This window comes from Vigna umbellata, chromosome 11 (genome assembly GCF_029865625.1).
Source record: "Vigna umbellata cultivar VRB3 chromosome 11, Vumbellata_1.0, whole genome shotgun sequence".
NCBI classification, from domain to species: domain Eukaryota; kingdom Viridiplantae; phylum Streptophyta; class Magnoliopsida; order Fabales; family Fabaceae; genus Vigna; species Vigna umbellata.
The window spans coordinates 7,567,577-7,626,583 of record NC_142175.1 but is presented as its reverse complement, the minus strand read 5'-3'; the positions used below and the strand labels follow the sequence as shown (position 1 = coordinate 7,626,583).

The following is a 59,007-nucleotide window of genomic DNA, read 5'->3' as shown; positions in this document are numbered from 1 at the left end:
GCAGATAATATCAACGTGCCACCTACAACCCTAAGCGTGTTGTCTGCACCATGGCCATTTTCAATGTGGGGAATAGATGTCATTGGAGCCATAGAGCCGAAGGCATCAAACGGGCATCGTTTCATACTAGTCGCAATCGATTATTTCACCAAGTGGGTTGAGGCTGCTTCTTATGCCAACGTGACTAGAAAGGTGGTGACCAGGTTCATAAAAAAGGAGTTGATCTGTAGATATGGGCTCCCTAACAAGATCATCACTGATAATGCCACCAACCTGAACAACCAAATGATGGTAGAATTATGTAAGGAGTTCAAAATTCATCATCATAATTCTTCTCCTTATCGTCCAAAGATGAATGGGGCAGTAGAGGCTACCAATAAGAATATCAAGAAAATTGTGCAAAAGATGGTGGTCACCTATAAAGATTGGCACGAAATGCTTCCTTTTGCTTTACATGGATATCGCACATCGGTACGAACATCAACTGGGGCAACACCTTTCTCGCTTGTGTATGGGATGGAAGCAGTACTTCCATTTGAGGTGGAAATTCCATCCTTACGAGTGTTGATGGAAACCCAATTAGAGGAAGCTGAGTGGGTTCAAGCTCGATTCGACCAACTCAATCTCATTGAAGAAAAAAGGTTAACAGCAATGTGCCACGGACAATTGTACCAAAAAAGAATGAAAAAGGAGTTTGACAAAAAGGTACGCCCAAGAGCGTTTCATGAAGGCGAGTTGGTGTTGAAGAAGATTTTGCCTATACAAAAGGATCATAGAGGCAAGTGGACCCCAAATTATGAAGGGCCATTTGTGGTGAAGAAGGCATTCTCTGGTGGGGCACTAATTCTCACAAGAATGGATGGAGAGGAGTTACCGCTACCGGTTAATTCTGATACGGTCAAAAAGTTTTACGCATGATGATTCCGTGATAGGGGACGCTATTAAGGGATATTGATGTTGTCTTGAAAGCTTATTATTCAATAAATAACGCATGTTTAAATTTGTAATTCTGTTCAATAAATCATTGAAATACTGCATCTCGCGTTGAACTTTTAGGTAAATAAGGAAAAATAGAAATAATGCATGTTAAAGCATCACGGGTATATTCGGTCGGCATAAACTCGGTCCTGAAGGATGTCGTAAAAAAAAAAGGATAGCCCAAGTAAAAAAATACAAAAAAAATATGTTTGAATGATTCGCATGATTTCTTCATAAAAGAATGATGCACAATTTTGAAAATTCAAAAAGATTTATTTTAGTTAGTTTCATCATTACATTTCTGTATTCATAAAAAAAAAAAAAAAAAAAAAAAAGAGAACACAAATTTGAAAAATTCAAAAAGATAATTGAGTCAATCGTTTTCGAGGTAAGTCATCAAGTTTATGTTATTCTAAGAATAAAAAGAAAATGGATGTCATTCTTTGTTGGGTCAGATAATTGGGTCACATTTGCCATTTGAACCTCAGTGTGTGCATTGCTTGAGAATACTCATTCCTTAGTAATATCCATCATCAACCTTCATTGAATCTTTATTTGTAAACATCTACCCGTCAGACTTCATTCAGCCTTTGTTTGTAAACATTCATCCCTCGTACTCAGCCTTAATTGAACCTTTGTTTGTAAACATCTACCTGTTAGCCTTAGTTGAGCTTTTGTTTGAAAACATCCATCCTCCGGCCTTCATTGTACAAAAGGATTGACCCCGATCATTGCCCAAGATGAACAAAATTATATTTTGGGGCAAATGTGCCTGTCCATAATTTTGTCAGTTAGGTGATCCCTGAATCCTTCAAAAAAAAAAAAAGAGTTTCAAAAAGAAAATAAAAAGAAAAACAACTCATGCTGAAGTCAATTGATTTGTCATAGAGTTAATCTTTCGAAAATAAAGTGACCAGAGTTCAAGATGATGTGTGGCCATCTTCCTTCATCCAAAAAGAAACAAAAAAAATATATCCATTGATACCCATTTGAGCCAAGAAATAATTCTTTTTCAAATTTACCCGAGTAAGAGTTACCATTACAATAGAAGTCGACTCAGGATGCGAACAAAAGACACTTAGTGATCAAAGAAAGAAAGTTCATCAAGAAGAGCAAATAGAAAGAAGAAACACTGAGTGGTGATCTTAAGAAGAGAAAAGCATTGAGGAGGTTGACAAATAGCAAATTCAGGACCAAAATGGTAACTCTTGTTTAAAAAAAATAATAACCTAAAAACATTTGTTTGGGCCTTATTCGTTGTTTGAATACCCTTCAGCCCACAACATCATTACAAGCCGAATAAAAGCCCACACTGATTGAATGATGATTTCTTTAATTTTCATAAAGATTAATTGTGTGATAAGTTGAAATGACTTGCAATATAGTTGTAAAAAAAGAGAAAATAAAAATGAAGAAATAAAATGTCTTAGGAAGAGGAGATTTTCTTGCTAACTGGCTAAAAAGAAAGGTCATTTAAGGGCATCCTTTTGTTCAATCCTTTCCAAACCCATCCTCAGACGAGGGGCAGCCCTGTTGGGCCTCATTCATCCTGACGTTCATCAATCCATTCACCCAGCTGGGCAACCTTTGTGGGCCTCTCATGAGCTTGATTTATCCATCCTATTGAAACCGGGACAATTGTCTCAATTTTGTATGACTCTAATTGGTCCTAGAATTTATAAAGTCACCCTCAAAACAGGGGCAGCCATTTTGGCCTTCCATGATTTCTATTCATCTTAACAGTTGCGAACCCGAAACGGGGGGCAACCTTTTGGGCCTTGCATGATGCCAATCTGCCTTGACCTTCACTGATTAGTATCCAAAACTAGGGGCAATTTTGTGAGATATATGGATTTGACACCCTGATAATTCATAGATACATTTGTCCATACAAATGTTTCTCCCAGACCTCAAACTGGGGCAGCTTGAAGAGTATCTCTGATCTCACATTGGCATTTACAACTAGTTTGAGGAGTGACAGGCCCACATTGTGATCCCTATACCTGCCAAAACCTCTCCAAATCCTTCCACATATTTGTCCCAACCCTTGATATCAAGCATGTACGCACTAATATTTCACCAAGAAATGTCCAGCACATAAGCTTCATTTTGAACATTTGACTTCAAAATTTGACATCCTTTGCATAAAAGGAAAATGAAAGTCTAAGTCTTCATAAATTTGATGATTTCAAAGAAAACAAATTGACACAATCTTCCAGTAAAACAAAAACAAAAAATCACAAGTCAACATCATGTACATATTTTCATAAACTTTGAATTTATTTTCATGAATGTTCATCAAATCTTCTTCCTTCAAAAAAAAAAAGACAAACAAAAAAATCAAAATGCATCAAAGTTTTCTCCTCCAATTTCAAAATTATATATTTTCACCAAATCTTCTTCCTTCAAAAAAGACAAAAAAATCAACATGCATCAAAGTTTTCTCTTCCAATTTCAAAATTTACATCAACCATGTTTCTCTTACATATCGAGGTTTCAAAATCCTTGTACAAAAATGCAATGCCTTGTTTAATGATAATTTCAACCTTGTGAAAAAGTTTTAAAACCTTGTTTCTCGTTTCAAAAAAAAAAAAAAATCGACACTCAGTTCTATCTCAAAAAAAAAAAAAAAAAAAACATCAATCAAAAATCAAAAATAAAAAAAAATCAACATCTCAAAATCTCAAAAACTTGAACAAATTCAAAGTATCCAATTCAATCACAAAATTTTACTTTCTGCTATCGATATCCCGGCCTCTCTAAGACAACGGTCGAACCCAATAATCAAAATCAAATCATTCACTTCTTCCATAGGGTTGGTACACCCTCCACGAGGTTGGTACACCTCATTCACTTCATCCATAGGGTTGGTACACCCTCCACGAGGTTGGTACACCTCATTCACTTCTTCCATAGGGTTGGTACACCCTCCACGAGGTTGGTACACCTCATTCACTTCATCCATAGGGTTGGTACACCCTCCACGAGGTTGGTACACCTCATTCACTTCTTCCATAGGGTTGGTACACCCTCCACGAGGTTGGTACACCTCATTCACTTCATCCATAGGGTTGGTACACCCTCCACGAGGTTGGTACACCTCATTCACTTCTTCCATAGGGTTGGTACACCCTCCACGAGGTTGGTACACCTCATTCACTTCTTCCATAGGGTTGGTACACCCTCCACGAGGTTGGTACACCTCATTCACTTCATCCATAGGGTTGGTACACCCTCCACGAGGTTGGTACACCTCATTCACTTCTTCCATAGGGTTGGTACACCCTCCACGAGGTTGGTACACCTCATTCACTTCATCCATAGGGTTGGTACGCCCTCCACGAGGTTGGTACACCTCATTCACTTCATCCATAGGGTTGGTACACCCTCCACGAGGTTGGTACACCTCATTCACTTCTTCCATAGGGTTGGTACACCCTCCACGAGGTTGGTACACCTCATTCACTTCATCCATAGGGTTGGTACGCCCTCCACGAGGTTGGTACACCTCATTCACTTCATCCATAGGGTTGGTACACCCTCCACGAGGTTGGTACACCTCATTCACTTCATCCATAGGGTTGGTACACCCTCCACGAGGTTGGTACACCTCATTCACTTCATCCATAGGGTTGGTACACCCTCCACGAGGTTTTTACACCTCATCAGCTTCATCCATAGGGTTGGTACACCCTCCACAAGGTTGGTACACCTCAATTCTCTTAACCTTGTTAATAATAATAAAAAAAAATCTTATTGTTCCTTGTTCATTTTGAAATACGGACGAAATTGGTATTTCTATCTTTACTTATCTTTTACTCTGATAATATAAAAACATTGTTTGTCATATTATCTAGTAAAATCTAAGTAAAGAGGGGCATCTGTCAATACCCAATTTCGTCCGGGTAAATAAAATTCATCACAAAAATAAATAATAAAAACATAAAAAAAAAAATGAAAAATGAAAAATACTATTTATTTTACTTTTCGCACCCCAAAGTTTCTTTTAAACATTTAACCCAATGGCCCAAAATAATCTCTTACTTTTTTACTTCTTCACCACCCTTTTTCTCTTATCACACTCCACTCTCCACATCATCATCCACATCACCCTCCACATCATCTACCTTTATCATTTATTTTTTCCACATCATTTCCATATTAATTTTATATATCAACTTTTCTAATTATTCCACTTACATTTTTTTATTATATCTTCTCCATCAATATTTTTTATTATCCATTTTTTCTCCACCTTATTTCTCCACCCACTTTTTATATTATTTCTTTCACTTATTTTCCACATTAACTTTTACTATTCACTATATTTTATTTCACCTAATTTCTCCATCAACTTTTTATATTATTTCTTTCACTTAATTTCCACACCTAATTTCTCCACCCACTTTTTATATTATTTCTTTCACTTATTTTCCACATTAACTTTTACTATTTACTATATTTTATTTCACCTACTTTCTCCACCAACTTTTTTATATTATTTCTTTCACTTAATTTCCACACCTAATTTCTCCACCAACTTTTTATATTATTTCTTTCACTTAATTTCCACACCTAATTTCTCCACCAACTTTTTATATTATTTCTTTCATTTATTTTCCACATTAACTTTTACTATTTACTATATTTTATTTCACCTACTTTCTCCACCAACTTTTTATATTATTTCTTTCACTTATTTTCCACATTAACTTTTTCTATTCATCTTTTTTTTAATTATATTTTATTTCATCTAAATTTTCCACCAACTTATTATATTATTTTTATTCATCAACTTTCTTCATCCTTAACTCTATAAATACCCACATTTTCTTCACACATAATTTACATAAGATCTATCTCTTTTCTCTCAAAATATCTCCATTCCATCCCAAAACTCTACTTCATTTCTCTCTCACATTTTACTATTTCCTAATCTCTCTATACATAATAAATCCCATACCCCATTTCTACCATAAAGTTATCTTCTTCATCTTCCATCTACCTCTTCTCACAACTTATTACAAGCAAAGTCTTGCTTCATCTTTCAAATCTTCAACAAGGTACACATTTTCTTTTCATTCTATTTATATTCATTTTGATCATTTTTTTAGTTTATAAATTTATCCTATTTTCTACCACAATTTTATCCTATGCTTTTTGATATTTTTATGTCATAGATATTTCAATTCACCTCTCTTCTTAATAAAAAAATATATAAAAAAAATATAAAACTTTAAAAAACATGTAATGATATAAATATCGGTGTGAGTACTCGTGCGATCGTACGCATCAGCCTAGTACTCATTACCCAAAATATAAAATAAACAAAAAAGCCGTGTGAGTGCTCGTGCGATCGTACGCATCAGCCTAGTGCTCATTACGCAAAATCTAAAATAAACAAAAAAAGCCGTGTGAGTGCTCGTGCGATCGTACGCATCAGCCTAGTGCTCATTACGCAAACAATAAGAAAAAAGCCATGTGAGTACTCGTGCGATCGTACGCATCAGCCTAGTGCTCATTACGCAAAAAAAAAAATCTAAATATTTTATAAAAATACCAAAAATATTAAGCACATGTGTGATCGCACGCATTGTCCTTGTGCTGAAAACATTTTCTGTTTATTTTTGTAAAAAGTACCAAAAAAATATAAAATCTTCAAAAAACCAAAAACATCAACATTTTCAAACAACAAACAGTCTTGCTTGCCAGAACTACGTGATCCTTGATTCTCCATCAAAAGTGGAGATACGTAGGAGCAAGGCCAGTCCTTGTCAGGTTCACTTTCCCAAAAATCCAAATTTATCCATAATCATTTTCCAAACAAATTTTCTAAACAATTTTCAAACAAATTTTCAAGCAGTTTTCTAAAAGAACTACGGAACCCTGATTTCTCATTCTTAATGAGAATACGTAGGAGCAAGGTCAATCCTTGTCGGGCTCAAAAAACTAAAAAATACATGTTGTTTCTTTAGAATCTTATTTTAGGGGATAATTAAACATTTTGAAAACCACATCATATTCGCATATTTAGTTAAAGGTACTGCCTTAGGGCAGGCGTTGTAGGGTGCTAATACCTTCCCTACACGTAACCGACTCCCGAACCAAGAATCTCAGTTTCGCAGACCATGCCTTATCATTTTATGGTTTTTCCGTAGTTTTCCAGAATAAACTATGGTGGCGACTCCAAATCTTTTTTTTTTTCAAAACCATTTATTTTTCCACGGATCGTCGTCCCGTCGCGATCCCGGTTGCGACACCAGCTAACAGGGTGGACTGAAGTTTGCAACGTGTCTGGGGAAGGTTAATATGTGGCAACCCTAATTCCCAAACCCTAGCTTCCTTGTGCCGCCAGCACCATTGGCAACCGTAGGCCACCGTCAGCTACCCTCTCATCTTGCCGCAACCTCACCTCACGTTTCAGGCTCCCTAAAGCTGTGATTTAGAAACCATGGTTGAGCGATCAGAATTACAATTTGGATCTGGAATCTCTATCTAGATTTCTTTTCTTGCAGGTGCTCGTGCTTTGCATGGTGTGCAGGTTGCGATCTGGAGGTGCAACGTGATGGTTCTACCGTGCGAAGAAGATGATGAACATTGGCCATGGTGGGTTTCTATCGTAGGGGGAGATGGCGCGATTTAGGTTTGGTGGAGGCGTTGATGGCTAGCTCAAGGTTGGGCGAAACTCACGAGCAGATGAATTGAAGAGTTGTGGCGGTGATTTAGGTTTCGAAAGATTTTTGGAATTGGGGATTTCTCTGTTTGGGTTTCTACATATGTGTGCGAGAGAGTGCTCTTGCAATGGTCATGGTGGATGGCGGTCCTTGCAGCTCTACGACGACCTGAAAAGTGTCTCATGGTGGAGATGGAAGTCGAGGAAGATGCTGAAGATGATGATGGAGGACTCACGACTTTGGCGTTCGCGTTCTGTATTGGTGAGGGTGGTGGCTACCGGCACGGCGACGCTGGTGTTGGGTGATGGCGAGGTTCCGGCAAGACGGCCGGGTGGCTGACGGCGGCCTACGGTTGCCCATGGTGCTGGCGGCACAAGGAAGCTAGGGTTGTCACACAGTCAGAGAAACTGTACACGTCATTAACTTTTGTCTAGAGTGACAGCTGCACCGATTAACGCTTTTACCAAAAAGAACTTAATTACACATTTTTTCATAAGTCGAGAACACATTGAACTTCGAAAAAAACGTAGAACGCAATTGAACATTTACCCCTTTCGTGGGAAAAAAAGTAGTAAACCTATTATTATATTAGAAGCATATGAAGTTATCATTGGTTGGTCGAAGAAAAATAAGTTTAGAATTTTATTCCTTCCCAAAAGGATAAGGCCAAATAGAAGTATCAAGTTTTCAATCCACACTCTAAATCATACTTGTTAGGTTAAACTTCAGTCTGCCACAGTCAAATAAGACAAAAAGCTTAATGAATAAATTGAAAACTTTCATTTTTTGTTATGATCAGTGTTGTGAAACTGCTCACTGCACCTTCATTTTTTTTTTTGAAATAATTGTCCGGCGGTTTTTAATGAGTCGCCTGTAATCCTTAAATATCTATCCAACCTTCCCTGCCCGCACCTTCATTCATGCTCCTAATTTTCTCTAAACCCTAATTCTCTCTCAGTTCATTTCTTCCTTCGTACATTTTCCTCCAAAAGTTCACCCCAATCATTTACCTCCAAGCCCCTTCTCGCACCATCTTCTTGTTGGTCTTCTCCTACGTTGTATTCGTCGTCGAGGCGTTATGGCTGTGTAGGTGGTGTTCGCTCTCGGAATTCCTCACATCTGCGTATTTCGTTCATTAATTCGTTTTTCTTTCCGTTCATTTTCGCTCTACCCTTTTGAACTTATGATTACTCTCGGAATTGAAACGGTAGAAAAGCACGTTTTAGGGTTCTGATTAGTCTTGCATTTTCTAAAAATATTAATGTATGAGAAGGTATGAGGAGATGAGGCGAGGCGAGGCAAGGCAAAGGGGTGAGAATGATGAATCTCTTGAGTTCTGTTCCAACACAGACAGCGAGGGAGCCTTTTGGAACCATGTTTGCACTGTTGAAGCAGAGGAAGATGTTCCTCACAGATCTTGTTACACTTCAGAAATTTTGTGTAAATTTAGTATTATGCGTATCGCCACACTATCTATTTTATTCGTATTCTTAATTAATTTCCATTATGCAGGCTGTGACATTGCATGAGCGATGCAAAGTTTTCAAGGGTGAAAGCACTGATTCATCTCAATTGCTATTTTCCTCGCAAGCAACCAAGACAAAAAGAAAAGTGACTTTAGAGTGATCATTTGTGTTATTAAAAGCTCTTGTACAGTTTATATCGGAGAGTCTCCTAATATTGTAGCTAAGGTATGGTTACTAAATTAGTACATCTTTTTATGTGTTAGTAATTTTATTTTCTTATAAGTAGTAAAATTTAAATATTTTACATTAAAGAAATAAATTTAAGCTTAACTCAATTTCATTAAATAGAAGTTCAGCAAATTGAGATTTATTTTTTATTCATTGAATGCTTACCATAGGTATCTTTGGTCCTATTCCAGTTCTAGACATTCAAAAGGTCGTTTAGAAATTTACAAGAAACAAGTGTTTTTACTTAGAAAAGGAATTTTTATCCGTTAATCGTAATTTAATTGTATACAATCTCTTGCATAAAGCTAAGCAACGGAGTGGGCGAGGAAAGGCTTGAAACTCATTAATCCTTAAGAAACTGTTGCATAGTAGATTACTTACCATCTCACCAAGTCGTGTATAAGCTGGATCACTTATGTATGTAAACGAGGTACCAGAATCAAATATTACATGAAACTCAACATCAGCAACAAGATCTTCCACAAAAATTTGGGTTATGCTGATGTTATAAGTTGGACTGCAGGGATTAATTAAGCACCAGTACACAGTTAGACACGAGAATTTTTGTTGCTTCTGTTGTAAAGAGTCCAAACATCCACTTACTGCAATTTGTCAAGGTTTAATGGAGTTTTTCTTTGGTCTGGCTTGCCAGTATCACCAAACGTGATTCTTCCAACACCATCAGATCCAAAACACATAGAAAAGGAATTTGAGATGAGCCCTTCTTTGGCTAGGATGCTATGAATGGATCTATTATCCATTCCAAGTCCAAATAGGCCATTTGGAGTTCCCCCATTTAAAAAAATGCACCAGTTTGAAATAGTAGTTGTTCTGATTTGAGTAGCTTTTACGTTGTTTAGTTATTCCTTTTCAAAAGAGTCTATATGATTTTATATATACTTTTAATTGAATGTGTTTCAGTTTAATTTTCTATCAATTTTCCCCTCACAAACTCTTGTAGTCTGGGCCTTAATTTATTATTATTTAAACCTGTCTTCAAGCAGATAAAGTGAGGATATAAACAAGCAGAGAATTATACGTCAGGACTGCTTTCCCGAGGTGAGGATTTTCATTTCTCATATTTGTCTACCATTTTGTCTCCATATTATAATAATTAAATATAACTGTCTCTATGTTGAGTAGACAGTTAAATAGTAAATATTGAAAGGATTTTAAAAAAAATATGCTGATTTGAGTATTTCACTCACAAGCTCCTGATGTTCAATACTCGTTTCTAGTTTTGAATCTAGAACATGAGTCTTCAACCACCCAAAAACTTCATATTACTCTACTTTCCTTCCATTCTTTTCCCAACACGATCTATTTATGCATCAATAGCTTTTATATTATGTTTTTAGTCAGTTGTTAGATATGCTTATATTTAAAGATCTTGTTTACTGTCAAAATTCACAGTCACAATTTTCCCCTTGTGCATTTTAGTTAATAATTATATACATTTTTTGGATTTGTTACAGATATTGTAATAATTACATTACACCTAAGACTTTTGGACGGTGAATCAAAGAGTTTTACTTTGACGACCCAAGTAAAAAATTATTAGCTTTAGTTTTCATTTCTTTCATATATATATATATATATATAATATATATATATAATATATATATATATATATATATATATATATATATATATATTTGACTAATCTCTACTCAGAAACAAAATTAGTTTACTTTTAAGTAGATGCACTACTAATACTTGAGTTTTTTATTTCTTATTATATTTATGATAGTCCATTTTCATAGGAAAGAGAGTGTGGGCACAAAGTTAGCAGAGGAAAAGTCTGGATAGCTACACATAAGAAGACCAATGGAGCTTTTGTCAGTGATGAGGCAAGAGAAATTGGAGTAAGTTTTATTCCTGTCATAGATGAATAAATAGTTTAGTATGAAGTCCTCTTTATTCTGATATGTGAATCTTATTGTCTGGTTGTGCTAGTGTATTACATGTTGCGCCCTGTTTTACATGCATAAATTTCTTGGTGTATGTTACCTTGAATAAGTTGTATTAGATATTTGTGTGTTCATTGAGATTATGTTGGAGTAATGTTGGCCGGTAAGAATTTTACCTTGTGTATTTGCTCGTTGATTGTATTCTGCTTCCTCTAACTGCATGTAATAGAAATAGTAGATTTCTGGAATGTGCATGAGATTGAATGGTCACTCATTATAATTCAAAAGTATATGAGATAAGTTTTGGTAGGAAGTTGTTGTTTGTGATTTGATAGGTTAATATTCTGGAAATTTTTTGTAGAAGCATGTTAATATGTGAAACGATAAATATGGTAGTGAATGGAAGATAATAATTTGATTGTTATGAATTGTAATTGAAAGGAAGGTTTTAGTGGACTAAATTGTCTGGAAGTAAAATTGGTTTAGAAAGTAATTGTATATTAAACTAGTGTTTGCCAACAAATAGAATCAGGATTGAGTGACGTGAATTAAGATGAATATCGTGGCTAGTATTAAAAGATAGCTCTGGTTAAGACTGTTTTAATTGTTTGGAAGAATTGAGTTATTCTTTGGTATTTATAATGCATAAACTATTGAGTATGGTGGCTGGAAATGTGAAAAGAATTTGTGAGCACTTCAACTGAACAGGATTGAAAGCTTGTGTTTAGTATCAATTTTTTGTGCAGTAATCTAGTTTTTGAAATAATCATTGTTAAAAGAAGTAAATTGTCCAGAACTTGTATGTTTAATTTTGTAAGTGAAGCTTGTCCATGTCATGACTGTTGTTTCTATACCCTATACCATATCCTAGCTCAGTTCTGATTTGATGCACATTTGATGCACATGTAAATGCACGTTTACATGTGCATTTACATTTAAAAGAAGTAAATCTAGTTGCATATTTTGCGTAATAACAATTCTGATTTGATGCACATGTAAATGCATTTACCGGATAATATGGATGCTAAAATGAAATTGTTTGTGCATTGATAATTGTATATCTACTGATAGTGAAATTGCCTCCCAACTTGCTACATTTCAACATCATCGGTAATAATTGCTAAATTTATTTGTATGATCTTATTTTTAAATATATAACCAACTAACTGTTATGTTATATTGTAGGTATTTGATCAAGGAAGTGTGTTGATGGATGTAACGAAGAAGAACAATCTTAGACATCTTTGTCTTTAATTTTTAGTATTGAATATCGTTGTTTTTAATTTTTATAATATTGAACATCTTTGTCTTTAATTTTTAGTATTGAACATTGTTGTTTTTAATTTTTATAGTATTGAACATCTTTGTCTTTAATAATATATGTTGATTTATTTTATATAATAATATTTAATTTTAGATTATATTATTTGATGGTATGTATTGATATTAAAACCAGATTTATCATAATTCATTTTCAACACAATAAAAAAATGATCTGATGCATTTCGGGCGGTTTTGGATAAAACCTTTGGAAATAGGGGCATTTATTTTGAATGCAGTTACTTCTAACGGTTTGGTAGAACTCCGATTAGTTTCAGCGGTTTCCTAAGAAAACCTCTAAAAATAGAGGCAGATCAACTAAATCTCGGTTAGTTTCGTCGGTAACTTTGTGACGTTGTTTTTTTTAGTAATTTTACAATCACGGGAAGCATATTTTTCATAAGTTAAAAGTCCGATAATGCTGAAAATAATCCCTGAAGAAAATATATATTTTTGTAGTGACTATATATGTAAAAAAAATTAAATATTCAACTGACTAAATTCTATAATTATATTTCCTTTATACTTGTAGGAAAGCAAATAAGAAAAAAGATGGGTAAAATCAATTTAGATTAGAAATACTTTTGCAAAATGAAAACCTGTGTCATTTAACATGTCTTGATTCTCAACAGTTGAATTTTAAATTAATATATCTACGGTGAATTTTCAAGAGGCATCCGACCATGAACCTTATCTTTGAAAACGACAAACCAGTAGACTTTTCAACTAAGCATCTTCAATTTCAACCGTTAAATCTTTTAATATATATATCCAACGGTTTATTGTGCTTGTAGGCACGGACGAAGCGTAGAAAGTTGAAATGAAGAGAGTCAAGTGAAGTCTCCTCCCATCAGTTCAACTCATTTCTTACAACCAATTCCTTTCCTTTGCATTTTTGTTTGCTACTCTGATCATCACTTGTTTTGTGTTGAGATCATGGCATTAGCTGTGGTAGGTGGTGCGCTCCTTTCTGCTTTCTTTGACGTTCTTTTCGACAGGCTGGCCTCCCCTGAGGTTCTCAACTTTATCCGAGGAAAAAAGCCTGACAAGTTGCTTCAAAAGGTGAAAACACAGCTCATAGTTGTTAGAGTTGTGCTTGCTGATGCTGAGAAGAGACAAATCACAGACTCCAATGTCAAAGAGTGGCTCGATCTTCTCAGAGATGTTGTCTATGAGGTTGATGACTTACTTGATGAAGTTTCTACTAAAGCTGCTACTCAAAAGGAGGTAAGCAATTCATTTTCTCGCCTTTTCAAAACGAAGAAGATTGTTAGTATTAGTAAGTTGGAAGACATTGTTGAAAGATTAGATAACATTTTAAAACAAAAAGAGAGTCTTGATTTGAAGGAGATTCCAGTGGAGAGCTACCAGCCATGGAAAGCTCAGCCAACATCTTTGGAAGATGGATATGCTATGTATGGTAGAAAGAAAGATAAGGAGGCCATAATGAAGATGGTGTTAGAGGATAGCACCAATGGTGAAACAGTGTCTGTGATCCCTATTGTAGGCATGGGTGGGGTTGGAAAAACCACTTTGGCAAGATCTGTGTTCAACGATTGCAAATTGCAGCAGCATATATTTGATTTAAAGGCATGGGTTTGTGTTTCTGATATATTTGATATTGTGAGGGCCACAAGAACCATGATGGAGGAAATTACCCGAATGCCTTGCAAATTGAGTGATCTAAATGCTCTTCAACTTGAGTTGATGGACAAACTGAAAGGTAAAAGATTTTTGATTGTGTTGGATGATGTTTGGATCGAGGATTGTGACAATTGGAGTAGTCTTACAAAACCATTTCTAAGCGGGAATAAGGGCAGTAAAGTTCTGATCACAACCCGCAATGAAAATGTAGCGGCTGCAGTGCCTTTTCATACTGTTGAAGTATATAATCTAAACAAATTGTCAAATGAAGATTGTTGGTTGGTGTTTGCAAACCATGCATTTCCTCTCTCAGAAGCCAGTGAGACTAGAGGAACTCTAGAAAAGATTGGAAAGGAGATTGTTAAAAAGTGCAACGGGTTGCCGTTAGCCGCACAGTCACTTGGAGGAATGTTGAGAAGAAAGCAGACTATTAGGGATTGGAATAATGTACTTCAAAATGACATTTGGGAACTTCCTGAAAATCAGTGTAAAATTATTCCAGCACTCAGAATCAGTTATAATTATCTCCCTCCACATTTAAAACGGTGTTTCGTTTATTGCTCATTGTACCCCAAAGATTTTGAATTTAAAAAAGATGGACTGATCCAGCTGTGGATGGCTGAAGATCTTATAAAAGCAGTGAAAAAAGGAAAGACTTTAGAAGAAGTTGGTCAAGAGTATTTTGATGATTTGGTTTCGAGATGCTTTTTTCAATCTTCAAGTCGGCGTGGGGGTGATTACTTTGTAATGCACGACCTTATTCATGATCTAGCAACATTTCTTGGTGGGGACTTCTATTTCAGAACAGATGAACTTGAGAAAGAAACCAATATCGACAGAAAGACTCGTCATTTGTCTTTTACAAGATTCAGTGATCCAGTCTCGGATATTAAAGCTTTTGACACAGTAAAATTTCCAAGAACTTTCTTGCTAATCGATTACAAAGATTCCCCATTCAACAACGATAAGGCACCGAGTATTATAGTGTCAAGGCTTAAGTACTTGAGAGTTTTATCGCTTTGGAACTTCCGAAGTCAACTTGCTCTGCCTGATTCAGTTGGTGAATTGATACATTTGCGTTATTTAAATCTCTCTTATACAAGTATAGAAATTCTGCCGGAGTCACTGTGTAATTTGTGCAATCTACAAACTTTGAAGTTGTCTTATTGCTCTGAGCTGACTAAGTTGCCTAGTGCCATGCAAAATCTTGTAAACTTGCGTCATCTTGAAATTCTTGGTACTCTCATAACAGAGATGCCTAAAAGAATGGGGAAACTAAATCAATTACGCACCTTGGATTGTTATGTTGTGGGCAAGCATACAGAGAATAGCATCAAAGAACTGGGAGGACTTCCAAATCTCCATGGTTGGTTTTATATTCAGAAATTAGAGAATGTTACCAAAGGCGAAGAAGCATTAGAGGCCAGGATAATGGATAAGAATCATATTAGCAATCTATCCTTGGCATGGTCTATAGCTAACGACAATAGCATCGACTTCCAAGTTGAGTTAGATGTACTCAGCTAAGTTAAAACCTCACCAAGATCTGGAAGCGTTGTCCATAATCGGTTATAAAGGAACCAGATTTCCGGAATGGGTGGGGAATTTTTCCTACCTCTACATGACAAGTATACGTTTACATAATTGTAACAACTGTTGCATGCTTCCTTCACTTGGGCAACTACCGTCTCTCAGTAACCTTCGTATTTCAAACATGAACTCGGTGAAGACTATTGATGCAGGCTTTTATAAGAAGGATGATTGTTCATCTGTGACGCCCTTTCCATCCCTTGAATCTCTACTCATTTATGATATGCCTTGTTGGGAGGTGTGGAATTCTTTTGATTCAGAAGCTTTTCCTGTGCTCAAGAATCTGTGTATAGAAAACTGCCCCAAACTAAAGGGAGATCTGCCAAATCACCTTCCTGCTCTGCAAACACTCGGGATTAGAAATTGCGAGCTTCTTGTCTCTTCTGTCCCAGGGCCTCTCACCCTTCGAACACTAGAGATACATAAATGCAAGAAAGTAGCGTTTCGTGAGTTTCCTCTTTTGATGAAAAGTATAAAAGTGGAAGGAGGCCCAATGGTGGAGTCCATGATGGAGGCCATATCTAACATCCAACCTACTTGCCTTCAATTTTTGGAATTACAAAATTGTTCGTCAGACATATCTTTTAGAGGTGGTCTTCCTGCGTCTTTGAAAACTCTTGCTATCATAGATATAAACAAACTGAAATTCCCGTTGCAACACAAACACGAATTACTGGAATCACTTTCAATAATTAATAGTTGTGATTCGCTCACGTCCCTTCCATTGGCTATCTTCCCAAATCTCACTAGTCTTTATATCAGAAACTGTGAAAATATGGAATCACTTTTGGTCTCAGGGTCAGAGATTTCGAAGAGACTGAACACTTTTACGATTGACCACTGTCCCAACTTTGTATCATTCCCGGGAGAAGGATTGTGTATGCCCAATTTGACTCGTCTCAGTGTTTATGATTGTGACAAGTTGAAGTCGTTGCCAGATCAGATGGGAACTCTTGTTCCAAAGATGGAATATCTTAAAATATCCAACTGTCAACAAATTGAGTCATTCCCTGGAGGAGGTATGCCACCTAACTTGAGAACAGTTTTTATTGAAAATTGTGTGAAACTACTGAGCAACCAAGCATGGGTATGCATGGACATGGTTACCTCTCTCCGTGTGTGGGGTCCATGTGATGGCATCAAATCCTTCCCAAAGGAGAGTTTGCTGCCTCCCTCCCTTGTGTCTCTGGATCTAATTGGTTTGTCTAGTCTGGAAACGTTGGATTGCAAGGGCCTTCTCCATCTCACTTCACTCCAAGAATTAAACATTAGAAGGTGTCAAAAGCTGGAGAATATTGCGGGAGAAAAACTGCCTCTCTCTCTAATAAAATTAATGATATATGAATGTCCCTTGCTGAAACAACGTTGCCACAAAACGGACCGCCAAATTTGGCCTAAAATCTGCCATATCCGTGGGATAAACATTGACGGTAGATGGATTTAACGAGCATGGATAATGAGAAGGTAATTCTCCTTCTTTCCTTACATCATCAACCTCTAACTTCTTAAAAACTATTTTTGTCTGTGTTATCTCCTTTCTTGTCTTTCTCCTTTCAAATTTGACTTAATTAATATTGCATTCAACCAGTCTTAAGTTAGTTAATTGTTAAGTTTCATTGACTGGAATCGCAAGTTTAAAGGAAACCTAATATTTTGTATATATGTTATTTAGCGTGAGCATTCATGTCATTTTCTATTAAACGTAGTCACTGCAGAAGTGAGTAATGGTCTTTTATTTTTCTTAACAGTCTTTTTCTGTGTGGTCAGTGTCAAGATTCTGCTTAGTACTATAGTGAATATGGGAGACAGATAATTTTCACTGAAATTGCATATAAAGGGGGTAAATTGAAGTAATTTTATCCATTCATGTTTCCTAAACACGAGTTTATAATTGTCTTATATAAAATTAATCAAACAGCGGGTTGAGGTCAAAATTAAATTCATGACTAGAAATGTGGTATTTGTTTTTCAGACACGCTGTATTGGCTTGGAGAAACTGCAGCTGTCCATTGTAATGTACTGCCCTCTACGAGGTCATCACTTTTGTGTTTCACTTATAGATTCGAGTTGAATACATCTGAAAGCTATATCGCATATGGATTGAGTTCTGGCAAGTAAATTCTGTCTTTAACACCCCAAGGACATATTGTAAGAAATATTATATCTTTTATCTTTCAATTACTTTGTTATTATTTATTATTTGTATTTTGGGCTTAACCCATATTTTTTCAATTATAAATAGAAAATCCTATGTATGTTTAACACAAAGGAGATTAATTCGATATATAATTTTCACTATATTTAACACATATTTATGCAAGTTAAATAAATTTTAGAATGAAATTCAAGCTCAGTTTAATCATGGCCATGAATTTCTTTTCTTTTCAGAATACATACTTGTAACCAGCCAAACAGTTCAACCTTGCATAATTTTTTCATAGTAGAATAGTAAGCATCAAGTTGTGTGCTGAGCTTCATATTATATTCGTAGCCAAAGGCCCGTGAACCAACTTATCAATTGCACCTCAGGTGATTTGAAATATAATAAATTGTAATTAACAGGAAATAAAGAAAAAGACAAAAAATTGGACAGTGCTCTTTTCACATTTTTATATTTTATTCTTCTTCCTATGTCTAACATCAATTTTGTAACTTATGTATATATCATATGGGTTCTATTAAAGGAAGTCATTGTAATTTGAATGACTCTACGAAGGTGGACTAAAACTTCTCACATTTGTTTATTCCCCTCACCCGTTTCCTCTCCCGAATAATTATTTGCAAATTTTATGTTTTCTTATTGATACTGAATTCAATGATATATGTGAAAATGCAAAGTTACCAACATTGACATTATACCTTTTTCACAAAAAGTTGTTTGTGTGGATCAACTTTAAACATGTTCTTTCAAGGATCTTTGATGAAAACAAAATGTTACAAGGTCCTTATGAAATAATGAAGAACCGAGCATTCCAAGTATTAAATAAACATTTATAAGCTTGATGTATATCATAAAATACTTATATTTCTCAAACAAAATATATTTGTTGTCTAAGTAAAATCTTATTACACGAAGTATGCAATTTCGTATTTGTTCAAGCAAAAATTTATTAAAGCGCTTGCATTTATCCATATAAGCCTAGTAACAAATAGTGCCTATGTCTATGAGACGAAACACACAACAAATAGAGCTTACATCTATGAAATATTAAAATGTAATAAAAGTTCTAAAATATTGTAGAAAAATTTAAGATAGGAAGAAAAAAATAAAAAACATTCTACATAGGTAAAAATCTAAGACATTTCACATAAATTATGGCTAGCATATTCTAGAATAATCTATGGGTCTATAAATACTCATGTACTCTATCATTTAATGAAGACAAAAGTTGAAGGAGTTGAAGGAAAACAAACAGAAGGATTCAAGGGCTTAATTTGCTCTTCAACAAGCAGTTGATAAAACAATTTTTTCAAGGATAAGCACTTTCAAGAAGAGTTGAAGTCATTTGTAGAAGATGGGCCTAGACTCTATCTCTTGGGCCATCATGAAGCTTTTAGAGTTTTTGGCCTTGTATTTTGGGCCAAGTAATCTAGGATTTATTTGGGCTTTGTATTATAAGCCTAATAGTGTGGATTTAATTTGGGCCTTGTATTTTTGGCCAAGTAGAATAGGATTTTGATCACCCAAGTCAACAAAGGGCCAAGGCCCAATGTTGACCGAGGTGGGATGTCCACACCATGATTTTACCGAAGGGTCAACATTCTTAGCTAGCTTGGTGGACAAGAGAGAGTGGATGGCCTTGACAAGTGTCACTCTCCTATTGGAGAGTTTTTCCTCTTAGTTAGTAGCCACATGTCACTCTAGGAATGGAGAGTATTTTTCATAAGTAGTAGCCACATGTCACCCTTTCGTTTGGGAGGATTTTTTCCATTTGTCTTCTTCTTATTTGAGAGGATTTCTCCTTGTTCTCCAAGCTAGCCAATGTGGCTCTTTTAGGTTAAAGTTTATGCCTATTTTGAGACACCTTAGCCTATAAATGAAAGTGTCTCTCCTTCATGTAATTACTTTTGATTTAAAGTAATGTCATGCTGTCATTTTGTGTCATACTACTCCTTTAAGGTCACCATATGCTACAACAACCCAAGTGGCCTCCTCTAGTTACCTTCCTCCAAGAGTTGGACCAACCTCTCTTAGAGAATCATCAAACATCACCTCCATCACCATAAAACAGTCGATGACCGAGAGCCTTAACCCTATTTCCACAAACTTTCGAAAACACTCACCCTTCACCATGGCTTTCTCTTCTAGCTTTGACTCAACCTAGGTAGAAGATTATCCATCATAATTTGTGCCACAAATGCAAAACAAGCTTGGAACATAATACAAGAGGAGTTTCAAGGAACTTATCAATTGCACCTCAGGTGATTTGAAATGATAATAAATTACAGTTGCTGTCTATTAGCTCTAGGAGAATTTCCAAAGAAAGAATTGTAATTAACAGGGAAATAAAGAAAAAGACAAAAAATTGGACAGTGCTCTTTTCACATTTTTATATTTTATTCTTCTTCCTATGTCTAACATCAATTTTGTAACTTATGTATATATCATATGGGTTCTATTAAAGGAAGTCATTGTAATTTGAATGACTCTACGAAGGTGGACTAAAACTTCTCACATTTGTTTATTCCCCTCACCCGTTTCCTCTCCCGAATAATTATTTGCAAATTTTATGTTTTCTTATTGATACTGAATTCAATGATATATGTGAAAATGCAGAGTTACCAACATTGACATTATACCTTTTTCATAAAAAGTTGTTTGTGTGGATCAACTTTAAACATGTTCTTTAAAGGATCTTTGATGAAAACAAAATATTACAAGGTCCTTATGAAATAATGAAGAACCAAGCATTCCGAGTATAAAATAAACATTTATAAGCTTGATGTATATCATAAAATACTTATATTTCTCAAACAAAATATATTTGTTGTCTGAGTAAAATCTTATTACACGAAGTATGCAATTTCGTATTTGTTCAAGTAAAAATTTATTAAAGCGATTGCATTTATCCATATAAGCCTAGTAAAAAATAGTGCCTACGTCTATGAGATGAAACACACAACAAACAGAGCTTATATCTATGAGATTATAAAATTGTAATGTAAATTCTAGAAGATATAGAAAATCTTAAGATAGAAATATTAAAATGTAATAAAAGTTCTAGAATATTGTAGAGAAATCTAAGATAAGAAGAAAAAAATAAAAAACATTTTGCATAGGTAAAAATCTAAGACATTTCACATAAGTTGTGGTTAGCATATTCTAGAATAATCTGAGTCTATAAATACTCATGTACTCTATCATTTAATGAAGACAAAAGTTGAAGGAGTTGAAGGAAAACAAATAGAAATATTCAAGGGCTTAATTTGCTCTTCAATAAGCAATTGATGAAACAATTTTTTCAAGGATAATTTGATGGCATACTGCCTAACCATGGCCAAGCACTTTCAAGAAGAGTTGAAGTCATTTGTAAAAGATGGGCCTAGACTCTATCTCTTGGGCCATCATGAAGCTTTTAGAGTTTTTGGCCTTGTATTTTGGGTCAAGTAATCTAGGATTTATTTAGGCTTTGTATTATAAGCCTAATAGTGTGAATTTAATTTGGGCCTTGTAGTTTTGGCCAAGTAGAATAGGGTTTTGATCACCCAAGTCAACAAAGGGCCAAGGCCCAATGTTGACCGAGGTGGGATGTCCACACCATGATTTTATCAAAGGGTCAACATTCTTAGCTAGCTTGGTGGACAAGAGAGAGGATGGCCTTGACAAGTGTCACCCTCCTATTGGAGAGTTTTTCCTCTTAGTTAGTAGCCACATGTCACTCTAGGAATGGAGAGTATTTTTCATAAGTAGTAGCCACATGTCACCCTCTCATTTGGGAGGATTTTTTCCTCTTGTCTTCTTATTTGAGAGGATTTCTCCTTGTTCTCCAACTAGCCAATGTGGCTCTTATAGGTTAAAGTTTATGCCTATTTTGAGACACCTTAGCCTATAAATGAAAGTGTCTCTTCGTCATGTAATTACTTTTGATTTAAAGTAATGTCATGTTGTCATTTTGTGTCATACTACTCCTTTAAGGTCACCGTATGCTCCAACAACCCAATTGGCCTCCTCTAGCTACCTTCCTCCAAGAGTTGGACCAACCTCTCTTAGAGAATCATCAAACATCACCTCCATCACCATAAAACAGTCAATGACCGAGAGCCTTAACTCTCATTTCCACAAACTTCCGAAAACACTCACCCTTCACCCTTCATCCTTCACCATGGCTTTCTCTTCTAGCTTTGACTCAACCTAGGTAGAAGATTATCCATCATAATTTGTGCCACAAATGCAAAACAAGCTTGGAACATAATACAAGAGGAGTTTCAAGGAACTTATGAGGTACGTAATGTTAAACTTCATTCTCTAAGGCGATAGTTTGAATTAATAAGAATGAAAGAATTTGAGACCATTAAAGACTATTATTCTAGAATAAAAGAAATAGTTAGTCAAATGAGAGCCTATGGGAAAAATATTCTTGACAAAAAAAACCATTGAGAAAATTTTAATTTCTATTCCCCAAAAATATGGTGTAATCGCAACCGTAATTGAATAAACAAAAGATTTGACTACATTGTTGATAACGGTTGAAAATACCGATATCTGTTATGAGATTTTGATACTAAATACACCCTTTTCTACTTATAAACTTGCTTGAAATCATGTTTTTCTGTTAAGTTGTGTGAATAAGAGAGTTAAGGTTGACATTGATGATTTTATGACTAAATTCCCTTGTTTTAGCAGGAAATGAGATAATATGGAAGCAAAGCTGAAGTGCCAAGGAGATGGAGCTCAGAAAGATCTGAAAAAGCACCAAAAAGTAGGAACGCCCGAAGCCTGAGCGCCCTTTTTGGAGCCCTCAACGCCAAAGTCGGCCGCACACCGCCTGGGCGCCCTTTTTGGGCGTTGAGCGCCACTTTCCCTGAAGAACCACGCCTGCTTGCCCTCCGAGTGAAGTTGAGCACCAGTTTTAGTATCGCAGCACGCCATAGCACCCTAATTGGGGCGTTGAGTGCCAGCAAAATGGGTCTGGGCTTTGTTTCTGTTTTGATTCCGCTCTATTTAAAGGACTCATACGCCCTAGGTTTTGTATCTTTGGCAGAGGAGGCGCAAAAACAAACTCTTCCACTCTTTGAAGGTGGATTTGGATGCGAGAGCCTCCATCTTCAACTTTTAAGGTTTTTCTATCTCATTCTTCTTCATTGTACATCTAGTTTCACCATGACAATGGGGAACTGACTTCTATTTGTTGTTGGGGGATCATGTAACCTTGTGAACTCTCATGTATTTGAATTGATTCTTAATAATTTATGCTTCTTTCATTAACTATTAGGGTAATTCTTTTATGATCAATTTTTGCTTTGTTTAACTCATTCATAGCATGATGTATGAATTGCATGAGTGTCGGGAGGTTCCTTACAATTCAGGTTCTTGTAGAATTATTTCCAAGAGCAGTATTTCTCAGGGATGGGAGTATGAGTCTTGGTCGTCTTAAGCTCTTGATCTTCATAATTAATTATTAGCAATGCTAGGAATCGTATGAACTAGTAATTAAGGATAGGCTTTCTTCACCGAGGGATCGGGTTTTAAGTAATTTAGTGAGTGACGTTGACTTTAATGAAAGAAGAAGAATTCTTATATACATGGGAGTAAACTTGGTGAAATATAACCCCAACAACATATTCATCTCATAACATAAACATCATTCGTTCATTGTTGTGCTACTCTTTGATTGATCAAAACTGCATTCATATTTAATTTATTGTATTTGCATTCTAAACCAATGATTTCATTCCTTTTAAGTCTTAATTAATCAAGTTATCACACGACTGTCTAGTACCGAGAGTCTTTTGGGAACGATACTTGGTTTTACCATTTTATATTACTTATACGATCCGATACACTTGCCGGTGACTCAACAATTGTCAAGAACACAACTAATGGTCTCTCTTAAAGCTTATGAACAAAGATTGAAAAGGCATAAAGAAGACTCGATCGAAAATGCCTTTCAATCAAAACTAAGATTACAATCTCAGAATAAATAATATGAACGAAATAAAAGTAAGGGAAAAATTTGTAGAAATAAAGAAAATTCTAGAAGCTTCTCTATGACTCGTCAAGGAAAATATCATCTATGTGGCATCTATAAAAAGACAAATCACTTCGAAAAAGATTGTTAGCATCATGGAAAACCTCAATCTCAGGAATACAAGAAATTTGGTCACGTAGAGAAGTATTATCGTAATAAAAATAAGGATCAAGCAAACTTTGCAGAAGAACATAATAAGGAGAAAATATTATTCTATGCCAATCAAGAATTTTCGAGTGGAGAAGGAAGTTGGTACTTGGATAGTGGATGCAACAATCACATGGCGAAAGATCAAAGCATCTTCAAAGACATTGATAAATATGTCAATTTCAAAGTTCGGCTAGGAAATGACAACACAATGGAGTCTCGAGGCAAAATAACTGTCATGGTGGAGTCAAAGAAAGGTACGAAATTCATCAAGGACGTTTTACTAGTGCCAAATCATAAAGAAAATCTTTTAAGTATTGACCAAATGTTGGAGAATGGATATTCTTTCATTTTGAGAAAGATACATGCAAAATTTATGACAGTAAAATGATAGAAAATGGCCAAGTAAAAATGTAGAAGAGAAATAAAAGCTTTCATATAAGCTTCAAACTTGGAACTAGTATTGTCATGAAGGTAGAAGTTGATGACTCGTGACTTTGGCATAGGAGATTTCACCAATTCAATACACATGTCTTAAAGCTTCTATATCAAAATAACATGATGAGAGATCTTCCATACTTGAAGGAGAATAATGAATCATGCGAAGGATGTCTCCTCGGCAAACAACACTGATTATCATTCTCGACAGACAGAGCATGGAGGGCAAAAGACTTATTGGAGTTGATTCATACTGATGTTTTGGACCGATGAGGATGCCTTCACATCACAACAATAGGTATTCCATCCTCTTACCAATGACTTCTCTAGAATGACATGTGTCTATTTCTTAAAGGAAAAGTCAGAAGTCTTCGGAGTATTCAAGAAATTCATGGCCTTTGTTGAGAAGTAAAGTGGAAAACAAATAAAAGTACTTAGAAGTAATCATGGCAAGAGTACAGATCTCGCGAGTTTGACAAGTTTTGCGAAGATGAGGTTGATGAATCACTATTTTGTACTATTCACTTAGTTTTTCGCACCAAATTGTGTTAGTGAATTGTGTTTAATTCTCCATTATTGTCTCATTTTCACTATTTGGGCTTAATTTGACTAATAATTCTTATTTTAATTAATTTGAATTATTTGGTCTTAATTATCTAATTATTATTTGCAAGACAATTTTGGAATCATATTTTGGGACAAGAAAAGCTTGGCCACGTCAACATTATAGTTTAATTTCGTTTTAAATTCGTTTATGATTTTGGACCCATTTTTTATCAACATTTAGGAGAAGCTCATTAGAAGGGCATTTTTGTAATTTGGGGTTTTAAATATCCAAATCAGATTTTAGGTTCTCTCCTCCCCTCATTTTTGCGTTTTTCTTCTTCTAGGTTTTTGCTCTTGGGCGTTTCACACCCCCCCCCTCTCCTTTAGGGGTTTTAGGTTTGCTTTCGATTTCCTCTTTCTTGTATCAAATTAATTTTGTTTTTCAATTACAATTTAAATTTTGTTTCTTGCTTTGAATGTCATTTCCACTTTTGTTTTTCCCTCTTTCATTGATGTCCATTTATGTTTTCCAATTGCATTTACGTTTTCAGTTTTAATTTAAGTTTGCGTCTTAGTTTCTACTACATTTTTGAAGTTGTTTTACAATTTCATTTTGTGCATTCTGCTCCAGATTTAATGTTCAATTCCCTTTTGTTTTTTTGTTGTAATTTCGATTTAATGTTAGTTTAAGTGTGCTTGGTTGGTCATTAACAAAATTGCATCGTTTCCTTGAGATTTCTGAGTTGGAATTGTGATTTTGCTACTCTGATTTGACTCAACATTAAATTTGTTTGTGCACTTGCAATTGGGCACACGTTTAGTTGCCTAATTGGTGTTTAATTCGCTTAGTTGATGAAACTATGTGGTGCATAATTGATTGAACATTAGCATTGCATTTGCTTAATTCGCTTTTATGAAAACATGGTTAATCTTCGCTTAGTTGGTTAGCTTGTGTTGGATTAGGGGTTAGAGTAGTGTGTTGTTGGTTAATCTGTGATTGGAAGCATGTAAATACTGAAATTTTTCATGTAAAAAAAACAAGGGTTAGCTTTTGCATGAACAAGAAAGAATACAATTTTGAAAACAAAAATACCAATTGCAATACAATAAGACTTAGAGGGAGGGAAATTGGGGAACAGAGTGGAAGGGAAAAGATCAAAGCTTGACCTCCAAAACTCTTCGACGGTGGTGAAGTTGTATATGGCTCAGATGGAACTACCCAATACGGCTTGTTTGGACTTGGCGAAAGGGTTGTCGAACCAGAAGGTCCAAAAATTATCGAGAGGGTGGGGTTGCAAAGGAGTGCGGATGAAAGCTTGGAGGCAGCGGAGGCGACCCCATCGGCATCTTCAAGGATCTCCCCGTCTTCGAGATCAACGTCATTTTTGACCCTGCTAGGGTTTTCGTCATTGGTGATAGTTGATTTTTGTGAATCTTCCACAACCATTTTTAAGTTCACAGTTTTTCCCTTTCTTTCCTTTTGTGTTCTTTGTGTATATTGGTTTTTAGAGAGACAAAGTGAAGAACAACAAGAAAGTGAAGAACAACAGGAAGAAGTGAAGAGTAACAAAAAGAAAGAAGAAGTGAAGAAGAAGAGTCACCAAATAAAGAAGTGAAGAAGTAGAAGAACTCCGAAAGTAGAGATCTAGAGCAAATAAGTGAAGAAGAAGAGTCACGAAATCAAGAACTCTAGAGAGCGGTCTCACGAAATTAAGCATAGTAGGAATGAAAATATTTCAAAATAGTTACTGGCGGTTCACTCTAAAACCGCAGAAAATGTATTTAGAAAAGTAAAAAATAAAAACTTACTTGGGGTTTTAATAAAACCGCCGGAAATTTAACGGGGTTTTAGCAATCGTCGAAAATAAACCCCTACTATATTATATTATTTTTGTAGTGTATGGTGGATTGTGCACTTGTGGTGGCCTCTACTGCTTTGCAAAGTCATTGCTCATGGGTTTTACCTTACCACACTCACAAGGTTAGTATGTATCGTGTCTTAGGCCATACTGGAAGCACCTAGACTAAGACCTCCTACTACTCTCACCACATGTGTCAATCTTCTCTACTTGAGAAATGAATGGCCATTAGAGTGTCAAGATAACCTCCAAGACTGAGATCCTTTCATTCATACTAACAACATTATGATACAATCATTAAGAATCCTCATTAGGACTCTTACACACCTCATTTCATTCAAACATAAGTTCTAAACATTTTCATAGATCATACAACAAACCAATATATCTTTTAAACACCATACACATAAATAAAAGGATTCAAAACCACCCACGAACACAGACCCACTCGCACAGCTAACAGCCTCTGCTCGCCCAACGAGAGGCAAAACAGTCAACTCCCCAAGCTAGGTGAGTTGGCTCGCTCAGCCCCTACAACTTTTTGCCAAAAGCCCTAAATACTTGCCCAATGAGCTCCTCCACTCGCCCAGCGAGCTCCAAAACATCAAGCTCCCCAAGTTGAGCGAGCTGGCTCGCCCAAGCTATGGAACCCATTGTCAGAACTCCTCTAAACTGGCCCAGCTAGCACATTTTGCTTGCCCAGCCAGATTGCATAACTCTATAGCACTAAAACTACAAAATTGGCACTCCTAACCCATCCATTACCTATTATAATCATTTTTACCAGCTTCTAACACTTCTAGATTGGATTATAAATTATTTTAGACCTAAACAAAAGTGTATAATCTATCTTAAACTAATAACAAACTGTTTGCAACAAGGTATCAACTCAAAAACAACTAAATTCCTAATTTAGAGACCAAAATCGCATTCTACATATTCTAGTTCATTTGTAAGTAGCTTAGGGAGCCTAACAAGTCATAAATGACTTATCAATACCTTATAAACTGACAAATTTGACCCAAAGTCTATAATTTTAAATCTCTCGTAACCCCAAAAATGTCCTTAAAAGCCAACCAAAACACCTTTAAAATACTACTACCTAATCTTAGATAAGATTTCTCTTAAATCCAAGTCTAAACAAGTTCCAAAAGATTAAACTAACTGTGCTAAACCAAAAATCCTTACCTTAGACTAGTATTTTAGAAAATCGCTTTCAAACCTTCATTTTAGATCAAACTTGACCTATAACTCTTTTACACCTATACTCTTAACGTTTCCACCAAAAATAACCCCAACACCATCAAGCCAAACATATTCACCATGTTAAACAAGTTCACACAGAGAATCAATAATCATATCATTGATTATCCTCAATCAACATAGTTAACATTAAATCACACACATTTTATGCATATTCAATCATATACAATCATACATTTTAGTAGTTGCAATTCCATACATTATAATGTAATTTAAAGACAAATACTAGCTTTCCTTACCTTATAGAGAACTATTACATCTCTAAGAATGCTTGACCATTGCTTCAAATGCAAAGAACTCTAGAAACGTCTGTAAATCACCAAATTGTAATCAGAGTGAGTCATAAAGACCTCAGATTGACAAACAGTTAGGAAAAGGTAACATATGACAAATGTGACAAAAAATCAGCATGAAAGGAAAAAGGAGTCAAAACTTATTTGCTCAACTGGTCGGTAGAGAATAGAGATTACTCAGTCGTGATCTCCTAAGAACTTCCTGATCGTCAAACAAATTTTCGATGAGTTAAATATCTTATAGAGAAGTGAGAGAGAATCAGAAGAAGAATTTTAGAGAGATAGTTTGTGTTTTAAATAATAAGACGAATTTAAAAAAATATATTTATATTATCTAATTATTTTAAAACAAAATACTCGAGTCTATTTTTTTAAACACTTATCGAAATCTAATATTTTATTTTCTTAGTTCTCACACGGTATCAAATCAGATTATTATGTATCTAGCATTTTGGTTAATTATAAATTAATTATTCCATAATATATATATATATATATATATATATATATATATATATATATATATATATATATATATATATATATATATATATATATATATATCGGCATACTGTTATCGTGGTTAACGTTGAATGAATTTTATGTTTTGAAACTTAAACTTTTTATTATATTTATATAAATACAACAATTAGTTTATTATTTTAATCTGTAATTTCAAACTCTTTTGCCAAAGGAATATAATTCCAAACTTAATATTAAACGTTAATGTCATAATTGATGCAGTTAAAAATGTAAAATAATATTATTTATTTACTTAATCATTTATTTTTTTAGTATACAAATTTATACTTGTACGTTAAATTTTTAAAATAACATGACATATCTACATTTATTATGCTATTAGTATTTATTATGCTATTAATATTTATTATGCTATTAATATTTTATTTAAAAATCAACTGAGCTTCTTTATTAAAATAATAGTAATTATTTCTTAAAATACAATATAGTTTTTCAGCACAATATCATCTATACTCTGTTTCTGGCAGAAAAGAAATACTTTAGTCAACTCTCTTCGTAAAACTTAGAAGAAAAAAAACTTTACAAGGATTTTTGGGTTAAAGTAGTCAGAAGTAAAAAGTTAAATTCAGCTATACTAATTTTAATTATTTAAAAGTTATTATAACTAACTTCTATAAATAATAAATTTTAAAAAATATCATAATTTTTAAAATTTTTTAGAACAGTTCGAGTTGAATTGATCATAAAAAATATTTATTTTTATAAAAAAAAGTAAGCATATAGTAAATATTATTAAACTGCAAATAAAAATTATTTTATATGGTTGAGCGAAAGGATGCTAAACAAAGGAGATTAAGACTATAATGGATCCAACAACTAACGTGGGCTAGATAAAAGCTCAACAAAACTAGACAATATCTTATATAAAAAAATGATAAGATCACTTTTGTATCTCACCGTGTTTAAATTTGATATATTACTTATTTTATTTTATTTATATTTTTGTATAGAGGCAAAAGGATCTTTTACCTTTTATTAATTAGATGCAAAAAATTAAAATAGGAGTTTATATAAAAAAAGTATGCAAATTAAATAATATAAAAAATTAATATAAATATATTATTAAATCTTTTAGAATATTTAATTGTTATTATTTTAACAATTAGTTAAATGAAAATAGGAGATATATAATTTGATGAGTTTAAAGATTAAAAGAAATATTATTATTAGAGAAAATCATTATTAGGTATTGTTAGATGATTTAAAAGATATTGTGAGATATTGCTAATTAAAAGATATCTTAAGATATTATTGGATGTAATTAGATATTATTATTAGATAATAATAATAATAATGATAATAATAATAATAATAATATATTATTGATAGACTCATTATAATTAGAATAAAATATATTATTGTAAGTGAGAAATATTAGAGATGGAGTGGGTTATTTATAAATAATAACATATAGAGAGAGGGGTAGTTTTTTACGTGTTTAGAAATTCTATAAAACTCTAAATCAAAGAGAGAAATCAGAGGAAGAGAAGAGATTGATGTTTTGGGAGAAGAAGAGAGAAAGCAACATAAACTCTTAGAGCAAAGGAAGATTAGTGATGTTTTGAGGTTGTAGATAAAGCTCTAGTTGGCCAAGGTATGGGAAAGCTTACCTTTGGTTGCTTATTGTTGTATGTCATATGTGTTCTTGATTATCTTGATCGATAATATTTTTGTTGATGCATGTATATATTAATATTATTATGATTATCTGTTATTATTGTTTGGAAAGTGTTTGTGTATGCATGAGGATAGGGTTTATGTAATATTTGTGTTGGATTTTGCCTATGAATGTATGTATGGCTTGTTGGGTTATCCCAACAGAGGATATGATGCTAAGAGAGAACAAAGTTACGATGCTTGGGGGTTTCCATGCAAATATATGTTGTAAGTGTTGGGTTATTGGGATCCTTATGTGGAGAATAGACTAAATAATATGGACCATTATGTCTCACTTTGTTTTAGTGGAGGTGATTCAAATTAATAGGATACATTAAAGTCATTTAAAGAGAGGGAAAAGTCAACTGAGAGAGAATGGAAGAAATATAATATTGGTGCATTTTAAAATTAAAGAGACATTTTTAGAATGACTAGAACTATAATAGTTATTAAATGGAAGTTTAATTAAAAAGATAATTATATTTTGAAAATAAAAATATGATAACGAGGTAGTATTGATGACTCTTATCATATATTGTTCCAATTCATTTCAATTGTGACTGGGAATATTGAGAATCTTTATTTTGATTAAGTACGAGAATAGATAATATTTAATTTTTTAAAATAGATATGATGACATAAATTAGTATGTAAATATTTGTCATGTTCTTTTTCTCATATTTACTTCTATTATCTCCATTGATATTTATATAATTATAATTTTTTATTATATATATAATTTTGATATTGAATTCTTGATAGTATTTTTGTTTTCGTTGTTCTGAATTTTACATTTTGTAACGAATAAAAGTTTCATACCCATTAATAAAAATAAAAATGAACTTTTACTTCAAAAATAAAATTAAATAATCAATCTCGCAACCGTAAGGTTAGTACCCCCGTTCAAGGATTGAAGGCTATCTAGAGAGCAACTAGTCCATTCTTAAAGGGCTGGCAGGTAGTAAAATTTTCTCAGTCTTGGGCAAAAAATTCAACTAAAATAAAATATAAGTAATAACCCTCGAAATCCTGAGAATTGAGCATTCTGCATCTGCACAAGGGAAATCGTTCAGGACAATACCATTCTGCAATTGCTACTAAGGAATTCTGCAGTACTTGGTAGAAGGTGCATTGAATGACAATTTTTCATATGACAAGTTCCTTTTCCCATTTGATAATGCTCAATACTGGTTTGAATTAAAGATTGTGTACAATTGTCACAGTAAAATGCATTCAATGCCGCCTATGATGCAAGGACATTGTATCCAATTAGCAGAGTAAACATAGTTCATTCCAATATATATACAACTCAATTGGAGACATCATTTATTTTGGCCTTTACTCTCCTGTTTTTGAACCTTCTCTACTCAGTTTTGAAATTAAATACACTGTTAAAAATTGTAAAACCGGACAAGTTGCTTAATTTTGAGTTTACTTACCTAAGATATTCACATTTTTGGATAACCTTTTAAATAATTATAAAAACGGTCAAATTAAAATGTAACAAATGAGTTAGTTGTCTTTTCAATTCTAAGCCCATGTCTAAAATTTATGAAACTCTATTTTTAACACATCTCAACTCCTATGTTAAAAACCTTAAAGTTTACACAACCCATAATAAGTAAACTGCTTTATCTACCACCCAATCAAAGCCATCCCCATAAAAGACAAATTACCAAATACTAAAATACACTTTGTGAGTAAATAGTAAAACCTTAGTCTCAGGACAGAAGATCCATATAGATGCATAAAAGGTAAAAGAGGGTAGAAAGAGAACCAATTTAAAAACCAAAGAAAGCAGAATTGACATCACTCTTGGAACATTATAAAGCAATGAAAGAGGCTTCACTACCTAATACTAACCCTCTGAACACGTTATCAGACACTGCCCGTGACCTCTTCCAGCTTCTTGCTTTGGAACTCTGATCACCCTCTTGGTCCATACGTTGATTATAATAGAAACTATACAAAGTAACCAAACCAAACACCCTCTTACAATACATGGTCCTGTCAATATCCACCACCCACAGAATTTTCCTTTTCATTTGCGTGTACATGTCTCAAGTACTTTCCTTCAACCAATCAAACCCCTCACAAAAACAGAAACCTCAAATCATAAACCATAGATTGCTCCTTCACAATGTGATGATGCCTCTAGATTGCAACATACACAACAACCACGTGTCTCAGAGACAATACAATCAATGGTCTCACACACGATCTAATGGGGGCAACAAACAGTAATTTGGTATGCTATATAAGCAAACTTAATCTGCTTTCCTTCTATACCAAGCCATATACTAACACCACCAGTTTTTTTATCCTTTTTACATCACATTAGTACCACTACTAGTTAATACCTGTGGAACAGGCTTTAAAGAGTTCAGAAACATAAATGAGACCCTCTAAAAATTAACCAAAAAAAGGTAGAAAAAGTAAACATCACATGCAAAATATTAATGAAAGGTCCTAAAATCTATTTAATGGCCGTCTTAAATGGTGCTGCTTTTGCGGACAACATAGCGATAAGCAGCAACCTTTTTCCTCCTTGAGGCAGTGTTATCAACTGAGAGTACCATCTTTCCAGATTCTTTTGATGTGAATGAGTTGTGGATTGCTTCTTCCGAGGCTCCCATCTTCCTTGGCTTTTCCACTGCTATGGTGTAGCTTCCTTCAGCATTTGGCACAAATTCAGCACTGTATTCCAAGTCCCACCCTCCCACTACAATGTCCCATGTGATTGTTGCACCAGCCTGATTCAACCAACACGAACTAAATTACCAACTACTCTTCCATTGGCAACAAAACCATTAAGCCAAAATTTAATACATAGAAAATCCAAAAACAAAGATTATTATATCTAAAAAGGAACCAATTTATTTGCATGACAGTGAGACTAATCATAATCTGCAGAGAAAAGTGTGTTAGACACATTGTTGAGTTTAATTTGTATGCCCTTTTCAAGAAATCAGAAATGAGAGTAGAATGAAAGATAGTTATTATGCAAGCCAATAAATTTTCATATTTAAACAGTGATTATTGAGTGCGTGTAAAATGTAAACTTGCTCAGAAATAAATAAATAATTGTTCAAACAAGGAAAAACAAGTTATTGTTTCTTTAAAAAAAAGTTGATGGAAACATGCACCAAAAGCAGTGGGTGAATCATCACCTCAATTCCTTCAATCTGTATGTTCACTTTCTCTCCTCCTTTGATTGTGAACTCAGATGCAGGTTTTGGGGGACCATTCGGCAAATCACTGGGCCGTTTCAGTCCTCCATACTGAACAGGAATATCCTCAGGCCTAATAAATCTGAACACAAGAAAGCAACTCCCTTCAGAAAGCAAACCCAAAATGGAAATAGAAGGAAAGTTGGAATTATATTCGTTACCACAAAATGAAACCGAAGAAGACAACTTAAGTAATGATAATGTTTACGAACAAAATCTATGAATAGTAGAAATTAGAAAGCAGACAAGATCTCAGAAGCATTTTTAAATATTAATATAGATTTAAAATATGAGTGGAGCCAAAATGCTTTAAAGCAGTAGGGTTTTGAATTGCAGAAGATTTAAACAGGGGAAAAAAGACAGAAAAGTAATTCATACATATGGAACCAATAAACTCACTTGTAAAGTGTCTCGGCAGCATTTCCTTCCTTAGAGATCACAAACTTGCTCTTGGTTCTCTGAGTCAGAAACGGACTGAACATTGAATACAACATGCTGAAGTACCATGGCACGTTGATGAAAATCTGAATCCCCAAAAGCCAAACCAAGGAATGAGAAAAAAATATATTTCTCAAAAAAAGGTGAAAATGTGTCACAGTTACATAAATGCCATGGCATTAATTGAGAGAAACCAAAACGACAAACTTCAACAAGTTCCAAATTTGAAGAAAACAACAAAACTACATAAACCTTGCGAGCCACCATTTCCGGGTAGTTGTCTTGGAACAAGGAGAGGATCTGGTTGGAAGCCACCCTCAGCTCTCTCTTCGGCATGTCCTTGAGGTCTGTGACCTGGATTAGAGAATTGACTCCACCAGGCTTGAAATGAAGAACCTTGATGCCTCTCTCGAGGACTTGAACCCTCCACCTGAGGAACTTTTTCAGCTTCTCCTCATCACCAAAGACCCTCTCATACATCTCCTTGTCCTTAAACATCCCATAAGCATTGTAGCACACAGGGTGCCCCTCTTTGTCATACCCTTGCATATACGCTATCACTCCTTCAAGCTCCTTGAACCCCAAATCCTCTTCCAAAATGGTGTCAGCACCAAACTCCTTCCTCCAAGCAAGACACTTTACAAGCATGTGTAGGGCATCACCAACCCTGAAGTCCCTTGCTCTAAGAAACTTCAGCAGAATAACATCGGCTTTGTCATCCCCTCCAAGGAGGGGAATGCCCCACATGGAGGCATCAGAGGGAGAGTCTTCAAAGGAAGCTTTGAGCTTCTCCTTCAGCTCCTGAAGGGCTTTCTTCTCTGAGGACCTGAGGAGGGAGACAAAGTAGTTGTCTTCTTTGAAGGAAGGATTAGTGGAGGCTCCTCCCATTAGGGTGGCCACAAAGCCCTTCTTGTAAGGCTTGGGGGAAGCTTCTGGAAGGTCCTGGAAGCTTGTCTTTTGGCTTTGGAGGGACAAAGGAGATGAAGCGGTGTCCATCATCAAAAAGGGATTTTGAGAGAGACCCAGATGGAATCAATGCATGAAATGGGAAATGCAGGATAATGGGATGGTGATTCTACCCAAAAGCACTGAACTTTCTCTCTCTGTGTGCTTGAGTGAAGTATGTGGATTATGGGTTGGAGAAAAAGGAAGAAGGAGGAGGAAAATGACAAGGAAATGAGGGAGAAGGGAAGAGAACAAGAGAGTTTTGAGGCCAGATTTGAGTGTGGAGTGTTGAGTGTGTTTGTGACTTTGTGTTGTGTTGTGTTTGAATGAGTGTGGAAGATAAGAGTGCTTTGAAGAAGAAACGAATTTGAATGTGGTGATGAGGGAGTAAATGGAGACAGGGATCGTGGCAGAGAGTGAGGGCACGCGCTGTTCTTTGGCGAGTGGGGAATGCTTGAGTTATGTTGCTGAACAGTTCGGAGTTCAAAAGAGAAATCTGGGAGTTTATAATCTTGGATTATCTTGCTTTAATGGTTTGCATCTTTAATTTAGTAAGGTAATTAGATCATTTCTGAGTTACGTATATGATCTCCATTGGTATATTATGAATCTTATTTTATTTTGTGTAAACTTTTACAGTATAATATAATGGTCAGAAGGTGTATAAATGATTTTTTAATGATATGGATTTTAAAAAAAATTAATTAGAATATAAAGACTATATGTATCCAGTTTAATTTTTTTTTTTTCAATTTAGAAATAAGAAATTGAGTCAAACTCGTTAAGTTCGAAAGATTTTACAAGATGATAGATCAGATTTTTTTTTCTCTTCGAGTAAATGATATATTGGATTTTAATAATTTAAATTTCGAGATTTAATTTTTATTTAGAGTGAAGACTGATATCTGAGGACGAGGTAATTTAATCAATTCCATTGATAATTATGTTATTAGAAAATTAAATTTAAGGTTTTTAAATAAAAACTATTAACAAATAAATTAAAATTTGCTCAATTTGAAAAAGAGACTGGATTAGATTAAAAAATTAAGGAAAAATACAAGTGGTATAAATTAAAGAACTATATGCCCAACAATTCAAAAGAATTTTGAGGAAGGAATCAATTTATTTTTAGTATCGAATAGACAGGCCTTAAATAAATGAGATAATTAAGAATGTCCATAAAAACCACTAATCCAGTCTGTTAAAGAATTAGCAATAAAATTAAGTCTTCTAAAATAGATTAAACCAAACACATCATTCAGACTAAATTTGTAGTGAAATTATACCATTTAATAAGTTGTCCTGGAATATACATCGCTGGTAAATTTAATAGATAATTTTCTAACCGCGTTTCGATCTAAATAAACCTTTTAAGCGTTAAAAGTCAAATAAAAATATTTTTAAATATATATTTTTTTAGCAAAATGTGTTATGTTAATCTTTATAGTTTCCACATATATCATAAAACTAATATTTAAAAAAAAATAAAAACAAGTAATTTAAGCTAAATATTTTTCATATTATTTTTAAGCAAATTTTCCTTGAAAGTGACGTGAAAGTATGTACGGAAAATGTTGGAGAAGTGAGGAGAAGAGTGAAGTGGGAAGGGACCACTTTTCCCTCCATTTCCCTTTAGAAAAGATACAAAGGGTCACTTATTTATCTCTTATCTCGATTTTACATTTTTTATATATATATGATTCTATTTTAATATTCGTTTTAATGGATTTTTAGTTTGTTAAGCGAGTTTAACTAAAATCAAAATGAAATCTGTATATTATATTGTATCATTGATTATAATGAGTTTTTTCATCTCTTATTCTAATCAAAATCTTTAGAACCTTTAGAATTCATTTCTATTTTCAAGTTTCATTAATCAAATATCAAATTTAGCACACAATAATTAAATCAAATAATTTATAATCAAATAATTCAATCATTATATTAAAAATAGAAATTCATTTTGAGCTATTTTAAGTCAGGTGTTGAATCATAGGTCACATGTATCTCAAAATACTCGTTGACCTAAAAAATAAGTAAAAGTAAATTTATTTTATTATTACTTTTCTAGAATCAATTCTTTAGTCTTTGATCTTTAAAAGGACAAAGAAGAATGTCAGAATTTTATAGAGAAGGTAGAGGAAACCTTTATATCGAAATTCTAGAGACATCGTGTTTTTTGCAAAATAAAACTCGATTAATAAAAATTTTATTTATAGTCTTGACCTTTTAATAAAAAAGAATCAAGTTTCATCTTTAAAAATCACCATTCCTCTTATACTATTTTACAAGTCCTTACACTCTTCCCAACAAGAAAAAGTGTGTGTGTGCGCATGTGGTCGCGTGTGCATGTGTTCGTGTGTGGATGTGTTTGTTCGTGTGTGTGTGTGTGTATTGTTCGTGTGTGTCTGTTCGTTTATGGGTGTGTGGGTGTGTGTTTGTGTGTGTGTGTGTGTGTGTGTGCGTGTGAGAGTGTGTGACTTTAAGCGTTTGTGTGTGTGTGTGTGCATTCATTAGTGCGCTCGTATGTGTGTGTATGTATGTTTGCGTGCGCGTGCGTGTGTGTGGAGCGCAACTTTTAAAAGAGTTATCCAGTTGTGTAAATATTGGCAAGTGTACCAAGTGAATTCTAGAATATCCTAATGAGGGTTATCGTATCCATAGGGATTTAACAATATATTGGTAGTTTGCTTTTTGATATTTTTGTATAAGAATATTGATAATAGTATATATTATATAGATTGAGTGGAGTGGATGTTATGATTCAATTTCATCTCATTCTCTTCCACTACACCATTACTCATCTTCTCTATTCACTTATGCAAATCATTCAATGTCTTGGGAGTGCTCTTTAAATGTAAATATAGATCCATTCATGGCATATAAGCTTAAGATCATCAAACTCTAGTATAATTCTTCAATGATTGTTTGAATGAATCACTTGCTTTAAGTGCAAGACTTTATAATCAACTAGAGCCTTAGATTTATTCCTAACATCTAAAAGTATGAAGAGAATTAGTTGATCACAACTTGAAACCAATTCCTACTCAATCCTAAGCCAGTGAAATAAAATGAGTACTAGGTTCATCCATCAACAAACATAAATTAATTCTCAAATAAATTGAATGAAAACATAGATAAATATCCAAAATATAGAAGTACAAATAATTATAATTGGTTACATCCAACTTCAACATGAGAGAGTTCAACTACTCATAGAATATTGCAATGCAATCCCAACAATATTTAAATATAATATTTACAATGAATCATCTCTTGAACCTCCAAGAATGTATTCCTACTCTACTGCTACTATTTAATTCTTCACTCAATGCCTAAAAGAGGACATGAGGTCCTGTATTTATAAATTGCCTAGAGTGGTGCTCAACTCCAATTTTAGCACTCAACTATAAAGGTTCCCTTTTATGTAGAGTTTTCTCTTAACCTTCTTAAGTACTCAACACCATCTTATGGCTCAACTGCTAAAGTTACATCCTAAATCTTTGAAAATCACTTTTTTTAGCGCTTAGCGACACATTTTGGGCTCGAGCTGTAGCCATTTTTCCTTAGGTAGGTCCTTGAGATTTTCTCCTTACGAGGGTTTCTTTAATTTCCTTTGTATTACTTAACATCGTTTTAGAGCTTCCGTTGCACATCCTTAAATTCTTTGAAAATATTTGCAAAAACACCACAAACACACTAATTTCTTTATTTGCTTACTTATTTACTCTTCATTTTGTAATCTAAAGTAAAAATGGTTGTTTACTTACAAAAGATTATCAATTAAAACATGGTAAGTCAAATTTATGTGGGAAATTAACGTTTTCTTGACACTTATCAAGGATTCTTTATCGTAAGCTCATATATGGTCCTTGGTCGAAGAACAAATGAAGGATGAGTGAGAAAATTTAGTGAAAAGTCAAAGAAGACAGAGAGAGAATGTTTAGAGAAATAGTAAGGTTTATAAAAATGAATTTTAAAATAAAGAAATATATTTATAATCTTTCATTTTAATAATAAAATACTCTAAGTATCATTTTATAAAAGCTTTATTTCTCTAAATTACCCTTTTTCTAAACCTTCATAAAAGTTATATTCCTTAGAGGATGATCTAACTATATGATTAAAACTTCAATAAAAAAATATCCTTATGATTACACACAAATAAAGGTTTACTTTAAGTTATTTTGAGTCACATGTATTGAACCATAAGACGCATACAACTCTAAACCTTCATTGATCTCAAGAAAGAGAAAAATAATGAACTTACTTTATCTTTAACTTAGACGATATATTGATAATGTTCTCGTTAGAATTATCTTATGGTTTTTTATATTCAAATAGATTAAAAAAAAGTATCAAAATTATAGAGAGAAGGTAAATGGAAGCTTTACATAAAAATTATAATTTGATGATTTTTATAAAATGGAATTGAATTAATAAAAATTTTATTTATAATTCTGACATTTTATTAATAAAATAATTGAGTTTCGTCCTTAAACACTATCACTATTTTAAAACTATTTTCTTGGTCTTACATTTAATCATCTAACAATAAAAAAGAATTAAAAATAATCTAATATTTTTTATTTTTGATTTAAATAACATGCTTTTTTTTTCCATGGTTGTTGGTTTGATTTTAATATTGGCATGAAAGGAAAAGCTAAACAGTGATAAAATGCATAGACAAAAGAATGAATCATATTAAAAATGGGTAAATGATATACCGCGTCATTTTCTTGCACTACTATTTACTATAAACTATTATATATAATATTTAATTTAATTTTTATAATAAGAATTTTTAAAATCATACTAACAATATATTTTCTTTAGAATAATAGTGTACAACTTTTTAGACACAATACATATAAAAGATAACTAATATTCATAAGGTGTAAATGAACAAAAAGCTTTAAACTTGGTTTGGAAGCAAGCTTAAAATTTAAACCACACGAAAGAATATTATTTATATATCCCATAGTGTGTGGTCAAATGAATCATAGTACACAAATTATAATCATATGGTTGATGGCCTTGAAAAACATAGTGAACCAAAAGACTATGCATTAATGTCATTGGAGGGTCTTGCTCTGATTACAGTTTGACTATAAGTAATTAGTGATATCAAGCATGCAATGTGGTTGTAATTCAAGGATGACCTACTCAAAGTGGTTATAAATTTTGAAGTATTTTGGTCACCATATCTAGGTAATTTTTTTAATAAACAAGAAAAAGGCATAATATTTTTTATAAATTAAAATTAGTTCATCTTAATTTATAAATTTGGATTTAAAAAAACTAACATGGGTTATATATATTAGTTCGTACATAAAAGATTTTATTTTAGTTATCTTTTTGTTTTCTTTGTATAATAATAATAATAATAATAATAATAATAATAATAAATTTAATAATATTTTTAGTCTTTTTATTTCCTTTATTCATTCTTGATTCAGTGTGATTCTTAGATTTGTTTAAAAAACTCAATAAGATTTGTTTTTTATTAGGTTAGTATTAATATCATTCTTCCCATTGAACAATACATGCGAGAAAAAAATGTGATGATTAAATTAGAAATATTGAAAAATATAAGAATCACATAAAATAAAAAGTAAATAAAGAAAAATATTAAATCATTAAACTTCTAGTAAAACCTAAATAGTTTACTACTTCTGATGAATCTGTATATTTAGTTTTACATTTTTGCATAAAATAATAGTTTTACAGGAGAGAAAAATAAAACATTTTACAATTTAAAATTAATTTAAATATTTTTCTTACATATTTAATAAAATATATAACAGGGTAGGATCAATCTATATAGTTGAAATATGGTATATTTTTAAAAGAAGTTTGGTAGATTAAGAAGAAAGGGTGTATAAGCTATTATTTATCTTAACTTCTATTAACGATCTCATTTTGTTTTCAATTTCAAATTATTTATAGAGAAATTTAATAAATATGATATTACAAATAAATATAGCCTAATTTAATTCCGTAACAGTTATTTATAATTTGAAGTTGGTCAATTCTATAATTAATTTTAATTATATTCCACAGAAGATCAAATGTTCCTCACATGTGGAATAATGTGTAATAAGCAATAGTGTGACCGTGCTATAAAAGTTAGCTTTACAGAGTGCGATTGTCCACTAACCTGCATTTGTGGGAACATTTAGCCCCCACACTCCACATAATTTGTATCAATTATATTATATGGTATCAATGTTTCGATTAATTTTTATATCACTTCCACTTCATTGTCCTTATCCATTGTACGTTTTCTAACTGGATTTATGTTGAGAATATACATATGCACATTGATTCAAATTTCTTTATTTTATTAGAAGGAGTAAGAGATTCGTTGTAATTAAGTCAATGCTATATAAATGAGAGTTAATTCTATAAAATTTAATTATTAATATTATAATTTATTTTAATAATATCATATATATATATATATATATAGACACACTAATATCTAGTTCATATTTATTTTTTCTTATGAGTTTTGATAATTTAATTATAGAAAAAGATAGATTGATAACAATTCTTAAAAGATCAAACACTTCTAACTCCTTACATTTTAGTCTTCAATCACTTCAATTTTTTTGTTTATTTAATGTTTGAAGTTCTTCATGGTCAGACCATTTGGAGTGTTTAAGTATGAAGTGTATTGAATTTTTTTAATAACATTAGTGCACTCAAGTGAAATGATAGCGGTTATTTTTGTTCATAGACAACGATTATGTAATTGAGGTATATACTGGCGAGGTAAAAAGCTACCCTGTTTTGCCTTGGTTCTGAACCGAGTCAAAAAGGTGTATGATTTTGCCTCAGTTGAAATACAACCGAGGTAGTAGAGGGTTCTTATGCCTCGGTTTTAGTTAAACCGAGGTAGTAAAAGAGTCTTTTTTCCTCAACCTTTCTACAACAGGGGTTGTAATAGAGGGGGTTTAAGTTTTTTTTCCTCAATCACCAGTCATTTGGGAAAAGCTCCAAAACATTGAAACCAAAAATTGTAAACAAGAGATGATGAGTTACTTTTGAAGTATACCAATTTCATTCACAAAATATACAAGTGTGAAATCATCAAACAAAATAGGCTGAGAGCACGACAACTACACCAACAATTCTACCAGCACAACAACTACACCATCAATTCTACCAGCACAACAACTACACCATCAATTCTATTAGCACTACAACTACATCAGCCTTAACAACACTAACTTTGTAACACAAAATCAAAGTACCTTCTTAGTTTGGTGTCATAAGTAGCTATAGGCTTCCAATTAGAAGGAATAGGGATGTTTGGTGTAGTCCAATTAACGCCAACTTGAAACCTCAGCAGGATTGAACTCTTGGTGGATTGGCAAAGTCAAACACTGTCCCACACACTCCTTCCCTTCATGAGCATTCCATCGAACAGGTTTTGCGCTGGGGTGCCCATCCTGCTAGGGGAGATCAGGATGAGGAGAAAGAGCAGTAGAGGGTGGTAAAGGAGGCTGTCGCGGAAGTGGGTGGCGTCGTTGGTGCCGCCGGGGGCCTTGACGCAAACATCCCAGAAGATCTTGTGATCAGAGACAACCTGGAGGAAAAGAGAGGAGTAGCCGTAGCGGCAGCGGTAGGGGTTGAGGTTAGGGTTACTGTTGAGGGTGAAGCGGAGGTGGACGGAGGTGGTGTCGATGGCGCCGCACATGTTGGGGAGGGATGTGAGTTCCTCGAAGGCCTGGGTGGTCTCGAGGAGGCAGCAACAACCAACGGGTAGCGGATCGAGGGAGTAGTGAGGAGGCGGGTGACCATGTTGGTGATTTTGGAGACGAGGTACAAATCAAGGGAGTAGCGGGTAGTGAGGGTTTTGCCGAAGAGGTCGTGGGCGAGGCAGAAGAGGACCATAGCGGTGGCACAGTCGGAGGGTAGGGAGAGATTGGAGAGGGCGATGTGTGGCTTGAGCTTGTCGACGACGTTTTTGAAGACGAGGTAGAAGAGGCCGTAGAGGGAGCACCACTAGGCGTCGGTGGTGTTGGGGTTGTTGGTGGTGGTGGTGGCGGCGACATTGGGGTTGGGAAGGGAGGAGGAGGGGCGCGGTGAAGAAAATGAGGGGGGCGATGGAGGAGGAGTGGAGGAGGGACGAGTGGTTGACAGTGGTTGATGAGAGTAAGTCGGAGAGGAGGGAGGTGGTTGGGTCGAGAGAAAATGTGGAGGTGAAAAACTAATATCATATTTTCCCTCTCTCACCTCCTCTACTGCCCCGGTTGGTCAGATAACCGAGGTTGAACCTCTATATCAGAAAAGTTGTCAGGTGAAAAGTCCTTTTTGCAAGTGGAATCAGAGTTTTCTGACTCGGTTGTTTTCAGAATCGAGGCAGTATCCCCCTTTAAGCATCGGTTCCCGGACAACCGATGCATATATTTTCGTTAAAACTACAATAATGTCATTGCGCTTTTATACGCTTCGATTTCAGTAAAATCAAGATGTATATAGCGCATTAAAAAACTTTTTTTTTACCAGTATAAATATAATTTAACAATCTTACCTATACCTATATTTTTATTATTTGTTATCGACTTTTACTTATCGTCAATCAAATTGTGATCCAATAAAATTGTTATTTGTGTTGAATCACTTTTAAATTGGTTTATTATGTTGGACGACTATCAGACCAGTTCTCTCCCATATGGATGATCTGATCGATTGGCCTAACGTTAATCAATTATTACTTAATGTTTGATCGAGATTTATAAAATAATCAATTTTTTTTAAGTATGACAATTTATCTTTTAACATTGAAATGTTAAATTAAAATATTTAACTGAAATATAAATTAAATTATGCAATAAAAGTTTAATAAACTAAGTTATAGAATTATCATAAAAAAATGAGTTGTCGAATTAGTACGGTTCTTTCATTGTAATCCTCATGTTGAGCCACCTCTGTGTAAAGTCACCGCCAACCTCTACCATTTCCTATGAGAGATTTCTCCATGAACACCAATACAAGCTTTGATACCTTTAGATTAATCTAAAAAACTATAAAAAATGGTGTACCACATGAAAGAATGGGCATATTTGCTTATTTACTGAAGTAATGTAATCAGTTGTCTTATAATTTTACTTTCTTATTGGACGAGAGATTTTAATAATTCTAAAAATTTAAAATACATTATATTTAAATTATTTGTAATTATTTTCTTTTTAAATATTTTGTTTAAAAAATAATAAAAATATCTTATATTTTTCTTTTCATTTATATTTAGTAATTCAATTTCTATGTTAATATAATATCTCATTTCAAAAATAAATACTTTAAACTTAATATTTACAAAAATTATTAGTCAAATTTAGATATTTAACAATTTAATTTTTTGAGTATATACATGTGTGTATAATGTGTACAAAGAGAGGATGATTAGTAGTGAAATTTCAATTTTCTTCTTTTTTTTAGGGAATTTCAAATTTTTATTTTTTAGTTATTTAAAATACATTCTTAAAATTTTTAAATTTTAATTTTTTTCAATCGTTTCATTAAACAAATTTTACTTCAAAAAAGAGTAATTCTTTAAATAAATGAATTACTCCTTTACATTGTCTCATCCAAACATACTATTAGATTAGAAAATTTTACCAAAATTAAGAATGAATATTTTTGCTTTTTTTTACGTTATAAATATTTTGTCATTAAAATTATATGATGCATTATGAAATGCGGTTTTTACGCAAAAAGAGAACAAATTGTTATAAGAATGAAATGCGAAGATTTATGATATTTGAAAATGGAGGAAATTAAGTTTTGAAAAGAAAAGATTGTACCATGTTTTCACTTTTTTATAAGATTAAAAATGATTTTTAAGTCTAATTCAACTTTATAAAATCCGTTTGTAAAATAAGATTTATATAGACTTATATATTATGAATTTATCCTATTTTTAATCGATGTGAGATTTTTAACATATTTTCTGGTATCGAGGTATATATCTCGTACATGAAACTAGATATTAAATGGTGGTTGAAAATAGTTGGATATCAAATAATAAATTTTGCTAGAATACACTCTATTTATGACTATGACTATGCCATGTTAAAAAATAAATTTTAAACTTAATTCAATCTAACAAAATCAACTTATAAAATGATATTTATATTTACATATATATTATAAACTTATCTTATCTCTAGTCAACTTAAGATTTCTAACATCTAGTGTATCTTCTTTTGTCATAGAGTGAAAAAGAGTCAAATGATAGGTCTTAATGAACAATGTTATTTTTTTTTAATATTTGTTTGAAAATTTTTTTCTTCTCTCAATATTATTGTATAATAATATATAATAAAAAAGATAAGAAATTTCTGGAGTATTTTATTTTTATATTGATTGGTTTAATAATGTAAAATATATTTTATTCTTAATCAATCTATTAAGTTTCATTTTGCGGAATATTACTGCAAATTACAAATGGATTATTACTTAAAATCAATTACTCCAAACTAAAAATTCAGTATTATTTATCACATAATTACTCTTAAAAATAAAATTTAAATATTATTTAAATTATAATCACTAGTGCAGAAAATGCTTATAACATCACCTATTAGACGTCAGACCCACACATATCCAACGTAAAAAGTGATCGATGACACTTCTTTAAATAAGTTAATGTTGTAGACGTCCAATGGGGATGGTCCCCAACATCTATACTCACGAAAACGCCAGCTCCTCCCAGTCGGACGCCAAAATGTGGTAGAAAATAATTTTTTACAACTCTTAGACATCAGACTGGAAAGACCCCGACGTCTCATGGTGGCACCAGAATACCAAAAGTCATTTTATTTCGCAATGTAGGGACCTATGTCGGACGTCTAATGTCTTTATAGACGTCCGGGCCCCTATGTCAGACGTCTGATGTCTCTATAGACGTCTGGGCCCCTATGTTGGACACCTAATGACCTGACAAGTAGGTGAAAAGGTGCTTTGTTCCATTGCTTTAGACGTTTGTGCCCCTATGTCGGACATCTGATGTCTCTATAGACGTCCAAGCCCCTATGTCGGACGCCTAATGACCTGACAGGTAGGTGAAAAGGTGCCCTGTTCCATTGCTTTAGACCTTCGGGCCCCTATGTCGGACGTCTGATGTCTCTATAGACGTTTGGGCCCCATATATCGGACGTGGATAGCCTCTGCCAAAATTAATTTTTAAATACACATAGACGTTTGGGCCGCTATGTCGGATGTTTGATGTCTCTATAGACGTCCGATGGGGGAGGGCCCCGAAGTCTAAGGTTGTTTTATTACACTTTGAGCGAACTCGGGGCAGTACTACGCGCACTATTCATCATCTTCCTCCTCGCGTTTTCTCTTGCAACTTTGCATTTTTAGGTTCGTTTTTTCTCTTTTGGACCGTTTAAACTTACTTTTACTCTGATTAAATTAGTCTTTGATGGATTATCTTCCATTTGAACCGATTAAAATGAGTTTTTGATGTGTTTTGGTGCAATTTTGCTCGTTTCCTTGGGCGGCGATTTCTTGCGTTCTTAAGCAGCATTTTTTTTGCGTTTTCTAGTCCTCCAATTCCTCCACTACGTTTGTAATTGGTTAAGAAGGTTAGCATTCTTGTTTAAAAGTTTTTGTCTATGCATGTTATTGGCTTTTCGGTATGCATGTTTTTGATATTTGAATATGCATGTTATTAACTTTCGAATATGCATGTTATCAACTTTCGAATTTGCATGTTGTTTGCTTTTGGATTTTCATGTTGTTGGCTTTTGAATATATACATATTATTGACTTTTGTGTATACATATTATTGACTTTTGTGTATGCATGTTATTGGCTTTTACGTATGCATGTTATTGGCTTTTGAATATGCATATGATAAAGTTTTGTTGTGTTGTTATGATTGGTATGTTAAATTATTAGTATCTAATTGAGTGAAACTTAGTTTTCGGGTCTTAGACGTCCGACCTGTACAGTCAGACGTCCCATCAATATTATCCATATAGATGTCGAGTAGGGATCAGACGTAAAAAAACCTAAAAGAAGAGACGTTGAAGTGATTTCTGCACTAGTGAATCATTCTTGACTAATAGAAAGTATTGTTTTGACAACAATTACTCTTAAGCCAAGACATCCATTTTTCTTTTAAGAATGCAACCATTCTAGTTAAATATTATATTGTAGTTTACTTTGAAGTAAAACCTTTACAAATAGCTCATTACTACAAATATATATTCACATATATTCATCTTTATTAATTGGTCATTCATATAATAAATTTAATTACACATGTAAGAAGAGAGAGAGAGAGATCTTGAAATGTAAAAGGAGTCAAACTTACCCTAAAAGAAATTAATTGGTTACTAAAGATGTGCTGCTGCGTCTTAACTTATGATTTTGGAAAAATAAACAAATCAAGAATCATTAAGAAAATATAAAGAAAATTCAAAATTTAGAGAAATAATAATTTTATATAAAAAAACTAATTGTTTATATATATATAACATTTTTTTAACTTAAAACATTTTTACTCTTAACTTTTAAACTGTACCTCCTAAAATGAACTCTTACTCTTAACAACATTGTTTTTCTAAAGTTAACTTCTAAGCATAAAAATTTGTGTTTTAAAACATCATTTTTTTAGTTTATTTTTCCAACATTCAAGGTCATGATTTATTTTAATTGATGTTGTTATTTAGATTGAAACTTAAAACAGTTTTTCAATTGAAACTCGTGGAACGACAACTTCAAAATTAAAAAAATAAAATAAAAATTACAACTTAAGCACATTGTTTTTAAAATAATAAAAACATCATCGTGTATAAAATATATATTTATTTATTTGAAGATGGGTTTCAGAGAACTTTTTATATAATTTATTTTAGATCTATTTTTCACAAATATTAAAAAAGTTATCCAAAAATGAAAGAAAAAAAAATACTAAAACGTAATGTGTACAGGATATTCATTCATATTATTAAATCAAAATAAAATATTTTGAAACCAAAAATATGACATGATGAGTATTTGTTTTTTGATGAGGAAAAGGAATGAGATAGCTAAGTATTTGACTTTTGAGGAAGTTTGCTTGAAAGGAGGAAACAATGGTAATTATCGCACAGAAATAGAATTTTCAAATTTAATTTCTGTGGGGAAATTGGGAACATGGCGTGTGGTCCTCTGTGGCTTCAGGTTTGGGATACCCAAATACAAATTCAACTAATTAATGTCAAAGTTTCACTGTCATTTTCTTTGTTGCATTTTTTATATTTTATGTAACAGGTTTATGTTTTATATGGTTTTTTAAAAATTTAACAGTGTTGATCAATCCATTAGACTAACAACTTTTTTTTAATCAAAATAGCATATTTTGTTGTGTCATGTTTAAATAATTATTATTTTTAATTGGTTTGGAAGAAATCATTTTTTACTGTCATAAAATTTAAAGTAACTTAAGTTTTTCTTTACAGAAAACGGCTTATTTTTTTTTTCATTGGAAAAATAACTAACTTAAATACACTTTAACAATTTCAATATTAAGGTATGATTCATCTTAATGATGTGTCTTAAATATTTGGGATTAAAATACTAATGTTATTTACAGAAAGAAAACTTTATTAATATTTGATTACAGATTTATTTGGATATATAGAAAATCTCGTTAAGATGATAGTGTTAAGATTATTTCGTACATATTAAGTATTATTTAGTTTGTAGTCTGAACTTTTTTGTTATAATTTTAACTTATGCTTCAAAATTTTAAAAAAAAATATATATTTAAATTATTCTATACTTGAATTCTTAAATAATGTAAGATGGTTGCAACACCGTAATAGTAGTATTTTATAGGTTTAATCATTCACTTGGTCCTTATTTTCGCATGAAATCTCAATTTCGTTCCTTTCTTTCTGAAAATATCAATTGGGTCCCAATTTTATGAAAATTGCAACAAATCGATCCTTTCCGTTAAATACTGTCAAACGGCGTTAGGGTGTGTTTGACGTGGCACGCTGCGTTGGACGTGTTATCTGACGTGGCATCTGAAGTGGCCTCCACTCCCTCAAATCCCTCTCCACCCTCCACTCCCTCCTCTCCTCAACTGCCCCGTCACCTCCACCCCCTCCCCCACTCGCTTCCCTCTCCAACTCTCCTCCACGCTCCGATCCCTCACCTCCGTCAACAGCCTCCGCAACATCTCTCTCTTTCTTCCCACTTTCAGTTTTGGAATGAAAATCTTCACTTCGGATTCTCTTCTCATGTCAATACCAAAAGGGAAACTTCAAACATGCTGCCTTTCATATATCCCATTTTTTATGTTTAAAAATTAATGAAATTTGGACTCCTGTGCCTTTTATTTTTCCTTTTGAATCAAAAAGCTTAATTTTTTGGGTAAATTTTCAGTGTTTCATTCACTTTATTCCACCGTGTTACCCTTTATGTCTGTTTGGATTGGTTATTGAACATGCAATTTCGCTTTGGTTGGCCAGTTTTTGAAGTTTCAAGTGTGGGTTTTTCTTGGTCCTGCATTCTTTTGAATCATGGATTCAGTTCAAGTTTGAGTTTTTGGAATTGGATCTTTCGCCCTTTTCAAACCCTCTAATTTTATTGCCCCCTGCTTCATTTGGTTTCCCTTTGCTCAGGAATACATGACCTTCGGAACTGAAATTTCTGTGCTTTCCCTAACTTTTTTTTTTGTCCTGTTTTGTGTTCTGTCTTTTTTATATTACATTTTCTGGGGTTTCTCCAGATCCTATTTTCATGAGAAGATGAAATAGTACCAGGTTGTGGTTTTTGAAAGGTTGGAGAGAGTGAGGTGGGTGAGGTTCCTGAGGTGTGAGAGGGAGACGACGGAGATGTTGCGGAGGCTGTTGACGGAGGTGAGGGAGCGGAGCGTGGAGGAGAGTTGGAGAGGGAAGCGAGTGGGGGAGGGGGTGGAGGTGACGGGGCAGTTGAGGAGAGGAGGGAGTGGAGGGTGGAGAGGGATTTGAGGGAGTGGAGGCCACGTCAGATGCCACGTCAGATAACACGTCCAACGCAGCGTGCCACGTCAAACACACCGTAACACCGTTTGACAGTATTTAACGGAAAGGATCGATTTGTTGCAATTTTCATAAAATTGGGACCCAATTGATATTTTCAGAAAGAAAGGGACGAAATTGAGATTCCATGCGAAAATAGGGACCAAGTGAATGATTAAACCTATTTTATATATTCTATCATTTTCTTTAATAATATATTTTCTTCAAAATCATGTGATTTATATCCTTTAAAACAATATCTTTTAATATATATATATATATATATATATATATATATATATATATTATATAATCAAGTTGTGTTTGACAAAAATTGTCTTTGAACGATTATATATTTATTTATTAAGTCAACATATATATCTTTTTTTACTTGATTGACTAGGATAACATTATAACTGTATTATTTATAATTAGATATATTAATTTGAGATTAACAGATAATTAGATTATATGACTCAAACTAAAATAATATTCATAAAAAATAGTATAAATAACATATTTTATAAGATATATTAATTATATTTATTAATTATAATATTTAGTGTTAGTTTACGTATTTAATTGATTTGAACGTTAAATGTTTTCTGCAAACATCATTTATCCTATTCAAAGAAAACGAATGTTTTTAAAAATTACTCAATATTTCCAAAAGTTGAAGATTTGAAGTGTTAAAATGCTTTCGAAATTTTTACAGAATATACAAAATATATGTTCAACAACGTAATATATATATATATATATATATATATATATATATATATATATATATATATAAAGTAAAATAATTGTTTAAGTAAAAGAGTAAGAGTAAAAATTCAAGGATTGAGTGCTTACAACTAAATAATAAAAGGCATAACTATTTAAACTTTAATGTTAATTTTGATGAGCATTTACAATTTTTACTTAAAGACAAACTTTTTTAAGATATCGCCTTAATTATAAGTGATTAAGGATGTGTTCACTTGAAGGAGATGATCTTGGAGAGAGTGAGTAAATGAATTTGAAGGTAAACTTTTTATTGTTTATTTGAGTGAATTTAGAAGTAAGTGATTTGGAAGTAAAGTTTGTGAGAATTAGTGTAAAATTTGATTGATATGACAGATAAAAAAGATTGTTTAATTAATAAAAATTAAAGATTACCAAAATGCCCATAATTATTAAAGTAATATAAAATAATACAAAATTAATAAATAATTAATACAATATATTTTAAAAAAATATCCTAAGTTTAATACAATATATTTAATAAATAATTAATACAATATATTTAAATAAAAATTTCATTTTTTAATTTATTTTCAATTTCATATTTTCATAAAAGGTAATAAATCTTCTGAATAAAATTAAGTTTAATATTTTTGTAAAAAATTATTGAATTTAAATAAATAATTAAAAAATTAAATTGTACTAATAATCTGAATAAAAAACTTCTATGAAAATAATTTTATCATGGCAAAAGAAAAGAAAATAGAGAAGAAGTAAAGCTACATAACTTTATTATTATTATTACTATTTTATTGTACTATTATTAATAAAATTAATAAATGAATATTTCAATTTAGTTGAAACTGAATTTTTTTTATTGAAATTCAATCTATTATATTATCCTGTATGCATTTTTCAAAATAAATATAAGAAGAAGGTACAGGACAAAATTGGTTTTTAAAAACAAATATTATCAAATCCTTTCAGATCTTTGCTAGGCAGCAGAGATGAAATAAATCACCTTGCAAATCCCTTCTTTTCTTTTCTCTTAAATACTTTAAAGTAAATACAAATAAAATCAACAATCTATCTGCAGAAACAATTTAAACACTAAATTCCTGGAAGTAGTGAACACAACCTAAAAGACAGTTAAACAAGAGTAAATAATTATGGGCACAAGTGAATAGTAAGTGTCCACGTGACATTCCACGTGACATTCCACGTGACATATATAGGATGAGTTTAGCCTACTGTTAACTCAAGGTAAACTACATTCCTCAGAGGCGTAATAATATAAAGTTATGTTTTAACACAAAAGTAGTTGGTTTGGCACACGTGCCGTTTAATTTTAATCCTCGAACAAAGTAATAATAAAAATATTATTTGTTATACTAAAAGATAATTTTACTCTTTTTACAGTTTTATATAATTAGTTTGATATTTATTTTAAAATTTAATTTACAAGTTAAAATATATTTTAAGGATAATTAAAATTCTAAAATATTATTATTTAATTTTCTAAGTTCAAAGTAATATATTTAAGACTATAAAATTAATTACTTACTTCATCTCAATAAATGATACGACTCAGTTAAACAAAATATAACCATTTTAAATACTTAATAGAAATATTTTAATAAAAAATTAATTAAAAGTATTTAAATTCATGAAAGAGTTAAAATTTAACCAAGTAATTATAAAATAAGAAACTTTATGACAAATATTTAATTAAAATTATAAAAAATTGATGACTTAATATAGTCATTTTTTAATAGAGTTTCAGTTAAAATTGATATTATTTTATAAAATTATAATTTGAGTATGCGTTTTAAAAAAAAGAAATAGGATTTCTTAAAAATGAAAGTAGGAAAAGATATCAAATAAGAGTTATCTTAAGATTTTTTAATTAAAAAATAATTTTGAAGAATAAGATAATGTGCAATTTATATTACTAAGATGAAAGTAATTTTTGGAGACTATTTTGAATGATTATTCCTCTTGCAACACTATTAATTGATGAAGAACAAAAGCATTTTTAATAGGTAGGTATGGTGTGAATGATTGCTTTTTTTTTTTTTCCAAAATTATAGTACAAAAGTTTCTCTAGTAGTGTTATGTATATTTTTTAATGAAATTTGTTAGACATTTTGGATTTAATAATGTAAAGAATCTTAAGTTGAATTTTGTTGATTGTTTGAAAGTTTCTTTAATATTTTTTTAATATAAATATATATGATTAAACGATTATTTTATTCAACTATGTAGATTATCATCGAAGATAAATACTATATAGGTTTAATGTCTCAATAGATCTCTATTTTCGTCCAGAATTTCAAATAGGACCTTTTCTTTTTTGGCGTCTCAATTGAGTCTTTATTTTTATAAAATTGAATCAAATAAGGCCTTTTCGTCAAATTGATCAGATGACGTTAAGTATTGTGTCACCTGACATGCTGACAATGTTGTTTTAACACACGTATCATTAAAAACGTGGGTGAATTATATTATTTTGAATTTTGAATTAAAAAATTAAGTTAAAAAAGTGGAAATTCAATTATAGAAAAGGCAAAGTTAGCAAAGTTGGAAATTCAATTACAGAAAGCCCCATTCTCTCTGCAATTGCAATATGGAAATGAAATTGGGGAAATTTTAAGTTTTAGGGCTCGTCACTCATCCATGTCAAGCCCTGTTCATTTTTCACACAACAACTGAATCGACAGCTTTAGAGGAAGAAACAAATCCTTTCTCCTTTCTCGACCAAACAATTGAGCATATAAAATAATTATGAGTTAAAAAGAGATGAAGAAACTTAAGAGAAAGCATGTCATAGTATTTACCACCAAAAACACGTAGAAGAAAGTCACAAGAACATAAAAGCTAGGAAGAAAGAAACGGAAAAACAAAAAAAGAAACAGGCTAAAAAGGAAGAAAAAAGGGATTTATAATAAAGTTCAAACTTCAAAGAAGGGAAGTTTGTCTCTCTAAGCATAGAACATTTTATGTACATGTGTGTCTGTAACTGTATGATATGTGTGATGTCGTGGTGATCTAACATCCAAGGATAGCACTCTCTGCCAATCCCAGTGACGAGCGAGAGCGAAGACGGTTGACATCTCTGAGAAGGGCACGCCTGATGTGTAGCTGCAATGAAGGGTGCTTTATTTTCTCAATTTCTTGCTTGATTTTGATGACTTGGCTATGAACTGCATAACCCATGTAACCCTCTCGTTTCTCGTTGAAGAATGTGGCGGAGGTGCAGGTGGAGGTGGCGGTGCTCTCCATCGTCTTCGTCGTCTTCTAGTCGAACAACTTTGTGGATGAGTGACGAGCCCTAAAACTCAAAATTTCCCCAATTTCATTTTCATATCGCAATTGTAGAGAGAATGGGGCTTTCTGTAATTGAATTTCCAACTTTGCCAACTTTGCCCTTTCTATAATTAAATTTCCACTCTTTTAACATAATTTTTTAATTCAAAGTTTAAAATAATAGAATTCACCCACGTTTTTAATGACACTTGTGTTAAAACAACACTGTCAGTATGTCAGGTCACACAATACTTAACGCCGTCTGATCAATTTGACGGAAAGACCCTATTTAATTCAATTTTACAAAAATAAAGACCCAATTGAGACGCAAAAAGAAAAAATGGTTCTATTTGAGATTTTGGACAAAAATAGGAACCTATTAAGACATTAAACCTACTAGCTAATAATGTAATTACTTACGTTATAAATAATCCGCAAAATAAATATTACGCGAATATTGTAGACTTTTATTTATTTAGTTTATTATTTTTGTATTATATCTCACTTGTCAGAATTTTCATTTTATTTTTCACAATGCTAGAAATTTCATTTACTATATCAACAGGTAAAGCTTAGTTACACAACAATTTAGCGTGATTAGTATTTCTTTTATTAATTTTTCTTAGATTTTTTTTTCATAAGACATATTGATTCTAAAATTACCAATATAACATATTTTGCGTCGTATTACACACAACACATTTTTTATTTTAATTCAGAATTTGATTTTTTGAAAATCAAATTCTAACCTTCATATTTCTAGTGTACTATTTATGTTATATGACGTAAAATATACTTTATTGGTATTTTTAAAATCGTTATGGAAGAAAAAAAAATAATTTTCTTACTATGCATGAAAACATATATTTTAATAACATTTAAGTAGAAAATATATATTTTTTTAATTGCAATAATTAAACATGATTTTTTATAATAATTATAAACTAATTTATATTTGTTAAAAAAGTCCACTTTGAAGGATTTATATAATTTAGTAGATAAATTTTATTTTTGACGAACGAAAAGTTTGACAACGCCACATCTTATCTTACAAAGGTTTTTTTAATGTGCGGTCATCAGTTTATTGATATTTGGTGTTATTTATTATTGTTATTGTTACTGTTTTTACATCTATTCGAGAATATACACCGACTAAATTCTAATAATAATAACGAGAATAGTTGTTATAAAATTTAGACATTCTTGTTTTATGTTTTTAAATTGTTGGAGATAGATTAGAATCCTAGTTTTATTTTTCTATGCTTTCACGTCTGCTGCAGACAAAGAAAATAAAAAGAAAAATATGCACGAAGTTCTAGGAACAAAACAAAGAGAAGCTTTTGGTCCCACATTTTGACGGAAAGTCAGAATTTATGCATTGGATTCTTATAAAGAAGAAGAAAAAAATAAACCTTTAATCAAGCCATTGGATTAGAGAAATTTGTGGGTATATTTGGGGATTGGATTATTTTTCTCAACAAGCGAAAGACATGGGTGATATCTTTGCATTGTTTATTCATGCTTTAACATAAGACAAATCAAAAACCTTCATTCTACAATATCATATTTGAAATTTCTAAACTTTTATGCATCCAATGAAGGAGAGAATAGATAGGCATGATGATAGAACAAGTATCACTTAAAGTACATGCTTGGGAAAAAGCACCCAAGAGATTCAAAAAATTATCAATGGCTTTTTCTTTTTAACCCTTCTTTAGTTAAATCCTAGAATCACTTTTGACTTCCTCACTACCATGATTCCACCAAACAATCTTTACTCACCAACCTTTCAAAAGGAATTAAGTCTTCTAACTATCTTCATCTACCTTTCATATCTTTTCTTTCTCACCACAATGCTTTTCCTAATTTTCACACAGAATTCATTCATTACAGCTTGGATCACTAATATTAAAATCACCTTTTACATTTTAAAACTATAAAAGCCAAAACAAGCCATTTAAAACTCCTTCCTCATTATGCATTCTTTCGTGTTAATGCCTTTTAACATAGCATTTAAACCAAAATGAAAAGTGAAGGAAAAAATTATCACAAGGCACATGAATTTTGCAGCAGCAATCCCTATCTGGTTTATATTCTCCTAGCAAGTTTTATTGCAGTAGCAGCCTATGATACTTTTCTTTTGAAGTTATAAACAAGTACAACTTTAAGATCATTTGTTAACAAAGTTAGCTTTGATTTTAACTGTTTAGTCTCTATTATTGTTGTATCTAACCACATGACCACTATCAGTTTTACCTTTTTTTTATTGCCATCAAAAGGGAAAATAAGTGTTTTTCTTTTGTACCAGTTATCAAATAAAGCAAGAAGCTGATATAATCAGAAGAAAACAAGAGGGAGTGTGGCAAAAAAGAAAAGTGTATGTTGATAACAGTAACAGTGTGTCCTGAAAAGAGTACTCCCTTAATCAGAGGAAAATTAAGAGACAATCTGTTCAAGATTCTTCCAAGACCAACATCTTTTTGTCCCCACCATAACAACTAAGCCCAGAAACACATGAGGAGTACAGCTTATGCAGGATCACAGATATAAGCATCTAGACTTTTACAAAAGTAAACAAATTTCAAAACACTGATATCAGAAGCACTTTGTTTTGCTCATAGAATGTGGATCATTAAAAGTTTGAAGTGTGAAGTGGCTAAAAGCTGTGCAATGTGTTAGACACATACGTCTGTTTTTAAAAGATTAGAAGCTAATCATTAACAATTTTGGAAGTATATGACTCAGAGAATAAGGGGTTCTGGTAATGTTTAAGCATTTTTTATTAAACATGATTTTCATAGTGAGAATAGAAGTGAGTCCAAGTTTCGTAAAAATAAAAAAGTAAAGCATTATATAAAAATAAAAGATCCATTAATTCATTATTTTAAAGTTTTGGATAAAATGGTGTCGATCTCTTGTATAGTTGAACTCAGATGTAATTTGGTGTTTGTATTTTCTCGGTGAACGGGAAACAGAACAAGAGAGGACACACTCTCACACAGCACAATCATTGAATCTACCTTGTAGTTCTGGTTTAGAAGCTTATCAGATGCAATGTTTTGTCATAATCGAAAAGGTAAAAATTGATGTAAAATCTGATTAGGTTGCTTGATTGCTGAGCTACCTTAGTTAACAGAATACAGTAACATTCAAAATCATAGCTTTCATTCTCCCCTTCCAACAGATTCATCATGTGAGATCTTTTTTTTAAAGTGATCTAATGTTGAACCAAGTTGGATCTAACAATTCAGCTTTTGCTTCTCAGTTTTTCTCATACTTTTTGTGATTTTGTAACAAGAGAAAGTGATGAATGATTTACTTAAAGTGAATGTGCAATGGAATACCAAGCTATGCCTATGTGCTGTTCTTGTCTTTTGTTCCGTAAATGAAGACTTTGTGGCAGTGGTAGAAACAGTTTTGTACAAACCATTCAAATGGGGTTGCAGAATTTGAGCAATTTTGCCAGCAAACAGACAACAAAATTAAAAGGTGTGGAGCAGTGTGAAACATACATCACTATCATGGCGACCATGGCTAAATGACAATTTTTTTATTTTAATAATTACTGCATAAAAAGGTTAAATTTATAACATAATAAACCATTAAACTCCATATCACTAATGGGTTTGTACTGACATGAGAACTTTATATTCCACTTGCAATAATTGCACAATAAGAAAAAAAAACAATTTTTTAATCAAATGTTGGAAAAGTACATGAATATAACATTAACTTAATTGAGTTTTGATCACATATAGTTAGGGTTATCAACTAGGACAAAGTCTAGCTAATTTGGATTATGCTCTTAATTATGACTTCGAAATTTATTAACCCAGTTCATTCTATTGCTAAGCACACATCAAACTATTAGCCATGTGCGCACAATATCTTAAAACAATATTTCTTATCCTTAAATTTTTGAACAAAAAAAAACATAACTTTGCCTTTTTGTTTTCTTCAAATACAAATATAAGTTTCTGAATCATATTTTGTTAGCTTTGTCTCAAGTTTAAATATCTAATCTAGATTAATAAAAAATAAACAGCATATTTAAACAAATTAATAGTTGAAAAAGTAAATAAATAAATGTTGAGTTAATGCGTAAGCCTAGCCCATTGTAAACCAACTTATATTGGGCCATGTACTAGTATGATTAAGTTATGTGGGTTTATTTAAAAACAATATGGGTGTTTTTCCCTCCACCACTACCAATTCTCCTTCCATCTCCCCAACCTTTTTGCAAAAAATATTAATTACAAAAATAACTTTTTTCCCTTTTAACCCTATTTATTTACTTTAAACTCAAATCCTATCTTTCTATCCATTTTTACTTTTCACTCAGTCCCACCTCCCAACTCTCCTCTCTCTTTTCAAATTCACACCCTCCCCCAACTGTTCCACATCCGTTTATTTTAATTACAAAAATATTAATATAATAAAATTATATATTTCATATAATTAAACTAATAAATAATTTTTTATATAATTATAAAATTGTTAAAGAATACAAAAACCATATATAAAAAATATATATTATACAAAAATATTAAAACAAAAAACTAATTATATATAACTGCAAAATACAAAAAAATATAAATATAAAC

At 32.5% G+C, this 59,007-nt stretch overlaps 1 protein-coding gene, 1 long non-coding RNA gene and 2 pseudogenes across 4 annotated transcripts; 2 read left to right on the top strand and 2 right to left on the bottom strand.

The window, feature by feature from the left end:
• The first annotated feature begins 8,406 nt into the window (after positions 1–8,406).
• Positions 8,407–12,599, top strand: LOC148190905 (uncharacterized). Of its 2 annotated transcripts, none has more exons than XR_015782845.1 (5): positions 8,407–8,742; positions 8,926–9,343; positions 10,351–10,405; positions 11,110–11,211; positions 12,442–12,599. It is a non-coding gene; the product is annotated as an uncharacterized LOC148190905 (long non-coding RNA). The 2 variants fall into 2 exon arrangements; XR_015782844.1 differs by having other exon boundaries at positions 8,426–8,775; positions 9,165–9,343.
• Positions 12,600–13,366: 767 nt separating this feature from the next.
• LOC148190904 (putative disease resistance RPP13-like protein 1) lies at positions 13,367–20,462 on the top strand (annotated as a pseudogene). Its single transcript, XR_015783067.1, has 4 exons — positions 13,367–13,803; positions 13,924–17,274; positions 17,783–18,339; positions 20,233–20,462. The product of XR_015783067.1 is annotated as a putative disease resistance RPP13-like protein 1 (transcript).
• An 11,984-nt stretch (positions 20,463–32,446) lies between these two features.
• Positions 32,447–35,727, bottom strand: LOC124821950 (patellin-6-like). The gene is made up of 4 exons (XM_047293889.2): positions 34,665–35,727; positions 34,374–34,498; positions 33,915–34,056; positions 32,447–33,497 (listed from the first exon to the last, which is right to left on the bottom strand). The coding sequence occupies exons 1-4, from the start codon at positions 35,409–35,411 to the stop codon at positions 33,237–33,239; spliced, it is 1,275 nt and encodes a 424-aa protein (XP_047149845.1). The 5' UTR covers positions 35,412–35,727; the 3' UTR covers positions 32,447–33,236.
• Positions 35,728–42,741: 7,014 nt separating this feature from the next.
• Positions 42,742–43,771, bottom strand: LOC148190903 (uncharacterized; annotated as a pseudogene).
• Positions 43,772–59,007: the final 15,236 nt, after the last annotated feature.

Excerpts from the sequence above, each read along its gene's own strand:
- LOC124821950 (XM_047293889.2), bottom strand. The coding sequence starts at position 35,411 with ATGATGGACACCGCTTCATCTCCTTTGTCCCTCCAAAGCCAAAAGACA. Across the intron at positions 34,499-34,664 it reads CGGAAATGGTGGCTCGCAAG|ATTTTCATCAACGTGCCATG; the intron begins GTTTATGTAGTT and ends TTGGGGATTCAG. Across the intron at positions 33,498-33,914 it reads TACAGATTGAAGGAATTGAG|GCTGGTGCAACAATCACATG; the intron begins GTGATGATTCAC and ends TGGTTGAATCAG.